This window comes from Apteryx mantelli, chromosome 3, assembly GCF_036417845.1.
Source record: "Apteryx mantelli isolate bAptMan1 chromosome 3, bAptMan1.hap1, whole genome shotgun sequence".
NCBI lineage: Eukaryota > Metazoa > Chordata > Aves > Apterygiformes > Apterygidae > Apteryx > Apteryx mantelli.
The window spans coordinates 95189211-95261299 of record NC_089980.1 but is presented as its reverse complement, the minus strand read 5'-3'; the positions used below and the strand labels follow the sequence as shown (position 1 = coordinate 95261299).

At 35.8% G+C, this 72089-nt stretch overlaps 1 protein-coding gene across 8 annotated transcripts; it reads left to right on the top strand.

Annotated features, from left to right (window-relative positions):
• The first annotated feature begins 49983 nt into the window (after nucleotides 1-49983).
• Nucleotides 49984-71263, top strand: MANEA (mannosidase endo-alpha). Of its 8 annotated transcripts, none has more exons than XM_067293974.1 (9): nucleotides 55885-55970; nucleotides 56735-56786; nucleotides 57526-57628; nucleotides 58023-58408; nucleotides 59563-59672; nucleotides 62695-62771; nucleotides 63499-64030; nucleotides 64779-65020; nucleotides 65510-71263. In XM_067293974.1, the coding sequence occupies exons 4-9, from the start codon at nucleotides 58372-58374 to the stop codon at nucleotides 65850-65852; spliced, it is 1341 nt and encodes a 446-aa protein (XP_067150075.1). In that variant the 5' UTR covers nucleotides 55885-55970; nucleotides 56735-56786; nucleotides 57526-57628; nucleotides 58023-58371; the 3' UTR covers nucleotides 65853-71263. The 8 variants fall into 8 exon arrangements, with proteins under 8 accessions (XP_067150071.1, XP_067150073.1, XP_067150072.1 ...); XM_067293975.1 differs by having other exon boundaries at nucleotides 55949-55970; nucleotides 56715-56786; XM_067293970.1 differs by lacking the exons at nucleotides 56735-56786; nucleotides 57526-57628; nucleotides 58023-58408 and adding exons at nucleotides 49984-50128; nucleotides 50504-50617 and having other exon boundaries at nucleotides 55378-55970.
• Nucleotides 71264-72089: the final 826 nt, after the last annotated feature.

Below are 72089 nucleotides of genomic sequence, written 5' to 3'. Positions count from 1 at the left end.
GTTTCTTTTCGAGCCAAAAATAAAACCTATTACTACATGTTGAACATATGAAAGTAGAAGCAATCAGTCATTTGCACAAAATATTGGAACACATCCAGATATACGTTTAAGATCTCATATTTTACAACAAATTTCATTAATATTCTGGGAAAAATTGGATATGAAATAAAATAATAAATGAATAAAGAAGCCTTTAGTAATGTTATTATATTAAGTCTTTCATAAGTTATTATATTAAGAGTAAGCATTAAGAGTAACTATTTCAACTTTGATATATTTGTTGATTGAAATTTGGAAAAAAGTGAAAAAAAATGAAAATTATATTTGCTAATATTTAATGCAAGCTTTAAAATCAAGTACACTGGGCTATATTCATCAAGCCAAGGACCTGATGAATGAACTTTGGTAATATGGACATATGACTTAGAAAGGAGACAGCTGTAGCACAAATTAACCAAAGATGTTCAGAGATCATTGTTCTCATATTTCAATGCCTTTGCAGCAAATGGATATGATCCTTTCAAACTTGATTTTTGCCTGTTGAATTTCATATACCCTACACTGTAAATAGGCAACCTCATTCATGATCCCAGCAGTTCCCTCTGCCAATATCATATTTTATATGACTGCAAAATTACTTATTTTATGTTAAATTCAGACTGTGAACTTTTCCAGTTGCTACTTTGTTGGTATCTTTTTATCAGCAGAAAATGGTAACCAGCAGCCAAGAGGCAAAAAGAAACAGAAGAGACATATAAAAAGTACTTTTCTTTAGACAGACATTTGTTTCCTTTTGAGCAGAGAAAAAATAAAAGTAGCTTCAAATGGTAAAACTAACTGGTAGTACAAGTCAACAGAAGTAGTGCTTAGTATGTATCGAGATATGTATGTGCCTCATGTCTCTACCTTGCTTTTATACCCCAAAGAACAATGACATTATGAAGTTGGATAATTCATTAGAAATGTTTAAATTACAAAACAATTAACATTACTGAAATAAGCACTGGGATTGTCTCCTAAAAGGCTACTTTTTCCCTCTGCTTCCAAAGAAGAGCTTTTGTAGACATGACAGAAATATTAGGTTATAACAAATTGAAAATGGGTAGTAAGTGATGGAGAAAACATGAATCTGTAGGTTGGACAGCACATTACAGAAAGGTTAATTTATAAGACCCTTCATCTCGAAAATATCTGTAGGGTATGTTGAGCAAATAACAGTTTATTCTGAAGATATAGTGCTTTCTGCTCTAAAAAGTGCTGTAGTAGAGATGAGGTGGTGAACTTTTTTTTTAAGCCATGTATAGACTTTTTTTTTTTAATAATAATTCAATTGAAACAGCACATTTGAAGACAGGATTTAGCAGGGGAGTTTTTTTCTCAAAACTGGTCAGATTCAGAAGCTTGCTTGTATAAATTTCAGTAGAAGAGTTAAATAAACATTTTTTGCTTTTTAATCCATCTTCTGTTTTCTTATATTTCTGTGTTATTAAACACACAGCATCTGGACAGCTCTCATTTTCCCCAGGTCTTAACTGGATCAGGAAGGCAGAGCTAAGTTCAAATGCACCTCTGTTCTTTCTATGTTCAGAGGCTGCTGGAGGTTGCTCTTCTTTCTCAGAAGCTTAGAGAATCCTTGGGGTTCTGTTTACCATTTTAATAGCAGAATTAAGATAAGACAGATGGTAAAAGAAAGAATTAGAGATGGCAGCAGCTGTTGTGAAATCTGCTTCAAGAATACAATTTTCTATATAGACTTTTCCAGAGAAAGCCAAAAAGGAAAACATATTTTTCACCCTAGCATACCAGCTGGTGTCGCTGCTATAGTCAGTGTAACTGCACTGTTTAGAAAAGCACATATTAGATATATCACCACTGACATCATGAATAAGAACAGAAATACAGATTAATACAAAAGTCTCAGTCATTCTCCAATAAACCTTGAAGCAACTGGATTTATGTACCTGAAACATAATGTAGCTATAGAAATAAATTTTAACTTTTAAAATGTTGAACACTTGAGTATTCTAATAGATAGGATGTTGCTATCCTACAGTGTTGTTGGGGTAGATGAGGACTGATGATTAAATCAATGTGAGGGTGGTAGTCAAGCAAACCACAAATCGAAATTGGCTATATGAGACAAAACTAGATTCCTATACCACTGACCTACAGAGTGATCCAACTTTTTCTCTGTTTTATATCACATAATAGTATGATCCATGGAGCTGTACCAACATGCAGTCATGTTGTTATTGGCATTTCATGCAGCTAAGTACTTCAGCATGCACAGATACAATAGAAATTGCATATACAGCCATGGAATCCTGGCAATAGGCCTGATCTGACTTGTGGACCACTGGTTGGACCACGTTGACTTACTTGTTCCATAAATGATTTGCCCATTCCCTTACCTAAACATCAGTGTAATCAGCAATGGAAAACTGAACACAATGAATTACATCCTAGGCACAACTGGGGACAGAGACAATAGGATGAGATTCAGTTGTCCAAACAGAATAACGCCATATGAAATGTCCCAGCATATCCTGCCTGGGTTCCCATCGCTGTTCCAGAAGAGTGCAGGTCTTCCATGTCATATCTGCCAGCACCATGTGTTTGTCTCAGATACCTGAGAGCAACTGAAATGACAACACATTGCTATTTTCAAGGAACTGAATGCTAAATGACTCTCCCTTTAATTAATCTTGAGTGTGTCAGGTACTACAAGAAAATCCCTAAGGCTAGATTTGTATTAGCAAATTAACAGGACCAGGAAAATTACTGGGTATAATGCTAAGTGTCATGGAATGATATGCTTCCATACTAGGATCTAATTCTCCTGGCATCCAAAATCGGAGTGGTCATAATTAAACTGCTTATTGGGAATGTCCCAGAATTCTTTGGGAAATTACTAGCTGAACCAGGCTAAAAGCATTCAAGGAGCATTCAGAGCATTTGTTAGCATAGATGGTCATATTCTGGTGCCCAGGAATGATATTTATTATGTAGTTGTTTGTGAGCTACTGACCCACTTTCTAAAGAAGGTGACCTGGGAAGAGCTAAGTATCTCTACTGGTGCTGTAGATACTACAGCTGCCTATGAAAAGGCTTTACTTTTCTTCTCTCTGCTGACTAGAATGAGACATCCAAAACCATTACTCATATAAAGAAGAGTAGCTTGACAATCAGAGGTTCTGAGCATCAAAATACCCAACTGAAATAAACCCAAGCACAGAATTCTGGAACCTTTTTTGTTATTTTAAAGAGCTTGAGGCACCTAACTTGAAAAGTTGGCTCCCATAAGATAACAACCTATACAGACTGTTACTGAGGTGCAAGACCCTTCGGAAACACAAACAATAAAAGAAGTGAGGTAGCTAATTCTGTAGATCACTTTCCCAATAAGACTCATCAGAAAATGAGAGTTCTAAGCAATTTAAAAATTTTAGTGTTTCTTTTTTTGTTTTGTTTTGTTTTTGCCCTTGGACCACATTAGTGAAATAGAGCTTGAAGACAGAGCTTGACAGTGCGTCAAAAAAAACAGCTCTTCCATAATCTGAGCAAGTGGCAAATGTCCTGCCCGCAAGGAACTGCAGATTCAAGCCTAATTCATATAAAGTTTGTACACATTTGTTTTCATGCAAACATTGCCCTTAATTCAACAAATTCTCCTTTGACCTTTGTCATATCTTTCCGAGGAATTTACAGACAAAACATATTTCCTACCTACCTCACCCTTCCTTGTGCTGAGCTAATCAAATGAGTTTGTATATGCCCCTCTTGCAGGTTGTCTAAACCAATGGGAGATGTGGCAGTCTTGCCTTGAACTTGATAGAGGTTCAATTTATCTTTCCTGAACAAAACTGACTAAACAAAGTCATACAAGTATAGAGCTTTTTCCATCTTTACTGTTAATATCTCTCTTGATATATTTTAGATGCTAATTGCATATTTTCATGGTTGAATTACGGCAGAGACTCTAAGTTAATAATCTAGGAGTTTGGTTCGGTCTTTATAATCTTCTTCTATTTCCCCTTGAGGGGTTTACTGTGCAAACGTTGTCATTAATGCTGAAGTGCATTAACTTGCACTCTGTAGCATGACATTTCATCTCAAATCTCTCAAACAAGTTTTAAAGATTATATTTTAAATGGTGTGCTGTGCAGGACCTGAATCCCTTGTGACTGAGAAGGGCACTGGACGGGATTCTCCACTCCCTGATTAAACCCTCTAATTACCCTCTAATTATTAATGAGGGGAACAACCCACAAGTTCCTGTTTCTCAGGTCCCTACCTTTGGGGCTGTGGGTCCTGCATAGAGATGGAGATACATGCCTACAACTTGGGTCAGGTACAGAAGTTCCAGAGAGGGAGAGGATTTCACATACACTCAGCCTGACATTTCCCTTCTTCACACACACTCCTCACTGCTTGGAGCTAGGATTCAGGTTCTCTCTAGAGGTCAGTTAATAAAAGCTAAGCATTACGGAGTATCATTTGCAGGTAATCTTTATTAAATCTAGTCTAAAGTCCCTGACTGATTAAAGCAAGAACTGTGGTGCCTTGATATCCTAAAAAAGCATTAAGCCTCAGAGAAGGGGGAAGATGATGGGTGAAGCAACACAGAAGTACGGAAGGACTGCACAGTCCTGACAAGGACTGAAGGCTTACAAACCAGGCAGACAAGTATTTTATTCAGCTGGTTTTATGAACCAACACTTCTGAAGACATTATTTCTGTAGTTGGCCTTAGGCTGAAGTTAGAAGGATGTCAGAACTGGAACTAGGGAGTACCATGTAATAGCTGCAAGTGAGATGAAGGGAAAAGGTTTTCTTCAGAAATAACTATGCTCTGGTTCTAAAAAGGTTTCGAATGGCTGAAATTCTTATCACCACCAGACCAAGAATGTCTCTAGGGCATCCCATTTTTCCTAAGATCAGACACTACACCAAAAATGCCAGCATAGCAGACTTGAAGAAAATTCTCCCTAAACATAATGTACTGTTGTTTTCAGGCTGTTTTATCAGAAACTGTTTATCCTCTATCTAGATACTCATACAACATAGATGTAAGTTTTAAATATAATTTTAGTCTTTATTAAAGACAGTAAATGTTTCCCAGCAGATAATTTAATGCTGTAGCATAATTTATTAGAGAAAGGGATACTAAAATAAAGTCAAGTTTAATCTCTTCTTATTCATTCACTAAAGTTGCTTTGGGTTGGCTAATTTAATTATTTTTAACTGCAGCTTAAATGACCATAACGATACAATTTTCAATATTCAATACAGGATTCAGACTATTTTGCAATAGAATTTTGAACACTAACACCGGCTGATTAATCTTTTTAACAATCACCAACTGCTGAGTATATTACAGCATATGATATCCATTCATAGTAGTTATTGCCAAAAAGTTTACAGATCTACTTGTTAAAAATGAACTGGACATACAGTTTTCATTTTTAATTTAATGTTTAATCCTTTACTGAACTTAAAGGAAAAAGTGATTTTATTTAATAAGAAAAGTGACAATTTCCAGCTGGAAGTCATCCATTTCCAGGCACACTTCTTTGTGCATTACATTTGACTTAAAAGAAACACTCACAGTATCTTTCCAGGTTTTCTGATCTCTGGGTCCTCAGAGTTTCTCCAGGTCAAACTTTTGAGACTTTAACTCATGATTCCAGGAAGTTCAAACAGGAGTGATACTGAAGTGATAAATGCCTGAAATGACCCCTGCTCCTGGGGAGCCATTTCAAAGCTATGAGAGTACTATTCATCTCACAGGCACCACAATGTAAATGCCTCACATATTAGCACATACTTAAATTGGTAATTCTTGAAAATTAATACCTAAGTCAGTGGCCTGAGGTACAGGGACACAGAACTGTTTCATTCATTTCTGCTACAGGGACAGAAGTCTTTGGTAGAAAGACAAAGTGGACAATTTGGGGTAATAACAGCTACTTTGGTGCAGCTAAATTAGATTGTGGCTCCAGGCAGAGCCCTTGGTCTTAGCACACAAAGTTTTAGAACAGCAGGGTCCCCCTGACTACCAGAAACCACTACCATGGACCTTCTGAAGCATCATCAGCAATGGTAGATAGGATTCTTAGAAAAAGAAATGGCCTTGAAGCCCTCCTCTCCCCCCGCAAAAAGGAATAATACATTATTACCTCTTTCTTTAATCCTGACACACACCCTTCCTACTCTTCCTTATTTTGTGATGTCTGCTAATTTTTAGGACACTTTGGTACTCGCTTGTTAAGCTATAGAGAGATATTCTCTGTGCCTAATACGCTTCTCTTTCCAAGCATACTCCCCTCTAGCCATAGACATTCTTCACACAGCTTTCTCCCAAGTCCTGTCAGTTCTGCTCATGCCACATGGCAGATCTACAGCCCTTACTCTGCAGGGCACAGAAACTAAAAGCCTCAAGAGCACTTTTTTTTTTTTTTTACATTTGATGACCATCTTGTCCTATCTTGGTAGGCCAGTGCTCAGAATTACACAATTTATGGAAAGACCTCTCTACTGCTCTAAGAGACTTTCACTACCTCTCAGATAATTTGGAATTCCCTAGGAAAATCCTAAATCCTGTTTCATAAAGTAGGAGGGTCTCAAGAAATATGGTTTTCTACATTTTGGACTGGAGGAAGAGGTCATAAAAATACAGATCTATCAACACAAACATGTTGGAAGTAAAAATAGAGTACTGTATGACATTTTTATTTATTGGAAAGTCTTAAGAGCTCAAACATAAAATGTAAAGTTTTCTCAGAACAAAATATTTTGGTAAATTTGCTTGGTTATGATGTATAGAAGAAAGTATGATTGTAGCTTAGTTACAGCTGTTGGTCTCAAACATCACCTAGGTCATGTTTATACTAATCCAGTCGTTACAGAACCATTGGGTATGATCAACGCATCTGGCTAGTCTACGGCTGTTTCTAGGGATTAGTTAAACTATGTATGCAGTTGGAGAACCACAGAGCAGAGAACTGGAAGAATATTAATCTATTAACCTCTCTCATCCCAGCCTAGGCAGTACTTAACCCACAGATGCAACGAAAATTAGCATTGAAGTTGATTTCTTGTAGTATCTCCTAAACATTTATCTTTAGTATTTTTATCTTTATTTGTATATTTATTAATATTTATTTTTAATATCTTATATTTTAACAAAACAATCCTGAGTAGCATATATGTTTAATCTCGCTTGATGCTGTACCAAGGATGTTAATTATGCCTCTTCCTTATCTTTCAGAAGAATATTACAAATTTTATGCAGTATTATTCCTTCTCTGCACAGCTCTAAATAAATCAAGGTTGTCAACATGCTGTTCATCACAGCAAAACTTTGAGTAATAAAGAATGCATAGAAATATTGCAACAGAAATCCAGTACGCTGGGACTCCCAAGAATTAAAATATAGATGTTACCACTTCATTCTTATATTCCCAGAGCACCAAAGCAGCGACTGTGGCTCATGGGATAATCTTAAAGCCACTCTCTCTATCCACAGCTGAAGCCCCAAATTAGCATTCATTATCAAATCAAAGAAACATTTTGCAGCAGGTATATTCTGCCCTATCAATAAAGTAAATTATAGCTCCAGTTATTTATATATGATGCTTACTACTTTGCTGTATTAAATAAAGCAACAAATGATAACATTATTTATACTGTCCATAAATCATCACTGTTTTCAAATAAAGATGATTTATAAGCAGGAAGTACATGTGCCACAAACAATACACTTAAAATTCAAAAGGAAAACTTTTGCCCACTAACTTCCCTGCTACTACTTTTAAATTAAAATGCAGTGACTTTAAGTTTTGTGTACACGTTTACACGAGTAAAATATATTCCAGATTTGAGGACACTGCAATTTTGAGTGGACTCTGCACTAGTGGATACAAGGACAAAACTAAAAAAATAATCTCATCATTTTCAGAATGATCTGAAAAGTGATTACTTTGCAGCTCCACACCAAAATCTAATTACAGTCTGACCAACTGGGGTGCACACTTTAAAAATTAAAACCCAAACCCCCAACACTCCTGGGTAAACCAGTTAAAGAAGGAAGTTTCCCCAGAGCCTTGTGTAACTGAGAGAAACCACTAGAGGGCAAAATTTCCATTGTAAAAAAGCATGAATGAACTAGGCATCTTTATATGAAGGAGAAAAGTAATGGGGGGGGGGGGAGCGGGGAATCCACAAAGTAGTCATTTTATTTTTTTAACTCCTAACCAGAATATAAATAAAACAATCATTTTCCCTTAAATCTGTCTCTGAAAGGAAGTCATCAGATGACATTTTCATGAAACCGAGTCTATGCTGTTGCTCGTTCTTTCTTGTTTTTACAAACAGTTACTTTCTACAGATATTCAGGTGTTCTCAGAAATGCTACTTTTGTTTTAGGATATGCAGAAATAAATAGTTTCTCTAGTTGTCAAATTTAGGTTGGAAGGTGTATTACTAATCCCCTGGTAATTATTACTCTAAAAGAGCAGTGGCTCTTAAAAAGAGCAGTTCACGAAAACAAACTGTGACAAACCTCTCACATACTCACAAACAACAAGACCAAAACAAAAAAGCAGAACTTGCTTAGGCCTGCAAATTCACCAAAGTGGGAAAAAAGATGACTAGAAAGACACAGGAGTGCCAGCTTTTATTTAGCACTAATTTTCATTTGGCCAGCCATAACAGTAGGCATGCACTGCAGCGTTCAAAGATTTAGCAGGATAGCTAAGTCGCATTTATGACCTTTACCGTGTTAGTAACAGAGCTCTTCACAGTCATTAGTATGTTTATGCACAAAATCCTTTAAGGTGCTATCATTTCCTATAATTTCCATGTCCCACATTAAAATCTGTGACTAAACAGGGACTTAGCCATTGCAAGCTATTCAACTTTTAGGCATCTTTCTCTCCAGTTGGATTACAGTCACGAGTTGGCAGCCCAGGCTTCACGTATGGTGGAAAGGCGAAAGGTAAGATAGCATTGATGGGTGCAGATACATACAGTGACAGTGTTCTCAGCTGGCCAAATATGAACCAACTTTGGTTCCTTACTTCAAATAAACCTAGAAGAAGGCACTATGAAATGAAAATGCTGGTGCGGTAAATAAGGAGGATGAATGCCTTCAGAGCCAAATGGCTAGTTTGTTTCAGTTTTCTTACTGAGCATGACTTTGACCTTGCATGACTTTGCCTTGCCTTGATGGTAAGGCAAATAAAAGCGTATATAAAGAAACTAAAAATACTGTAAGAGAGGGGGAAGCAGATTTCAAGGAGCTAAATATTCCTAAATTATGAGCACAAGGTAAACTTCACCTCAGAATCCTGGAAGAACTAATAAATGAAGTTGTAGGCCAAATAGTAGGTATTTTCATAAAGCTTCCATAAAGGAGAGAGAACGTATCTGAAGAATAGCAAAATATGTTACTTTATTTAATAGAAAAAGAATAGCCCAATAAATATAGGCTTTTCCATATGACCCAAATAATACTGAAGACTTTGGACACTTTGGGGGAAAAAAAAAGAAAAGAAAATAAAAAAAAGTCTTGTAGATAGGTTGAAAAAAAAGTAAAGATGTAACATGAGCTTTATAAAAAACAAAATAATTTCCTACATTAGAGAAATGCAGTAGTTTACTAGTAGTTTAGCTAAAGAAGATAAAGATTACTAGCATTCTAAACTGAGTAAGGAGTTTTCCTAATAGGAGAAAACAACAGAAAGAATTAAATGTGAAACTCCTGGACTGGAGAGATTACTTGGGGAAGCAAAGATTGGCTTTGGACCTGATGTCTAAAAATTTCCATTTACAAAAAAAGAAATGACATCAAAAAGATAGGAGACACTGCTAACAAACAAATGAAAAAAAAAAAAAGACCTTCAGGACTGTGTTAGTGGAAATTCAGCAATACTAAATACAAGACTATGCACTTCAGGACTAATAACTAAAAATAACTGCATGGGGACTTATAAGAATAATTTGGAAATAAAAAATAAGATGGAAATGAAAGGATCTGAGTGTACCTGAGTGTACCTGTAGCTTAATAACACAATGAACAGTTCACTTATTTTGATTATGCTGAGATTTTCCTTTTAGCCACATTTATTCAAAAGGTAAATATAACAACATTTTGGTTGTTGTACTTCACTGCTTTGAATTATTGAAGAAAGTGATTAGGATGGCAGACAGACTGGGTCTTTTTGTTCTTGTTATAAGTAACCAAGTATATTCTATTCCCCTTCCCTCTCATTTTTTTTTAAACTGATTTTAGTCTGATTTCAATATTTTATCTACATTATTTTTATAAAGTCCTTTAAATCAAGTAAGTAGAGAAAAAAAGAGTGACACAGGGGACAAAGAAATATTCCATGATACAAAGGGGTCACGGAATATCAGATATAGTTCAGGTTATATGCATTACCCAAAATGGAATTGGATCTTCATAGTGTAGCTTCTCACAGGAAGAAAGCTGCAGATTTGTAATATTGTTTCATAGGGCAAAATACATCAGAACACCACAGCTACTGCTAAAATGTCAGTAGTAAGAACTTCTTTCTCACTTATTTTTAGAAAGAAAATTTACAATAGTAGGAAATTCTAGATTTCATTTAGGATGCCTAGTTAGGCATAGTATAAATGTAGATGCTCATGTCTTCTACTGACTTATGCATTGAAAGAACCTTCCAAATTAATAGTACATCTACTTAAGTACCTGAATTATCCTTTTTAGGAGACTTTTTCTTTTTTTAATGCATATGCATTACAGCACCTACAAGTGGTAGCCAGTGCTCATTTATATCAGTCAAACAAAAAAATGTGGGCTTGCTCAAGTCTTTATTGACTCTGATAATGAAGTCAAAGGTCTATGTGCACCTTACAACAAAATTCCCAAGTTGAGCACAGCTTTTCACAGCACTGGGCTGAAAAGCTGCTGCAGAAATCAGAATTTTTACTTCCATGTTTTGACTACCCATTTGTTTGAATAAAGTTCATTGACATTTCACCTTATGAGATTACTGTCCACTCTTCTCTTCACCTTCCTCTGGGGTCCATGAAAAACTACTTGTTTTGCAGGCCCCAGGGGGAATGTTAAGGAACAAGAAGCCAGAATAAAAGGGAAAGTCTATGTTCTCCATTTCACCTCAGTCACTTAGTAGGCAGAGTATGCTGATTTTTTCCACCTGTCTTTGTGTTATGTTCATGAGTTGCACTTCCTTCTGTTTTGACAAGCTATTCAACAGAGTGACTGTGTTTTCTTATATACATACACACCAGCTACAGAGAGAAGTTCAGAATTCCAAAACTCCCTTATGCTATATTGAAGTGACAAAAAAGCTAAAAAATAAATAAAGTTTTTCAGTGTAGGCAGTCAAAATTATCAGCTAATGTAACATTCGTTAATTAAAATTTGTGATACAACTAAGTTAATTCTCTTCTGTAAATCTTTTTAGACACAGATTATTACCCTAATTACTAATGTCATTTCTAATAAGGGAATTTTCTCATCCTGAGTAATTCTCAGTTTCAAATGGCTTTTATATGTTAAATCTTGGAGGTTGGTATTTTGGGATCTACTACATATATCAAGACACATTAGCATAACTAGTCAATTGAGTATGGAGCTAGGAGTCTAGAAACTTGATTTCTAATCACTTCTTGCTAGAAAAGGCTGTACAGGGTAAGGGGTTTATGGGAGTTATTTTAAAACCTTATGGAACTGAATAGAAAGTCACATATTTGCAGTAGTCTTTGAATTAACAAAATTCTATAGAAAAAATAATCATGTTAAACTCAGTGTCGGGAATCCATAGGACTGAGCTACACATGTATGCCCAGATTCAGATGGCCTAAATTACACACAAGAAATTACTCTCACTGTTTCTTACAAGCTAGGTACCAGCCCACAAAAAACACTAGTCACCAGAAGCAGCTTGAACTTGGCCTGTCCAAATCTGGATTTAAGATTCTCTAAAGAATGCTTGAGAAAGATTAGAAACGTGATCAGCAGTAGAAGCCCACATGCTCAGGAGCATCCAGGTTAAGACAGTGAAAGCCCACTTCAGTTTACTGAGGAGAATTGAAAATACTTTCTCAGAACTCCCTTTCATTTGAGCACCCAAAATCTGTTACAGCTATCACAGCAAGGTCCTAATTCAAGAATGGAAACCATAACTTAGTATTTTTAATACTCCAAACTTCTGATATCTAAGGCAAAAAATGTCTGAAGTACCTGTATGATTTATTAATAGCATCACTAACATGGAGTTAACACTTGCTTATCCTTATGCAATGCACTGAGACGTAAGGAAAGATAGGGGCTATGCTACATCATCGCAGATACATTTTTCTATGAGAGTGCACAGTTTATAATTCTCAAACCTGAAGTAATGTTCAGCAACATTTAGTGTTGTTTATACTGAGACACACTCAAGCATTGCCTTCACCACTCAGATGAAAAAAATATATACAGAGCAAAACTGATACTACCTACTACTAAAGTTCTGATAGCTTTACAAGACTACTATTGGTTTTTGAGTTTAGTTAAAAAAAAAAAGTCAATAACTGCACAGTCTGCAGTAAAGACAGAAGAACTCCAAGTTGGGAAAATTCATAGCAAAACATCAAGACCAATTAACACTTTCCTACTGGAACAATGGGTGTCTTGCTGACAGACTTATTAAGTAAGTGGGAGACAAAAATCCTCCAGAAAAATTCCATGGTCGCATTTAGATTTTTTTTATATATATAAAGAGAAAGTGGCTATAAGACAGTGACATTTAAGAACTGTGCCTGTCTAGATAGAGGATTTAGATAGAAGGACAGATAGAAGAATATTTTGAAAAGGCACACTTCAAGCATTAAAAAAAAAACCTAAGATTTTAATTCATATATGCTTCTTAAATGAAAAAATATCTTGTCCTAGAGAATCCTATTATGGATTTGGCCCAGCATTTACAGTACTGCAAAGAATATTAGATCCTGCTAGTGCTGGGCAAAAACACCAACATGCTCAATCCTCTGAAAACGGGAGAATTTTAGGCATGTACAAAACATGTAAATTAAGCTAGAGCTGCAAGTCAAAACTGAGGCACCCATATTGTTCAAACAACTGTGCAGACACTGACCAAACTGTAGTTTTGGACATAACAAACTTTGGAAGTTAACTTGGAAATCTAAAATTTATTACAGGTACCAAAGTCATTCTAGAGCTGTCCATAAAACAGCTAGCCATCATGAGCTAGACAACATCTGAATTCTGTCACATTCAGAGCTGTTTTAATGGTCTTGGTTTGTTTAACAACAGCTGCATTTACCTTTGCAGGCAATCAATATCGCAGCTTTAGAATTAGCAACCTGTTAACCTCATATGTTTCTGGAAAAGGCTCTCCCCAGGCTTTCCTGAGGTCCTTCTTCAGTAGCTTCTGCTCTTGTATCACAGTTAAATTGCTTTTCCACTTTGCCTTAATAGAGAATTTAAGGTGATAAATTCACTATCCCTGTCTGTAACAGCTATAGGAGTCAGACACATTCATTTGCAGCCAGTGACATCATCCAACAAAATAAACAGAACATTTATATTCATTATATATTACTTCATAGTACAACTGAGATTTCTTAATATGAATTATTAAAATATTCCATTCCTATTTTTTTCTTCCAGAGAACAACTCAGAACATTAAATCAATTTTTGTTGACTACATCAGAAAACAGTTAGTGGCAATCCTCAGATATCAATACAATTAGATTAACTTCCCAAAAATATTTGAAGGAGTTCAAACAGAAAACTTAAGACTCATAAATAAAATGTGATACTTTGATGAGTAATAGAGGTATTACAGAAACTTCATCACAAGTTTCATAGATGGACAGGCATATTAACCCTTACATAATAAGACTGTTAATAACGTAGCATGATTATGACAGGAGATATTGATGAGTCTAGCAAATCTGGGGTCTAGGCTATCTAAGTTCTTTATTATATATAAAAAAACACTTGTTTAATAATAGTCTGCAAAAATAGTAGCATTTCCTATCTAACCAGCCATTTAGACTACATAATAATCCCAGGATGGCATAACTGTTTATTCTTATGCTTTTCTATAATTTGCTCACTAATCTTGATTATAAGAAAACATAGTTCCTCCTGTTGAATGTATTCATTTAAACCTATCCATATGCTTCCTTGTTGATGATGTCATCTTGGCAGTTATGCGGACTTTTATTATTTTTATTGCTTGAAAAGCAACGGCTTTAAAAGGTCCATTACCTCTAGCTTTAGACCTTAAAAAACATGCAAACAGATAGGAGAGAGTGTTTACAGAGGACAAGAAACATGGGTGGAAGAATGAAAAAGAGTAATTGACTGCAGTGTGAATGAGGTTAATAATTTAAGAAGGTGGGTTTTACTTCAGGAGTATTTGGACTGTGAAAGATAGCTTGGGAAAGTTAAATTGAGGAACTCCAGGCATCAGATATTCACAAAAGAACAGCTTCTTCAGTGGATTATCTAGATTGCCACCAATGAACAAAATTAAACTCCTCCAGATTTTGTTCATGCAAGTTAATATCGTCCAGAATGATCTCTCTCAATTTCTGAATAGGGAGGGATGTATGTGAGCTTGAACACTAAAATCCTTAGTCATGAAATGTGAACATAAGGAAACATGCATGGAGATAAAGGAGGAATAGGAAGCTTAACTTCATCACTTGGCAACAGCTACTAAAGATTGTTTACTTAAGGGGGAAAGCCAGTACCACAGTAAATAGACATCAAAAGAGGTTAAGAGGACTCTTTTAAAGCCATTACATGTGCTGTGAAGGTCATTATTCTATGTAGATGTTACAATTTCCATATACGGATGAAGCATTTCTTTGACAAATTAACAGAAGAATCTTGTCACTGACGCCCTTTTCCCATTTTTATACAAGGGACATTGTCTCTTGGCCTTTGCCCAAAAGAAAAAGTCTATAATGTAATCTTCTCGTTCAAACCAGGATAGCCAAAGGAAGCCATGGCACAGGCAGTCACTGCAAAATGGAATGAAAGTCAAGGGCTGTGCACTGAACAGCTCTCTCAGCTCTTGGTTCATTGCAGTCTACTCTCCCTCATCTGCACCCAGCATAGATCATCCAGCTTCTCCTTCCTCTGCTTTCAACCGTTTCCCTCCTTCCCTCCCCTTACCACATGTCAAACTCTTTGTCCTCCCATTTCCTTACAGAAAACACAGAGAAAGTGGATTTAGAGGATTCTAGTTCCTTTCTGCTTTTCTCATTTTTATTGTACTCAGCTGCTTGGTTACTTTATTCCTTGGACTTTATTTCTTGTAGCTGTACAAGAAACCTGGTTGTGCTCTAACAAGACCAGTTCCTAACACACTGACTAATACCATATCCTTGCATATCTGTATTCACTAATCATCTTTTGTCTTAACTGCAAATTGTAAGCTGTTTTCAAAATATGTTTGCCCAAGAGCAGAGCTCCTGGACACCATGGAAATTCACTTACATTCTCCTTGTTTTCACAATACTTTGAAATCCTCCAAATTATTTCTACATAAGAAACAAGAACAGCGTGGTTATACATACAGACAACTGGGAACAACAGAAAACATGCTACCAGTGACACATGGGAAACTTTAATTTCAGGCAGTAAGACAAACTACTCTGACAAGAGAAGGCCTGTCTGGATAATTTTGAAATTGCTATAGTAATATAAAATCTAATAGCATGAAGCATGTTGATAGCAATCATCAACAAATCTCGAAGATAAACAAAAAGAAACATTTTATGCTAACGATATCCTAAATTTATTTTATTCAGCAGAAGGACTGACACCTTACCTCATTCCTCCATGATTACATCCTTCATTCACACTGAGTTTTGCCAGCCATGACTAATTCATGCAGATAAAACTTTCACAACAGTTTCCCATGTATTATAAATATCATGTATTGTAACTATTAATGAATAGTTGGTGACCATATGAACATCGTATTAATGTTCTATTTAAAGGCAAAGGGATTTTAGAAACCATTTTAGCCAACAACTCTGTGGGAGTGAATAGCATTACATATTAAGAAATTAATTCAACAACCAAACAGCATCAACTTTAAAAAAAAGGGGGGTCGGGGTGGAAAGAGACTAGTAATACCTATGAGATACTTCTTATACATATACACATATAGTTTCACATGGATAACTTGATTACACCATGGCTTTGATCTACTCAGATCATACACAATGTGAAGTTTTACAAAATGACTCTCATTCGCACTCTCAAAACAGTCACTACTGAATCAGCACAGGTTTCAATGTCCTTTCTTCAAAAGCAAGGAACTATGAAAAGTAAATATATCCTTCATATCAAAAGTGAAATATACACTTGTCTCTATTTCTATGTGGAGTTAAAATAGCATTACTTTTCCTGTAGTTTCCAAAGAAAACCCTTTTATTAGTTTCATTGCTGCATCTACCTCAGTGACATTATTATTGTTCATTATAGCAAGCGCTTTTCAAAAACAGCATACCTCAGGGTCTGTACTTTGGTACAGATAAGATTGTTCTGCAAACTACAGTTGTATTCATATTTGTATGCTTAACTAGATTTCCAGTGTGTTTCTTCCAACTATTTTTCCACCTCCCAACAACTGAGTGTGCTTCAATCATAAAATTTTCCACAAAGAACATAAGTAATTCTTTTTCTTAAGGTTGCTACTCCAATACATTATAGGCAAAGCTTCACTCTTTCCAGTGGCTTCTAATTTGTCAGTGTTACCTGCTCAGACTGTATCCGGCTTTCAGTGAACATACAACTTGGTGGTGCTGTACAGAGCTGGGTCCACCTGCATGTCTGAGCAGCTGATCTGTCAGCCTGCACGGTACCGGGGCACCTGGGAGGCAGAACCCAACAGTTCCCATGCACGGTGAACAAAAGTCAGTCCAGGGAAGAAAGGCTTATCTTAAGAAATCTACGAAAGAAAATCACAAATCATAACTGAAAAGAATTAGGAAAGTGGAAAATTGGGTCCCCAGTGGCAACTGGCAACCAAGAAACCCCCGGGGTCGGGGGGGGGGGAGGGAGAGGGGCCTGAAAAGTTAGATTATGGGGCAAATGAAGATATATGTTTGGATAAAAAGCTAAAAGGAAATAGGGACAAAGAACTTGGGGAGACAGGAGAGAAAACAAGAATGACTAAGGAAGGAGACTGGGATAACAAATCTGGATTACAGATAAAGCATGGTGGCTAAACAGGTATCAGCTGGAAGTTTACGTGACAGAGTACATTGAAAGAAAAGCAGGAACTGAGCAAGGAAATATTTAAGGTTGCCTGTATATTTTTTCAACTCCAATGACTTACTGAACTGTGAGTGCACCTTGTTTACTGTTGCCCGAGTGTTGTCCCATTCATTCAATTGTAGACTCAAAGAAGAAACGTTTATTTTTCTGGCATTCAGAATCTCTATGCATCAGAGGTGTCTTAAATAGAAAGCCTACTGTCTGCCAGGGAAGGGAAGTCAAAAGGTTTAGAAATGAAATCCTGCCAACTGCTAAAATGTCCCGAAAGCTGCAGAGTTGTACCAGGATAGTCTTTTGGAAGAAGTAATGTTTGTATCAAAAAAGATAAATAAGCTACCATTACACTGACTTGCAGCATATTGTGGAATCCAAACACATGACCTTGGATAGGGTCCCTATATCCTCTCAGAGGTGGTCTCTTCAGTGTCAACTCTCCTATGATTTTATTTACACATTTAAAAACCACTCGGGTTGTTTAGAAAAAGCCAAGACTCCTTTTTTTTTTTTTTTAACATCTAGTTTATGCCTTCCAATTGTATCGCATGGTATCATCAGGAATAGTCTGAAACTGGAAAAACACAAGGTTGAAAAGTGAAGCAGCTTCCTTCTGCTCAGTGCTAAACTGCCAGGAATCACTTTTTTAGAGGTTGTTAGTTTTTCTGCATTCCAAACAGACTTAAGGAGACTGTTGTGGTTCAGTCTTAATCACAGTCCAGGACAAGGCCAGTCTGACACTCCTAGCTAGGAGGATATTACTGTGCAGCAAATAGTCAGAAAACCACAGAAAGTCAGAAACAGAACTTTGTCCAGGAATACCCTCTATATGCCCCATGAGAATATTAACGTAGACTCTTTACAAAGTGCTGCCATGAAAGGTATATTTAAAAGGGATTACGTAGCAAACATAGCAAGTTTCTTGCTAAGAGAGGGAAAATTTAGCTAGTGAGCTACTCAGTCCCTAGAGGAAGGCTGTCAGTTACAATATGAAACTTGGGGGCAAAAAAAGCCGTAAAGTTAATAGCAGTCCATAATACCTCAGCTGTCATGATGAGTACAGAAACTCACCTTATTTACATGCAGCAAGCATATAGACTTCAAATTCAAAGGCAATAAGAAATTAGAGGAACAAAAACACATTCACAGAATCTGAACTTAAGGATAAAATTCACGTTTTTCCTAGGCAGACAGAACAACAAACAGTTTTTTGTGGTGGTGGGTGGTTTTTTTTTGGGGGGGGGGGATGCTTGTTTTTCTCTGGTTCTTGTTGTCCCTTTCCAAAAAGATCTTTCATTTCCTGTCTGGTAGCATTAAAATTAAAATTCAGGGATAAAACTTTATTTGATATAGGAAACAATCTGAGATTTCTTAGCATAAGATTTTTAGCATTTCAAAGGCGAAATGAAAAGCACAAAGACACTGCACAATGATTTCATTTGTTTCATCTGGCAGAAGTTGCATCACTAAGTTGTTCTTAGTTTCTGTGATGTTGACTTTAATGGTTTCTAACATTAATGAAGCATATTCTTGAAAGAAAAGAAAATAGAAATGTAAGATATAATTTGGGGAGATGAAAAATAAAATCAATGCAACTAAACAGAGAAGATTAAGCCTATATTAGAACCTATTAAGAGTTCATTCTCTTAACAGTATCATATACATTTATTGTAACAGACAAGTTCTTTCAGCAAGGATACAAAAAAAAAAGAGTAGGCTGCTGAGCAGTTCATAGTTAAGTAGGAGTACACTGACAGACCTTTTCTTTAAAAAAAAAAAAAAACAGCATACAAGTTAATACACCACAACTATGGAAATCTTGAACTTACATTTTAACCCAAGATATTTAATAGCTTCCCTCTTTTACTACAGAGTTAAAATATAGGAAGAAGCTAACTTCAAGATTTCCAGCCTGTGTAACAAACAATCTTACTGTCACCCACTAAAATACTATCCAAGATTATCACCAGTCTTAAGTGCTACAACCTAAATCAGTCAATGTAATATTATCAGCAACTCTGAATATCCATCACTCACAAGTCTGTGATGCAGAAGTTCTATCTCATGTTTATAGTTGTCACATATGTACAGTGCTTTATAAAATGTTACTCTTTCCACTTCCAATTACTAATCCTCACACACTTAAAGACTGACAAAAGAGCCATACACATTGCAAATTTAATCCTGGGACAAAGCTTCTAATTTGAAATAAAGCATTTATATCCTGCACACTGTGATTTAAACAATAAAGGATATAAGCTGCTTACAAACATGAGGGAATTGCTATGAAAACATCAACCTGCTAATATATTACATATGGTTTTCAGGATGCAGAATGCAGAAAGGGAGTATAATATTCAAAGAGACAAGAAAAGATTTAGCAGCAACATTAACCGAATCATATCTGATGTATATTTAAAGAAAGAAGAATTCATCACCACAAAGCTATTCAAATTTGGAAGAATAATGTCCTATCCCTCTTCCTTTTATTCACCAAGCCCTTCAGGTTACTCCAGTGTTCAGAAATATAGTCTATATGCATACTGTGATAGAATAACATTTATGGAATATCAGGAAGAGCAGCTTCAAGGTTCCTCTGTCTTTAAATTGCTTTCTGAGAGCGTAAAATTGAACATACTATATCTGCAAGATATAACATCTCCTTTTTAAGAAGCATAGCTCCAGGCTAACGATGTTTACCACCATTAGGAACCAAAAAAGATAAATCAGGCTAATTGTATTTTGCGATAAGCTGGCCATTATCCAATAGCTTTAGGGACTCTAATGGAATTTGGGCACATCGGAAAACCTTAGGCTGATCAGTCAGGTTTGACTTCCCCTGCTGAAAAGGCACAAGCTGTACAATTTTGTTTTACAAACCTGACATTCATTTGTTTCACCGTTTACATCATCAGTTACATTCCTGCAAAAGGTATCTAAAATACTACTAATGAGGCCATATTTTTGCACCTATTCTGGACTCTTGCTGCTAACTGCAAAAATAAGACAACATTGTGAACTCAAGTTTCCTTTGCTGTAATTGAAGACCAAGCCAGGCCTGAGGCAAATCATACACCTGGCTGAGTAAGTTAGAGCTCAGCCCTCTGAGAAGCATTCTGTCCGAGGTGTTAGATTTGCCCTCTCTCATTTGCAAAGTGTCTCCAAAACACGTGGACTCCATGACGGCTCCCAGAGGTTGAAGACATCTCAGCTGAGGTATCCTGAGGAAACTGAAAGACCTTGTTTCTCCACACTGTCTCCAGATCCCCTATGGCTCTCCCCTCTCACAGGCTTGATTCTTCTAATGGTTAATGAGAGGAAGTGGACCACAGCACAGAAAAGCCCAAAGGCCTAAACAGGCCAAAACAGAGCCTAACTCTTCTATAAATATTTGAGTTAGTCAAGGTCAAATAGATAATATACCAAACACATGAAATCTGTCTATTCTTAAATTTTACAATGCCTTCTAATCTTTGGTGTATCACTGTACCTATGCAGTTTTAGGACTGGACAAGTTATAACTAAATTTCCTTTCCCTGTTTGAAAAAAAAAAAACAAAACAGATTTTTCTTTTAAAGTATAGAAATATTTAGTATTAGGTAGTTTTATTTAGAAAATCATCTAAATTAAAATTATCCTGAAAAAATGTGGTTAAATTAGAAGAATTAGAAATAAGATTTTAAGTGTAGCATTTTAAACTTTGTTATATTGAAAACCATTTCAATAGACAATATAATAATCAATAATAATTTATGAATAAATCACTTTTCATAGTTTAGGAGATTAAATTATAGGTATATGATGGCAGTGCGATTTTCAGTTTCCCTTTTGGAATCTCTGTATTCAGTTATTGGTAATCAAAATAGTGATTAAACCACTTTCAAAACTAATTATTCTTAAATTATCAGTTGGCTGTTCCAGCTGTGTTAATTAAAATAAGCAGTAAGCAGCTGTTTTTCCACTGTCACTACCTGCTTCTTGTAACTGAAACCTTTTTATTTTTTATCTCGATGGAAATTAAAGTGTACTTTTGCTAATTCTGTCCAATTATTTATTGTCCTGTACAATTAAGTTTCAGATAGCTTCAAAGGCAAATGAGGGTGTATACAAGATGCAGAAAAATAATATCACTGAAAAACAAAAACAATTATTTGCTACAGTGGATCAACTCAGTATATTAGATGTTAAAGTAGTGATCTGGAGGACGTACGTTTACTTAAAAAACATCCCCAGATATTGATGGTAATTTTTTACTTTGGTGACGCATTAAAAAAATCAATTACAAAAAATCCAGCTAAGCCAAGAAATAATATGGACAGAATCTGACTATTTATTAAGGGGAAATCACAAAGGACATTTAACATTTCACTGTCTCCATTACAGTTAGGCTAAAGAAAAAAAGATAACCCTCTAAAATAAAACTTATCTGTTGCCTAGCTTTATAAAGCAAGTTTTCATTCTTATTTCCTCAGGGAATTCACTGTGGTAATAGAATGAGGAGAAGGAAATAAAATTCTTATGATCCTTACAGGCTTTTAAAAGCTCCCTTAGGGAAAGGTATGATGTATCTTGAATAAACTTTGTGAATTTTAATGAGAGGGGTTAGAGCATTTAAGTAATATTTCATTGGGGGGTGGGGGGAAGTGGTACTAAATTCCACCCTACTCTAAACAGTAGCTGAGAGTTGTTTTTCCAGTTTTAAAACAGTCTCCTGAGATGTAAGTTATTGTATAGCTATACTGTTCAAAGAACTTCAAATGCCTATGACATTTCTCTTCTATTTGAGAAATTGCCCTTGTTCTTTAAGACTGTTTTGCTTTCTAGAATTGTAAATACTATGCAGTCCAGAGGTTTGGTTTTTTTTTGGGGGGGGGGTGGGAGGGTTTTTTTGGGGGGAGGGAGGGGAAGGGGCTGTTAATGCAGGAGAAATACTTTCACAGACAGAATAAGGAGGGAGGGAGATAGAGTCCAAAAGAACTCATCTGGTATTTTAGATGTGTCTATCACATCCTGGGTTCTCACGAAAATATATGCTGTCAGATGTCATGCTGTGAGAGTTCATTTAAAATATTGTAGATAAGATTTCTATTATAGTGACACTTTTTTCTTGAAGACTCGGACAATGTGGCGGGGGTAGGGCGGTGGGGAGCCCTGTCCCCTGAAAGTAATTTTTGCTGGTGACATTCAAATGAACCTTTATGTGTGCAGAACATACTATTCAGGAAGAAAATCTTCATATCAGAAATTACTTAAGGAAAAAAAATACATTATACACCTAGTGCATACACAGCATTGAACTTCATTTTCCCTCTATGCTACGACCAAGGGCTCCCATGGTACACTTCACTCCCAGCATACGTATAATGGAAAAAAAAAAAAAAAAAAAAAAACACTGAATGTTATCATTATTATTTGTTGCTACCAAGGACAGTTTTGGAGCAAGGTGGCATTCATCCTCTCTAAATTGGGAACGCAGGGCAATTTTATACATCTAAGCAAATCTAAATCATTTATTTCCTTTCCCACCAAGTATCACTCCCCAGGCTCCCTTTGGCTGCATCTCTGCTGTCCTGGAAAGTGCAGTAGAAAGCGCCTTTGGTCAAGAGATATAGACAGTTTTTGAAGCCTCAGTGGTCTTATTTTGACAATCAATCCTACATATCTAAATGATAAACAAATGGCTAGCATATTAGGTGACATCTATATGACATATTTAAACTGGATTTGACCCTAGGTTGTACCTAATTTGCTCAGCCTCCACATTAAATAGCCTAGGTCTCAAAACTTTACACAACCTCACATCCTAAGCACTTCAGCCCGCTGTGCCAAACTCTGATCCATGAACTGGATAGCATTTAAAAGCAAGTTTAGAAAGCCACCTTGCAGCCCTTAACTACTATTTCCTAAAACCAGTAGAATGGAGACTCATTTGTGCCAGGTGGGATCAGACTGAGGTAGGAAGAAGTAGTATTACGTCCCAGCTGAGATCGAACCCCAGCTGCAAAATCAGTTCTCATTTCTTCTCCTCCCCAAAGGGAGGCAAGCGCAAGGTCTGGTTGAAGTGTGCTGTTCATTCCCACCTCTCCACTGAGGTCGAAGTCCAGGCATACTGGTACCAGTTCCCGGGAGAAGCGGCAGGTTCCAGTGACAGCAAAAGGGAACGGACCTCCCCGCCTGCCTCCTAGATGAGGCTAAATCCCTGTGGTCCAGCCTCTTTATTATTCTTTCAGATTTATGATTTAAGCACTTTTCACACTGGGAAGTACGAGTCAGTAGAAAGAAGCATATCTGCCTGCTATCTCCCAGCTCAGACCTCTGCTTAGTGTAGGTCAGTACGCATACTCCCAGCGCTCAAACACAGGTAAAATATATAGTCCAGGTATAATTTAATTTCTGATTGGACTTTGTAGGCTAAACTGAAAGCAGGAAAAAGTGAAGGAAAGAAGAAATGAACTGTTATAGTAAATCCTAAGAAAAAAGATCCTGCCTACCATGACTAATTTGTAATTTGGACCCTTGATTAGTTTTTCTACTGTTCTCTAATACTTGAAGTATATATGCGTTTGCAGATGTACACACACATACAAGTACACACACAGGTATCTGGCTATTCCAAGAAGTAAAAGTGTACTGGTGCTCTTAGTAATACTGAGAAACCTCGCCACTATTTATGCTTTTGCTCATACACTCATGTAGAAATTAACGTTCAGATTTGGAGACAGCTCAGAATTTGAGCTCAGCAACCTGGATGTAGTCTGTTTCCTTAGCCACATTAGGGAATTTTAAACAAACAGGCTTCCAACTATTACAGGAACCACTGATTTCACCCATTCTTTTGGCACAGGATAGCTTTCAGATTTTAATATCTTGCATCATATAGGGAAGTATTTTGGTTGGGGGCAGATAAAGAATATGATATTTGTGGATCAGCCTCAGCTACATATCCCAAATGTCTTTCTGTTCTCCTTTTCCTCAAAAGATTGATAGACAGCCTGCAGTGTGGTAAAACAATACTCAGTCACGACAATGGAATGTTGCAGCAAGAAAACTTGTATGATTACAGAGCTTTCCTTTTTTTTTTTTTTAATTTCAGGATTGTTAGGCATTCTCTGAAGAATTGACATTGTCTGTACTTAGAGATTTCTGGAAAAGTTAAGCATTACAATAAGCATAAATTTTACAATGAACAAAGGTCTAGGCTTTCTAGTATTATGAACATCCTTACCCTACCCTCCCTCTTCAACTTTTTCAGTTTTTTTATTTTTCTTCTCCCTTTTCCCTGTGTAAATGAATATGACAGGGCTTTATTTTTTGTACATAATATTTGCGTCATAAGCCAGAGAGGCAAGTCACAACTTATAATCTTTCACCCTTCTAGGCCAATGCCTCTGGAAGGTCTGAACATTCATCAGTTGCCAAGGTTAACAGTTACAGTTTAAGCATTCACCTCCATTAATGCAAGTGAGGTCTCCTAAATTACAGCTTTGCTTTAAATCCTGGCAAGTAAAAAGGTATTTGGGGGGGGGGGGGGAAACATTGTGAAATTTGCCATGACTCCTGACACAGTCCCACTGAAAGTAGATAGCATACTTTGGGGGGGGAGGGAAGGATGACAATTAAAAAAAAAAAATCAATTCCTCTAGTATTATCATACCAGACAACATATATGGACATTGGAAAAGTGCCTCTGAATCCCACCATCATAGAGGTTCTGGCAGTAACATGAGGCATACAGTACAATAAACTCCTAATGCACCTAAATAATTTCCAGCGGGTAAAGAAAAAGGGTCTGTGGCCCAATGAATACTTCACTGACCACAAAATAGGAGACTTTTGATTCTATTTCTAGCTTCACTGCAAATCTACTCTATAGTCAAAGGCAAGTCACTTTAATGCATTATGACTCAGCTTTCCCATATGGGCAATAAACACAACACTTTACAAACAGCTTTCATAGTTGTGGTTGAAAACTGCTGCACTAGACTTGTAATCCAAAATTTTCAAAGCTGCTTTTTTAAAGCTAGGATTTCTCTTTAGGTTAAAAGTGATCATAATTAGTAAGAAGCAAATCATTTTCAACTTTTCTTGGTTTCTGCAGGAACAGAATGTTGATCTTCACTAAGAATCAGGGGTCATTTAACTATCTAAATACAAGCCTAGGAAGCAAGCATTATTTACGCAGATATGCAGATTTGATTTCAACCATATTATGAGAGTGATTTCTTTTTACCTTAAAATAATAAACTTAAACTAGTAAACTAATAAAACTTTTTGTTTTCACATTTTTGGGAAATCATACTTGTTTCATGATAGTATTATGGCTTTGGAACAAGTGAAACAAGTTAATCCTCTGTTTTTAACTTGTATCAAATGATGTTAAACAGGGCTTTGGCAGTTACTCGCTACACTTAACATCACTACTAAATTTACAATAATCCTAGTGAAATACATATATGATTTAGCAGGGTTTCTCTGTATTGGAACCAATTAAACACAAAAATACATGTACAGCAGAGTTTAACTGCCCAATGTTTGTATGTTAATTGTTTGTATTTTTTTCAAAAATCAAATCCCTTGGAATGCATTTATGATCACTTCGTTGCTCTCATTTGCAATGGTAATTTGTATGTAGAAAGCTTTTTTCATCTTCTCTAAACACTTAGAAAAACTATAGCAAATGCATTAGCAACTGACATGTTACCCTTTAAAAGCTTTAAAGAATGCCATTGCTTTTAATATGTACTTTTCCACATTTATTAATGAAGCGTAATTTGCAGTAAGTGCATGTCTACTGCAAAGCATGACAGCAATCATTTTCCAAGGATTTGTGGATCAATTCATTTATATTTTGTACTAAAACACATGCACTGACATATTTTTAATGCTTGAAAACACTTAAGGAATTCAAGGCACTTTCTTTTATTTTGCTATAAAAAGAAGTATCACGGAGGCCATCTGATGATGTCTGCCATCTTGCAGGCAGCAATTTCCTGATGATAATCACAGCAAGAATGAAATATTCCATACATATCCAGAATAATATTCACACACTCCAGCAAAGAAGACAGTCTCTTTGATGGAAGGTTTCAAATTGATTCTACATACAGATTTCAAAACAACATTTCAAAATTCTATAGTATTTATATACAACTACAGAAGCAAGCATATGATAAAAATGTATTTGCTGATGCCTTTACCTGGTCTGATAACTTAAGCCTGGACATGTAATAGGTGAATGAACATAACATACGCAAAATCTATAACAGAGTGTAAGGTAGGAATAGATTAACGGCCTAGCACTTGAAAGCTTTGACTTAATGGACAAGAAACAAAATGTATCCATCTTACTGATTTCTCAGCCAGTCTGTTTTCTCACAGTGAACGCATCATTATTAAAATAACTTCATGTGGATGAAACTGCTGATTTTTTTTCCCATCTAATTTACTTCACAGCATTCTCTCCTTACTGGCAACGCACTGCACCTCGGAGCATTAAGGCAATCACGAAACTCCATTACCTGAGCCAGGGAAAGAGATGATGTCTCTCTCGCACAGTGAAATGTCTAATGTTTCCATTTGCTGTTACTGGTAGAGAAGATTAATAAACATCATCACACAGAGAAGCTGTAACTTCCACCCTAAAGAATCTTGTTATATGCACAGATCATATGGATAGGCTGAAATGCCTGCAACTTTTTCAGAAAGCAAGCACGGCAAAAGCAATAGGATACTCTAATGCCCAGCTTTCATTAGAATACAAGTTAGAATATATTATCTTTTAAACGGAGAAAGCATGACTCTCCTGGTTAAAACAGGCCAAGAAGAGATTTGAAAACAAAGCTATCCAGACCTACCTGAGCTTTTGCAGAGGCAGTCTAACCCAAGGAACTGCCAGGGCCTTTGCAGGTGTTAAACTCTCTCCAGTCACCTTCCACACCCTCAGAAAACTTCCTTCCCAAACCTCGGAGACCTAGTTGTGTCCTCTCCCTGTTCAATTCAATATTCTCCACCTCTGCTGCAAAGTCCTCACTTCTGTCATTTCTACCCAGGCAACCTGTCTTTTTCAGCAGATTCTGCCAGGTAAGCAGGGTCAGCCATGCTCAGAGAACGTCCTTGAATTTGCATGCAACCTTTGAATGGCTACCGTGCTAATCTTCTCCGTACCATTCCTTTTACTTTTTCTTTTTTTTCCTTTTTTTTTATGTACTACTCTACTTATCTGAGTGGTAATATGAGCTGCTTGGCTTATCTCTCAGTCTGAAGGAGAGCTGCAGTTTTTCAAGAAAGGGACTTGGCCATCACAAGACTTGGCCCTCACTTCAATAACCAGGTGTGTGTGGGTGGAGAAAGCAGTGACTGCTGATTACTCTTGGTATGCCCACCTTGGTGAATCCATACACATACACAAAGATTTTACAAACTGTGATAGATATTATTTGACTGACCAAACACAGCTTACATTTTCAGTATTTTTTTCACTACAGTGATGTTTCAACATACATTTTGAAAACCTTCAAAGCTAGTCCTTATAACTCCAGAGGGCAAAAATCTCTTTACATAAGTGCCTGTGCAGTCATCTAGACCAGCTTACAAACACAGTTAGAAACTTAGGAAAAATGCTGCAAGAAGCTCCTTTCCTTCAAAGGGATTGCAAGATATGGAGGAGCTTATCTCCCTGATCAACATTTAGCTCCTTATTCCCGACTTCAAATTTGCAAATCAAGCATGGTACAAAAAGCTTTACGGACGGGTAATTGCTGAATTTCTGGCAGGAACTGGTTATTGTCAGTGGGGAAAAAGTGAGGTAAAGGGAAATGATTAATATTTTAAAACTGTTTTCTACTTCTAATTATTTAAAATATTATCCTGTAATTACTCAGCTCTTAGTTACCTCTACTGCTCATAGTTGTGCTTTTATAAACACAGTTCTGGATACTAGCAAAAAATACTAATGATAGCTGAGATTTCAGTGAACATTTATGATAGCAGAGATTTCAGTGAATATTTCAGAAACATATATAAATATATATATATGTTTGTATATATAGACATGCACACACATATACACACAAATACATACATATATACAAGTGTGTGTGTGTGTGTATCAAAATATATATAAAAGAATGTTTCTTTCCATCTGACTTGATGAGATGGCTTTTTCCCTGGATAGATTAGTAAAAACAATTCATTCTTGATGAAATGTTTTCCCAGTTTTTTGGAGAAGCATGTTGAATATTTCTCCTTTGGTTTTGAAAGAAACAAAGATATCATTTTGTCATCCAATAGTTAAAAATGTCAAACAAAATCTGAAATAACATCCAAGTGCACAAGAAATGAGCACATGCAATTGCCAGATACTATACTGCATTATTAGAATATCTTGTAATCCTGTAATTAAAAACTTCTTAATAACGCATATAGTTACCTCAAAGGAATTACTGAAGATTAGTACTGTTTGTGTAACATTTTGAAGATATGTGGAACTATATAAATGCTAAATATTATTGTTGTATATGACAGCTATAGTAGAAAGCCTTGTAAGACACAGGAGAAAAGTACTGCTTAACATATGGCCCTCTGAAGAATTATTTTAGTACAGGTGTCAGTTCCTACAGTTTTCTCAGTGATTTTCTGTTTGGGAGACTAATTTGAGTTTTACATAATAATGTCACTAGATGTGTTAAACTGGGCCAATTTAACCAGCTATAGAAATTATTTTTATTACGTCTGACAGATTTACTTTGTCTAAACTATTCTTCAATTAAAACTTAATAGATGAAAGAGAGTCTGGCTGCAAAGATCAAATCCAGTTTCAAAGGTTTAAAAAATCAGTGTATTCACACCAAAGTCTGCATATGTTATGAATTTATTTATCATTTAAAGATTTTAAGATTTTATACATCAGTGGTTTTAACTAATATTTATAAGGCATCTCACAAATTTGCCAAAGGGTGATAATCAGCCGTATAGCACAGTAAAAATTATAGAGAGACAACAAACAGGTTAGACCACCAGAATGAAGGAGCTATATATTAAATCAGGTTAACTGTAAGTTAACTCTATCAACAAGGAACAAAATCTAAATGCACTGAAACCCATAACTGTATAGATAAAGGAAAATACTTAGGGTTATAGTGTTGCCTCCACGTCCAAGATGGTGGCATATGCTATGAGGTAAGAGCCAATATTAATGTCAGATTTAGTTGACTGGCTGTAGGCTGGATAAATGTTGCATCTATTCATGACGTGACATTTATGTCTACTATAAATGACTCCTCCTTGGAGTGATCAGTGAGGAAACCCACAAGAAGAAAGGCTACTCTTGAGTGTTGCATAACATCTGGTATGGAATGCTAACCCTGAAGACCACAGTACACTCAAATTCAGTATCATTTGAGAAATGAAAAGTAAAAAATATGCACTATATTAATATTTCATTTAGAAAGAAGGAACTATAAAAATTTGGATTTTAAAAAGATTTTAAAGAATTAGCTAAGAGGGTAAAAATGTAGGTGGTTTAGAGATTGCTCAAATACAGTCATCTAGAAGCTGAGAGTAAATGAATATTAAAATATCAATAAGATCTTTTAAAGATAACTGTATCAGCCTTTTTTTACTAGTTTGGTTAAACAAAAGAGATACCAAAGACATCCTTCAAAAATAGAAATTATGATCAATCCATGAGATATAAAACAGCATAAGCTCTGACAAGTTAAATAAAAGCTACAATGAGAGAGGTCAAAAACATTTTTGAGCAACAATTTGCTAAGGTGATAAAACTTTTCAAATACATCAGAAGCTGCATATCAAGGGAGTATCTAGGACCAAAAAAAGTAAGGTATCAGCTTAGGAAAGAAAAGTACAGTGAACGTAAATTTCCAAAAGGTTTTGCTCAAGTACTGCACCAGTGGCTCTTAAAGAAATTAGGTTGCTGTGGATAAGCATTGATTACTAAGTAGTTAAAAGATTGGAAGCAAAACATAAGAACAACTGGTCATGTTCCACAACAGAAGGGGACAACCAGAATCTGTACTACTGCCCCTGCCATTTGTTCATCAATGGTTTGAAAAGGGTCATAGCTTACGAGGTGACAAAGTTAACTCATAGGGCATACAGATCACAGAGATTGTAAAAAGGAAAGCTGACCACAAAGAATTACCTATGATCTCATAATAATGGCTGAGTAGGAGATAAAATAACAGATGAAATTCTGCGTCAATAAATGCATAGTGAAACAAACGGAATGAAACATAAACTCAAAAAGGAAATAAAACTCCAACTATACATACCCAGTGCTCAGCTCCAAAGAAGTTATTTAACACTAAGGAAAGAGGCAGTAGACATAGTTGTAAGAAAAAAATTAACTTAATTCATGATGAGTGCCAATGACAAACACTGTATGTGGCAAACACTGATCTCCTCATCTTGAATAAGTTATAATAGAACTAGAAAAAGTACAAAGGTGACAAGGATGTTTTAAGAAAAGCAGTAGGTTTTTTTACAAGGAGGATTGCATAGATAATGACCCTTGAAAAGAGGTACCTGGTGGGTGATATGATAAATTATAAAATCATGAATGGCATGGTAAAGTACTAAAGCAATAGCTACTTTCCATTTCTCACAGTGCAAGCATGAAAAAAGATCCATGAGTTATTAGGCAATAGTTTCAAAAAAACAGAATGTAATTTTCATACAATATGTAGTTAAATTGTAGAGCTGCATTACCACTTAAACTTGTAGCAGACACAGGTATAAACAAGTTCAAAAGGTAAACACGCAAATTAATGGAGGAAAAGCTGTGACTACAGTCTCTCATTCACAAAGTCCTCTGGACAGCTGATTGCTGGAGACAACAAGGACATTCTAGGGGACTCACCATAGGTTCACACATTTATTCCTTGGGATACTAGTCACTGGCAAAAACAGGATATGGGCTGTCTGTCACAATACAAGTGTTCTTACATTTTTACGTTACCCACACTGATTTGGCAGTGCACAAGTGGAGAAGTATATTTCACCCTTAACATGAACCTCCTCTGGAGTAAAACAATTACGATAGACTCAGTGAGGAGAGATTTCAAGAGCAATTAGAAATACTAGAATAAGCAGTTTAAAAAATAGTCATTTTCTTTTGGTGATCTTGGCTATATTATTTTGATTTAATTCCTTCTGTTCTCAAGTTAAACCATCAAAAGCACTCCAAAGCCTAAATTAACACAAGCGAAAGTACAACGTGTAATCAGATGACATACAACTCTATTGATAATTTACTATACATAGTCAGACAACTACCTCTTACATGGCAACAAGTCAAGTTCATGGCTGAAGAATGGCTGGCCACAGCTCAATGCTGAAAAATTCTGGATTTCTTTCAGATTCAAATTCTGGAAGGCATAGGAAAGTAATTGAAACAATTTATAATACGTCTTTCTTAGACTGAGGAAAATATGCATCTACAACTGGTCAGTTCAATTCTTAGTTATTCAGTCAGTTAGTTAGGCTGTTAAGTTTCCTAGATTTCTAATAACTTTTGTGAATAGTGCTTTCTAACACTTGTGAATGTATAGGTGATTATCATCCTGCCCTTCAGGCAAGACTGCCACAGCAAACCTCGGCATGAAACCTGCGGCACCTAGAAGGTGTCTATAAAGTACAGAATATCAAATTATTTCACAGTCTGATCTTATGTTCAGGATTTTCTAGGGCTTCGTTCTAGGATGCCTCCTAAAACTCTTCTGAAGTTCTGGAAGGAAGATTGGTGTCAACAGTTTGCTGTCTTTGGCCCAATAAAACTTTCTACATGAAAGTAAAGCTCCTATGTGTGGTTTACAAAGCTCACAATTCAGACCTTTGAAAAATAACTCTCCCCAGGAACTAAAACCATTGCAAAATTTGGCAGCAATACAAGCACTTTCTTTTGACCTCATTTTCTCTCAAATTAGTACACAGCCACACGTGCATTAAACAGTAGTACAGCTGCAATACCAACAACAGTGCAAAATGTGCCACTTGCCACACACTTTTCCTTGTGAAAAAAAAAGGGGAGGAATCAAGCAGTACATGACAAATGGTGTCCACAATGCTTAATGAACTACTGAAGGATAGTCAGATTGCTTTTTTCATACCATAATCACTGTGTGATTCAAAGAGTGAAAAAAGTAATCAGGTTACAGAATATTTTATTTGCTTCCATTTTATATTGAAATCTATTATGTTAGACAAAAGGAAAATGTAAGGCCTTTCTTACTCAAGTCAATGGCCTAGAAAATCATTATCAAACTCTGTTATAAAATAGATTTTCTGCTGTTGGATATTGAAGCTTCTCAGGGCACAATGACTTCATTAAACTACTTGACTTTACTTATGTTTTATGAAATACCTTACGAAATAACAGTAATAGTAGATTTTAATGATGCTTTTCTTAGCAAATTATAGTTTCAATTTCAACAAAAATGTTCGGATTTCTCTTGTAGGAAATTATAGACCATGCAATACTGTATTTTTCACCTTTCAAGCTGTCAGAATAAATACCATGTTAGAGAAATCTAAGTACTGCACAAAGCAAACATGCAAATTCCTTGCTTAGATGATCCATTTATTATTCCCTTTACTATCCACATAGTTGTATGCCACATCATGGGTATACATATTTGGAGAAGTTCATAATGGGTTAGGTTGCTGTTCATTAAGGGTGCCAGTAGTAGCAAAGGTAATACAGAGAAAGTTTGAAGACTGTTATTAATAAAGGATATGCTTCTTTGAAGATAATGAATACAGAAAAGTTCAGTTCCTATCTTCCTCTTTCCTGATATAATATTCTTATTCCTTTTTTATAATACTTAGAATCAGAAATCTTAACTGGAAGGCTATCATGCCTGAATGCATTTGTTTTGTTTCTCATCCATATTAGTTTCAGTTCATATTCATTATTCTTATGTTGCTTTTGAACCACTGATCCTTCTAAAATAAATCTTCCCCTGTCTTCTCACATTTTTTAGTTGGCCTTATGTGTCACATATTTTCAAGAAGCTCATTTGCCTGATGACATCCTAGTCGTGCTATCAGCGACAGTCTTTCCCAGACATGGAGCTCCAATAACCAGGACCACCCATCTTTCTGCCGCAGAATGTCAGGATCCCAGCTCAGAATTATTATAACCCAGGTCCTTATCCCCCTCTAAGTCCTCTGCTCTAGCCTGCTTCAACCATACATTGCAAATAGCAACTGGTTTCCACCAGTCCTTGCAGCTCTGCAAGCCTGCCTTGCACCAGGAGAACCAAACCTCATCCCTCGTTCTGAGGATTGAAGAAATCTAGCCATGAGTACTTTCCAGATGGGAATAAGGAAAAGAAGTCAGAGCTTCCCAAAGAAAAGATTAAGCCTAATTTATTTGTTTGTTTATACAATAAACATATCTGTTGACCATCACCAGACAGGAAGAGACACATGAAAGAAAGACAGAAAATACAGCCTAGTCCTCTTTCTTTGTCATTTGTGCAGAAGAGGTGCTGACACTACAGTGCTAAGCATATTGTATGAAACTACCCGTACTAGACCTTGGCATACTATTTCAAATAAAAGAAAAACAAAACATATTTATTTATTGTGTTTCTATTTATTATCATGACAGAAAAGGACAACATGATACATTTCCTGTTTCCTAGAAATGATTTAAAGCAGATTTAGTATACAGTAAAAATGATTTAAGGTTCTGCTGGATAAAGCTAACCATGATAAACAAGACACCTAAAAAGACCAGAAAAGTAAAATTTCCCTGTTTTGAGAAAAGGTATTCATCAGTATGGAGAACAGCCTATTTGAACTGTCTAATTTGATATATTTTCTACTTACTTTTTAGGCATTGTCACTAATTTTATCAGTTTTATTTATTTCATGGTCATTCCTGTTCTTGATGGATCATTCTGGATATTCCTCCATGTGATTGTACACACTATACACTAGCCCTCCATGTGACAACAGTCCACTATGGGACTATCTGCTGAATGAGTATTACCAAATTTGGAGCAATAGGCTGTGGCGGGGGAGGGAGGGAGGAGGCTGCTTATGGCAAGTGAGGGAAAGAAATTGCTTCCTGATCCCTTATTAAGGTAGAAAATAAATTTCTAAGCACATGATAGTCCTCAGCACTACAAATAGAAATGATGCGGAGTGTAGTCCTGATGTAGAGTGTAAAACAGAGCAAGAGTTGCATATGCTTGATTTGTCTTTCACGTGAAAAGATGAAAATCAAGTGCTCTGACCTAACATGTGAAAAAGGCTGCAACGTCCTGACACAGCAGCTTGCTGGGCAGCAGCTTTTCCAGCAGCACTAACCCAAGGAGAGACGACTCAAACCAAATGGAAATGGATTGCCTTAGACTAGACCAATACATTACAATTCTTTCACAAAGTCTTGCCAGTGTGTGTGATTAGCATCACGGCCCGACTGACTCCTCTGTTAAAAGAGGGTCTACTCCTAAGCATGCCATGGCAATTTGTTTCTATTTATTATGATTTCTTTTTGTCCACGGCTTACTGGGGAAGTTACAGACTCCATCAGATGCAGGGCTGGGTCTTCTACAGTTATCTTGTATTAGAAGCTGCTTAGATGTCACAGGTCAGAAAGAGGACCTGGAAGAGGAATACGTTCCCTTTTCTCCTGGCATGCAAGCAAAGGGGAAAAAATACTGCATTGAACATACTGGAGAAGCACTTTGTAGGAACAAAAATTCCTTGTATTTCCTATTCATATTAGGTTAGCAAGTGAAGTTGCATATTTAAGTAATTGTAGTGCTTTCCACTGTAAAGAAAGCAGTAAGTGTCCCATCTCGCTCTGATCCTTCATATTTAATACCTTCAGTAGATTTTCAAGACTGGGAAAGAAGTTTTTAAACTCCATATTAGCAAAGTCTGTTCTGCCTTCAGCCATCATTTACACAGAGTGGTAGCCTGTTTTTGTTTGAAAGCAAAATGAAATGGGATGTACCAGCTGTTCTAGAAGAATTCTTGGCGGAGTAGAAACAAGTGGAATATAAGGATAATACCTAGAAAATAAGAGCTTTCAAAAAGCACCTGAAGTGGCTCGGGCATTTTTTAGAAAACAGCTCCAAAGGAAGAAGCCTTAAGGTGAAATCTTAGCCCGAAGTCAAGTTAGAAAAAATTATTATCCTTAACTTCAGCAGAATCAGGGTTTCAGTCCATATGAAGAGAGGAGATCAAACAACTATGTTCTATCCAGTTTAGACAACACAGCATCTGCAAACTTCTATGGAAATAAATGTGCTTTTAAAAATTAATTAGGTTATAGTTGCAGTAAAAATTATTAGGAAGGCCACTTTAGACACTCTTCCTTGAAGGAAATAGAGGGTGGGATTCATCTCACAAAAAAAGGAACTTCCAGTATATTTCAATTTTAAGAAGCAAAAATTTCACATTACTTAACATTTTTAAATAGCTCTGATGATAACTGAATGTAAACATATCTGGCATAGGAAAAAAACCCTGTTTCTTATTAATAATTTTGTTATTTTGTGAAAATCTATTAGAAATACTAAAATAAGCATTTGCCATTGCTTAAATTCTTTATTATAGAAGATAAAAGCTTAAACTTTTGAGAAGAAAGCATGGAATTGTGTTTATTTTCTAGGTTTCCATGCATAGGCACTATAGCTTATTTTAATACAAAGCACTGTAATGCTTGCAATGAGAAAGAAGAGTCAAAACTAGAATCCATGATTAAAATAGTAAGGTCATAAAAAAGCCATTTTGATCCTTTCATGACATAAACCAGATATGGAAATTATGAGAATTATGAAAAAGATTCTCTTAGACATTTGTTTGGACAACTGGGAATTTGATTTCTTCCTAAGGAATTTCTGATACTGACTTTTAGTACATTTGGAATACTAGACTAGACAGACAGACATGTAATCACATGATTGCTCCTTGTACTATTAAAACCTTCTCATACACTGCTGATAGAATTCCCCTCCTAGCTACCAATGTCTGATAAAACTTTACTATAAAGATATTATAAAGTACTTGCTTGTGCAACACAAAAGCAGAGATGATTAGAGACCATGACTCATGCAATGTCCTCCAGTTGTATTTTCCAAAACTCTTTGTCAGGTTAACCTTTGACAGAGCACAGGATGGGAAATAGTCTACATTGGAGGAGAAATGGTAAGTGCCTTTATCCACAGGTATCATCCTACAGGACTAGCCATGGAAAAACTATTGTGCTCCTTATGCCCCCCCCCTTTTTTTTCCTTTTTTTGTACCTGAAGGATTATCTATACAGACAAGATAGCAGCTGTGTTGCAAAAACACATTTGTATTTTGGAAAGACAAATAGGCAGAATTCAATTCCAGATTCAGAGATTTCAATGAAAGTTACGTTTTTAAGCTCCCGATATCTTCAGTGGAAACCTAGCCAGTACTGTTAGTGGACCATACACAGTGACTCAGATCATTCTAGAATAGACACCAATATTTGGTCACCTGACACCTAGTTTACATGTAAGCCTACACTTTGACATCTAGATTTAGGTGTCTGGATCTGGTGGTGAAGCCCAAACCTCTGATACCTGTGGAACTTCAGGGAGACTAGACAGTAGCTGGAAACCCATATTTCAGAAAACAACTGATGATCAAGGAACCAAAGAAAGCAGAAGCAAAACAGTAGGATTGGAAGTTTGCAAATGACCAGGTATTTCTTTATCAGAGGGTATTCTAACCATCTCAAAACAGAGGAAAATTGTGAAGACACTCAGTACCAGCAAGGAAAAAATGAAAAAGAATTCTTCAAAGCAAATGGCGAACAGTCCATATTGGATTTTAGTCCTGACATGGAAAAAAAAAATCATTGATGATCTAGGTATTTAAAAAGAATGGAGTTTTGTCTGAAGAACTTGGGGCCATAATCCCAGTGTGAGGTTCCTGACAATACAGATGGTTTCAATTTGGGGAAAAAGGTTTCAAAGCACATAAAAAGCTATTAAAGTAAGAGCGAACTGGAAGAATTAAAAAGGATAATGAAAGGTGAGCACGCATTAAGCACAAAATGAAGATGTTAAGTACAAAAATAATGAAGCCACCAGTTAGCACCGAGAGAAAATATTTTCTAACTATATACCAATTCTACAAATTCAGGTAATAAATGGAACTGAGAGACCATTTTCCAATGAATGTCTTTTTTAGTGGAAAATGCCATTTTGTTTAAATAGAGACTTTTTTTATTTAAGTTTCTTTTGACAGTTTATTTTTAGAAGAAACAAAATACAGGAAGCATTTACTAGAATATCAGAACATTTTGGCCTTTCCAAAAAAAGACATTTTAACTTTTTACTTTTAAGTTTCTATATAAAACGTAGATTTTTAAAATGCAGCTTGAAACAAAGCATTTTGATTTTTAAGTTTTCATTGATATGAAAGGGCAAAATGATTTGAAAATACTGATTAAGAATTAAAGAATATATAATTAAGATCAATTTTATTTTTTGCAAAAAAACCCTTGTCATACTAGTTTTGCAAGTTTCTAATGATATTACTTGTTTTGATGCTAAGTCACAAAGGTTTTATTAACATGACACTTGACTTGTAATCTTAATATTTTGATTCTGCAAAAAAAGAACTGTACAAAACTACTGCTAAGTATTACATTACAAATGTAATTGTATCAAATAATTTTGCATTAGATACAATCCAAAAAGGTTTCAGAGGGCTCTAAAAATGATTTTTTTTTTGAACCTATAGCTTTCAGCATTAAAACAAATAAATAAGGATCTAAAAGAAACTGTCACTGCTGTTAGTCTGTTGGTGGCCAAAAAATCTCCAGTCTGATCACCAGCAGACTAGCCGTAATGATGGCTTCTTGTTAGATAACAAAAAGAAAAGCAACCTTAATAGTTTGGTAAGCAAGAATGTAGAATCAGACTGGACAGCGATCAGTACTACAGAAGAGGATTTAATGTTACTGGATCACAATCTCTGAAGAAAGGTTAACAATATCATTCAGTTGTGATAAAAAGCAAATGCCATCCTGGCTTTTACAAGCAAGAGCACTGACTTTAGAACATTCCAAATATATTTTCTATTCCACTCGGTACTCTTTAAGCCTTTGCTGACCTCTTTGCAGTCTGGAGGACTACAATTTAGGAAGGATAAGGAGCAAGTAGGGAGAGTCCAAAGGGGAGCAATGAAAATGATCAGGGCTCTACAAAGCTTGATCTAGAAAGAAGGATTGAAAGAATTGGAGTCATTTAGCAGAGATTTAATAAATTTTCAAGAATGCAAAAGGAAGTGATAAAGAGGAAGAATATTCATCCTTCTTTCTGTTCTCTGAAGACAAAATAAAAAGCAGTGAGCTTAAATCAAAGAAAAGGGGATTTAGGTTAGAAATCATGACAATTTCTTTAACAGCGCGGATAGTGAAGCATTAGAATATATTGCTTAGGAAGGCTGTGCAATCTTTTAAAGAAAAATTTTGACAACCATCTCTTAAGAATGACATGATTAGAGTTGATATTCCCTTCATGCAAGGAATGGACTAGATAACCTCTTGCAGTCCTATTTGCTATAATGACTCCGAAGATCACGGAACAAAGGATATAGTTCACACTTACAGGATGTGAGCCTTTTTCCTGGAAAGAAATGCCACTGGAAAAAAAATGTTTAAGCTGCCATACTTTGTCTAATTCTGATGTCTAGAGTTCACACTAGATACAAGAAAAGAAGATTCAAGGAAGATTCAGGAGAATAATCAAAGCTTTGCAGAGCACACACCATCTACAGATATAAAGAATACAATCTATTTAACCTATCAGAGGGAAGACTGAAGAGTGAACCTGATCTCTCTACCTCCATGAGGATAGAAATTTCAAAAATAGAAAAATAGGTTCTACAAATCAGCAGACTAAGACATAACAAAATGTAACTGCTAATTAACCTGGAGCACACACTTTTGATGATTAAGCATGAAAGTAATTTACCAAAGATTGTAATAGGATATATACACTTATAAAGATATATCTGAAAAGGATGTTGTAGTTTAACTATAAATTTGGATTCAGAGCAAGAATTTTGCTTTGACCCACTGAATTTTGAATTTTCATTCAATGAGACAGTTGCAATGGCAGTAGGCACAAGCTGAAAGGCTGAAGTGTTCAAAGCACCTGGTGAATTTTGCGTTCAGAAAAAAACATGCCACAATGTATAGGTATCTTTGGGTTATGCAGAAACTGCACATATATTTTCTGAATTGCATAAATATCTAGGCCACACTTGAAAGTGGGACTGAAGCTCTGGAGTTCCATGTAGAAGATGGAAAGCACTAGGGAGACAAGTTGTGTGGGATTCGGCTGCCTCAGCCTACACAACCAGTCATGTTTTATATTCCTCAGGGCATCTCCCCAGAAGGCAAAAGTGTCCTGTAGGTGATGTGGCACATCAGTATGGACAATTCAGATAATCTAGTACATCTCAGATGGCACTGGATATCTTTACTGGATATTCAATCCTTGAGCCTTATGCAACCTCATAAGGCAGTGATGCCATCATTACTTCTTTTTTATGCTCTTGAAGAGGGATTGATAACATAGTGCATCACTTTGGACTCCTACTGCTTCCTTCCAGTAAGACAGCAATGCCTCATGATCAAAAGTACTGAACAGAAAGAGGTCATGAGAATGAGAAGTCTTTCAGTGGCATAAGCATTTCATTCATCATTGTCAGTGTACCTGTCTTAGTTCAACATTACGGTTTAAATCTCTTTTGTCCCTTGTCTAAAACACCAGTTTTAACTAAATGAGCTTGTCATTGACCTTGAGTTGAGCATTTGTATGACCTTGCTCAGTAACTAGTGGTTTGATACTTCACAGAAGTCAGTAGAATTAATGTATAAGGTAAGTTCTTTCACTTGTGATCAGACTATTGAAGGAAGAGGAGATTCCTTATCCGAGTTAAGAGTTGCACTAATTTCTCATGACTCTTTTGCCTGAAAACACACAGGTGAAATCAGGTCAGGATTAATTCAGATTGTACAGAAATTCTTAATGAATGTATGCACTATGCCTGAGAAAACAATTGGACATTTGATCAATGAGTATAGTTGGAACAGGTATATAATGTTTTAAGAAAGTTTCACAAAGGTGTATGCTATGAAATAATATAACATAGTTGTTCAATTAAGTTTCATTCTAATTTAAAGAAACAGAAGGGTTCTTTATACTTTTAAATTATTCATAAAATTCAATTGCCTTTAGATTTCAACAGAAAAAAACAAAGAGAAAATTCTCCAGAAGACTCCTCAGTTACTTCTCTCTATATTTCAAAAACACACTGAGTTGTTAAATCAGCATTCCAACTATTTATCCATGAAAATAAGAGTTCCCAAAAGATCAGCAAGTCCTAAAATACAAGTATGTAAATACTTTACAGTGGAAGTCTTTCTGTGTGTTAATAACTTATTTCAAAAATCTTTTAAGTGACACTTTTGTCAAAATCCATACCCATGATAGAGGAAAATACAGCTAGTACAGATGCCATCTAAAACACTTTCTAGAAACAAAAAGAAGAGGGATTTGAAAGTAATATTTCATGTTCCAAGTTAAAAACAGAAGTAATAAAGGGAAATACTGAGGAAAAAAGATGTTTGTACAACATTCTGGTTTTATTTCAGTAGCTACCACAGGCTGTAATCAAGGATGAAACCCTACTAAATCTTAGTAGGTTGTACAAAACAAAAAGATAATTTCTACCCCCCTAAAATTTTAACTCCTACTGTCCATCCATCTTCTCTGATAAATAATGCACTTTATGTTAAGGAAAAAGGAAGGGCTTGCCCTGGGAAAGGGTTAAGGAAAGGAAGGGCTTTGGGTTATTTTCTAAAGCAGTGTTACATCACTTATTTCCAAGTATACTATTATCTACTCATAAAAAAGAAAGTCAGAATGTGTATTTGACCTCCTGTTCCAACAGGTACACAAAAACCCTACCTATAAAATAGATAACATTTCATATATGAACTCTTTACATACTTTTCTTCTTTCAGAATCAACTGGAGAATAGGAGTCACTTCAGGCCCCACTAAGAAAAGCAAAGATGACAAATTATTATTTGCCTTTTCATCCCCCATCTGTCCCATGATGCTGTTTTTACTAGCATGTTAACACCACAGAAGTCTACAAGGATATCAAAATATCAAGGTTTATTTTTAGAAGGTAACAACTGAAATGTATCAGTGCTAATATTGTGTGCTTCCTTTCATCTTCCCTTTTTTGTCCCATTGTTTCTATTTTGCATGATACCCTTTTGCAAGATAGATTTGATAAATTTCTGCTAGTTAAATGAGTCCTTTTTTTAAGCACATACTAAACATCCCTGGAGAAAAAGAACTACTCTATATACATAGTATGATGCCCATCCATGACTCTGTTTAACAAGTGTTCTACTCAATGGTATACCTCCAAAATATTCGAATTAATCACCTGTTCAGGTCTCATACTACAAGAGCATGTAAAGCAATGCCCTTGACCCAAGGCTGAATGTGCCTACAGACAAACAAATTATTTGAATGCTTTTATAGTTGCATTTGTTTTTCATAGCACGCCTGTCCATCTGCTGGTTCCTGTGGATAAAATGCTTTTTAAAAATGGTTTCTGTCTTAGGAAAATGAAGAGAGTAATTTATCATAATTTTCTGTTTCTTTGTCTGAAGATTGCAAAAATTATGAAACACACTGAATTGTTTTTAATTAAAGGATATGTTTTATCCCTAAACTATGCTTGTATTATCCCCCATGATTATCTGGAAGGAATTTAGCCCTACATCAGGGCTGTCAATCAACTTCTGCATTGTCTGCAGCATAATACCATATCATTAGGCAGGACTAACCATCTATAAAAGAGAAAAATCAGCAAGTAACTATAAAATTATTTTCAAATCATCTTCTGTACTATGAACTATACTTTAACCTCTTGGCTCACATAAGCTGATTTTTAAGAAGTGGGTGGAAAGCAAGTCATATAATAACTCTTAAGATTGGGCTCAAGACTGACCAGTATTTCTGGATGTTTCATTGCAGACACTACAGAAAAGTATTCTTCCCAGAAAGAGGACACTCCCTGTTTCTAGCAAAACCAAGGGTCAGGGAGCAGCAAGGGCCAGCTGATCCCTAAGGAACAGAGGGCCATGAACTGGCAGGGACCTCATCAGCCAGGGCTCAGTCCTACAGGACCCAAGCAAGGTAAGCAGGGTAGACCCAGAGAACACAGAGATCAGGTCCAGCCAAGAGCCGAGCTTGCCAGGCAAGTTCGTGGTGATAAGATAGGTCCAAGGTCAAGCTAGATCAATCCACAGGTCAGCATCAGAAGCAGATGCAGTGATTGCCAGGCAGGTCCATGGCGATGGGGCTGGGCCAAGGTCAGGCTGGGAAGTCAGCCTGCAGGTCAGAGCCTGCATCAGCAGGGCCAGGCAGGGCTGTGGCAGAGCTGGAGCCCAGCACTGCTGCGGCATCACTGGGCAGGGACTGACAGCCTCAGGCTGGGCTGAAATGGGGTCCTGGGCCATGGGCAGGGTGGGGTGGAGGCCCCTGATGAGGCTGGTCAGAGCCAATAAGGCTTGGTGCTGCCTGCAGGGCCCTGATATTAAGTCATCTATATATTTCCAACTAAGTACCAACTGGCATGTCACCTCTTGACAATACTGCTCTAAGAGAATAAACTAGAAATAACCACACACCTGACTTCTGCATTTGTTTTAGCATAATGTAAAAGTGGACAAAAATCCGTGCTCTAAATTGGTGTTTTGCTACCAGCTTCAATATTCATCTACCTTCTCTGCAATCATCTATACTTTCTAATATCACACCCTCTACAAATGTTTTCTCCTAAACGGATCTGCAAAGCCACTAATGCCTACCTTCAGACCAATTTATTTTGCAGCTCTTCCAAGAAGCTAGCCAATTAAAACCTACCTTTCATTCCATTCTTTGGTAATACCAATACTATAATTGATGGTAAGACAGCATAGTCATTAATGTCTTATAACTAATTCCCTCGCTTCTATGTTATAACTCTATATCAAATCATGCTTGAGGAGTTTGTCAGCCCCTCAGGATAGGCAATATTTCTTTTTATCTATTTTGAGAAGCACTTTCATGCATAAGAAATAAATTATTGTTGCTATTATTATGGAAGCACTGGTCAATAGAGAATCATGCTCCTTCAATAACCTAATGCCAAAAAATTGTTAGTGATTGTAATAATGAAAGCTGCAGTGCTTGATGATTTTCCAACTCAGTGAGGCTTTCTTTTTTGTTGGTGATAAATCAGCTGCCAAGTTTATCTACAGTCTCAAGTGCAACAATACTGCATGAAGTTCATCCCCCTCTCATCACGTAAAACAATAAGATCTTCAAATTAATTAGACTTGCCTCCATGATGCAGACAGCTTTAACTGCATAATTAAGGAAATTACTGTACTCACTGGCAACCATCCAGGCACTAATGCTGAACTATACAGTGCATACAGATATTTTTGTGAACTGATATTCCCTCTTACTGTATCCCTGACTCCATGTTCTTGCTTTGCTACTCCAGATTCTAAAAACATTCCAAAATGAGACACCCCCCCCAACATAGAAAAAACATTTTTTAGGTAGGCTAGGTCTTCAGCTGCAGTTTGTGTAAAGAATGGCTAAAAGAACAACAAGGATTTTATTTGGGTAACATAAAACAAACATTTTATACATCTCATTTACATCCACGGTTATATGCAGATGTAATCAGTGTTGTTTTATAGAAGAACAATGCAATAAAAATGATAACAGACATCTTATTCAACATTTGTGAGCTCAAACTAACTGGGATGGAAGGCAGTATACAATGGAATCAGGAATATTTTTAACACAAATACATCTTTCCGTATGAGTAAAATCTATGCTTCACAGTTATCCCACTATTGGAAGTACTTGTGTCATCTTTTAATTCAACTTATTTCCTCCTGTCCCTCTGTGACTCCTTAAATGCTAGCACCTTTGAAAGCGCAGACTGATTTGGCAGGATATATGCTTCTCTGAGACCTTCTGTCATTATAGCTACACTACTATTATTAGGCTGTGCAATGCTCTTCAGAAATTTAAGATACTGCAGACCTTGGATTTACTTTGAGCCAATATCTACGCTTAATGTCTACAAATTTAAACTTTGTTATAAATGCTTACTGGGTAATGAGACAAATAATTACCTCAACCAGAAAACTTTTTTTTTCCAATAATTTCATTGCTGTTTATTCAATTGTAATTAATCATGTACCCAGTGGTCAAAATGAAAACGTAATAGCCTTTGTACAACAGTTTTATGCCTCTAGATGAAACTTATTAGTCCTTCATTTATTCCTAAAAAAATGCTAGTAAAAAGCTGGAGTTGCAAACATAGCATATTGTTTTATACCGTATATTTTCACCACTGATGTACCATAATAGTAAGTCATGCTAATTATACTATTCACGAGTATAACTATAAAAATATATTTGCTCAGAAATAGCCTCAGAAATTAACACTTGGTCCCTTTGAACCTCACACTTTTGAACACTGGCAGTAGTCTAACTCTGAAGTAGGTTATGTGATCTCCATCTTCTTTGGTTTCCTTACAAGACTAGAAAAAATTATTTTATCCTATGTAGCTATCCTGACCACAAATCAAAATCACTAACCTTAGGCTGCTTTATCTTGAGAAACTTAATGGGGAGTCTGAAGTGAAGCCTCTTAAAACGGTAAGAACACAGACTGTTCTGACATACAGTAAGGGAAATCTATGCATGCATGTTTGCATTTTATCTGTATCTTACCTAACATGTCAATAAGAATAGTACTTAATTCTTGTGAAAGTTTGTATGCATTAATGCATGACTGATAACTGAAAATGCTTGATTACTCTTAGAAGTGGGATGACATACTATTAAGACAATTTATTTTCTCCATTAAAACTAAATCAATTAAGAATGGTTAAATGGTATTGGAACACTTTGAATCAAAATCGATATGTTTTTAAAGAGTACCTATAGACTAAGTTTGTTTAGGCAAGTTCATATATTTCTTAAATGCTCCCTTATTTTGGCTCCTTTTCTTGCCAACACCATCTCTCTCAGATATTTTTAAACCATGTATCACCCTTGCACCTAAATATTTCAATCCTTACGTCATGTTCCTTTGAAGAACTATTTCTTCTGCTGAAACTGATTTAAAAAATCAGTGCATAAGACTACCTGTTCTGAATTACATTTTCTGCCAGTAGAAGAAAACATCATTGTCTCATCACAGTTCATTTAATCTGAGAGGCAGCACAAATGAGACTTCTAATTTCTGAAGAAGATGAGACTCCAAATCAAATACATCCACAGATTGATAACTACTCTAAGGAAAATCTTGAAAACAATATGTAAATGCTCTCCTTACCCTTCTCTGTATCAGCAGAGGGAAAAAACAGTTGTTTTTTTTTCCTCAGAATTTTATAAAACTTTGCTTCTAATAGGAAAGTATTAGAAAGAGTTAAGTTTGCTAACTGGCTACACCTCTCCAGAAAAGGTCTTAACACTTCATAACGAAGGAAAGAAAGAAAAAGCAGAGCTAAATATATGCTAGCATAACCTACATGCAACATATTTTTTGCATTCATTGCCCATCAATGGGGCAACCTTCTTTCAAATCCAATATATAAAACAACACACAGTGTAATATGCTTGTTAGGCATTCCTGTATTAACAAGGTATACAATGTTTCGACATGGTAAAATTATTAGCTATATTCCCTTCTGTAAGTAAAAGGAATTTCTACTCACATCAATATATATATTGCTTAGACATAAAAAAAGTAAATGGAACATTTTGAGGTGAGTACAGTACATCTCCAATGGCTATAATTCTTACCTTTTTCTAGTTCATCCTGTTTTTTTGATTTTTACAACACAATGGAAAAAAATATGCAAACTCACTGTTTCTACAGAGAAACATTGATTTTCCAGATTTGAAGTTTAATTTAAAATTTGACATAATTTGTATATGCATACAATGGTTTCATTGCTGAAAGGCTGGAACAAATCTCTAATATATACAATAGATTACTGAACCATTCAGTACATTCAGGGATTAGTTTCACAACAGAAAAAGAATATGACCTTTAATAAGACTTGCTTATATTCACAGCTCAAAGATTTACAGTCATCCATGTTATGCAGTCAGATAATGTAGCTGGGTACTGTTGAAGTCTCCATAATCAAAGCTTTCATTGTTCTAAACAATCCATGCATCCAGTCTCCACTATAGCAAAATTAATTTTCCAAACTTGTAACAAGCAAGAAACAGAGCAGAGCCATCCAAATCCAAAAACCAACCAAAATGTTACAGTATTTCTGCTGCTGTTGAAAATTTTAGTAGAGTGAAAAATAGATCACTATTATGCAACTTTTTGTAGAACAAAAGCAAGTTAATCTTTAGCTTTTGCAAAGGAAAATGTGGGAAACAGGCCCTGGAGAGAAAGATTCAAAGGAGGTGGCTACAAATCAGATAAAATAGTAGAGACCCATGAAACTTGGCAAATAGGAACTCTGGGGTAAGAATGAGATGCAGGATGAAGATATTTTTCTCTCTCTCATGTCCAGAGGGATTCTATTTTGTTAAATGCTTACTACAGAAAGACGTGTGTTAAAAATGAAGCATCAGGATCTGAGCATTGATTCTACATTTTTAGTATTAAGAGGAAAAAGAACGAAAAGGGGTAAGAAAAAGAGAGATGTACATACCATGTTCAAGGCAGGATTCTCTCTAGGAGTAGTTTCCAATCTGGGAATATAATTCAGAATTAAATTCCAGTATTAGATTCATTTTCATAATCTTCAGAAATTCGAAACCTCATTTGTGCTGTCATTAAATGAACTATGATGGAACAACAAGGTTTCCAGCTACCGGCTTCTCACCTGATTGTTGCCCTGAAGGGCAAGTATTTTTCATAATTATTTCTGACTATTAAATATCTGCTAAGTATTCTAGGACAAAAAGTGTATATAGTAAGGAAATGTACAAATAAGGAAGCGTAAGCAGGAGACTCATAATTTTGACACAGATAAGACTACTGAAAGGAAAGAAATGACAATAAAAAAAGTGTTCTTTATTATTTTCAAGCACAGGCTATTTATTCTTTTGTGCTTATTCTGAAGCCAGAACATTCTATTACATTCTATTACAGCTATTCTATCCATAAATAAAGAATAAGTAAGATAGAGAATATAATGGAGAAAAAATCATGGAAGCTGCAGGAGAGATAAGAATATATACTGAAGGCAGGCCAGGGAAAGGTACACCTTAGTTTAACATAGAAAAATGGTAAGTGTAAGACCAAGAAAATAAAAAAGACGTAACATAAGAAATTAAAACAGAAAGTTACCTGGCAATATTACACTACAATCACATTCACCTCCCGTGTCCCACCTAACCTTAAACTGAATGTAACCATTTAATTCCTTTATGGTGCAGAAAGAATGGCTTGGAGAAAATTGTGCGATATAAGGGTTCTGATGAGATGCATATGCTGTCTCCTTCATGCCTATTTCCTAACACTAGTAATTTTTCATCCTATAAAAATGTACACTCAATGGAACATGCACAAACGAAGCTTCAGATTTACTTCTTCCACTCTGAAGTTTTCTGACTATTTTATTTTCAAACAAATTTTGTTAGTTTTAATAACAGTTCTTCTCCACCATAAGGAGAGAGTGAAAATTGAAGTTATGCCCTCTATAAAATACAAGAAAAGAGGAAGAAAGAAAAAAGGGAAGAGAGCAAGGAAGCAAGAAATAGATACAAAAAGCACTAAAAGAAAAAAATTTATGAGACAGTGGGACAAAGATAAAGATATCAAATGTTCAAGTTTGGACTGCAGTCTATTCAGATGCAAACTCATTTATTATTAAAGCATGATATTTCTGAATCACTTACAATGTATTTCCTGCTAATCAAATTATTCAGATATTCACAAAAATATTAAAAATAAACATTACTGCAAATGTATTTCCCATCAGAGCATTCAGATGGCATAAAAAAAAACATGCAACAATTTTGCCTATCGATTTTCTCAGAATTCAAAGAGAACCACAAGAGCTGTTGAATTTATTTATTTAGCTTGTTTATGCCTATACTGTGAGATACTCATTCTAAGTCTTAAGCATACTAGGTGATATGCTGCCTCTGCTGAAATCAATGAGAGCTTTGCTATTGATTTCAACGAAACTGCAATTCCAGTTACTCTGTGGAACACTCTCTATTCTGTTTCTCTCGGGGCTCAGAGGGGTTCTTACAAAATCATGCAAACTGCACCACAGGGATCCAACTCGTTACAGTCATTTTTTTATAACACAAATGGGAAGAAATGTTTTCATTCTATAGGAAAACCACGCTGTTTATCTAGTGGAACAATTTGTATCAAGCCAGTTTGAAGTATTCCTCAACAAGTGTTCTTCTTGACACACTTCTATTGTTAGCATGGGAAACGGTTTTACATTTTTTCATTGATTTGGTTACTAATCTCATTATGTCAACTACTCACAGCCCATTTTCACTGTTTTGGAAAAAAAGAAAGACTAAAGCACAACTGAAACAGCAGTATATGAAACATATGCAAAACCAATTTTATATTGCTGCAATTATATGTAATTACAAAATGAATGTATAATAGGGTAAGTATTCAGCATACTCCTATCCATAGATTTTTTTTTTTCCAATTTATTTCCATAGAGGTGACATCTAAAGGCAAGTGAGTACAAACGCAGGGAGTTCCTCAATGCAATACACATACCTTACTCCACGGTAAAATGTAATTTACACTGCTAGAGGTGATGCCCTTTTACATAGTATAGTCCCTTGTTCAGAGATTTAAGCCACAGGCTTTATCCAGCCATCACCATGGAAAAAGTTCTTCCCTAAATGAAAAAAAAACAAGCAACGATCCAGGAAAGAATTTTAACATACATGTTCAGTTTGGGGGGTAAAAAAGGCAATTTCAAAACTCAAAAATGTCTAATATATTCACTCCCTTTCCTCACAAAAAATGTCACGGACACTCAGTGGGCATCTAGCTGTTCACTGAAAAGTAACAGTTTTATAAAAAGATAAGATTCTGGCCTAAACTACCAACTCTTATTTTTGAGAACTACTGCTTTTGATAGGCCCAAAAGCTTGGCTTCCTCTATGTAAACGTTAAATAACCTACACCGAAGACTCACCACTGTGCACTTGGCTGACCATCAAAACCTCCAAAAACGTGTGTATAAATAATGCAGTGCTAATGCTGGATTAATTGGGCATCAGCTGGTACTTCAACACACTGATTAATTATTTCCCTGCTCCCCCCACACCGTTAGGTCGGCATACGCGGCCCTCGGCTGGCATGTCCACACCGCAATGCGGCAGCACGCCCATTGAGGCCTGGGCAGGGGGGAGCGGGCAGGACAGGCTCAGTCCCCGGCGCCATTTTGCACCGCCGCCGGGCGGCGCTGAGGGGAAGCACCTCCGTCCCCCCCGGCCCCCGCAGCCCGGGCACGGCGCGGGCCCGCGCGGAGCCGCGGGTTGCCGCTGCGCATGCGCGCCCGCCCGGGCATGCGCATGGGGACCGCCTCGCCCCAGCGGAGCGGAGCTCACCGCGGAGGTCTCGGCCTCCTCCCGCCTTCTCTCCCTGCTGGGGACAGCCGGGGCGCTGCCGCTCTGCCCAGCTCTTCCCCGCCGAATGCGCTGCAGCCGGCAGGCAGCGCCGCTGCTTCGGACCGGTGAGTAGCGGGAGGCGGCCCCCAGAGCGCCGGCCTTCCCCGGGGCCTCCCCCTTCCCCCAGTTGCGGCCGTTGGTGGGGGCGTCCCGCGCGCCACAGGCGGGCGCGATGGCGCAGTCTGCGGCCGGGCGGCTGCTGTAGGTCGGAGGGGCCGGGGGGGTTCCCGGGCGCGGCCCTGCCCAGCTCCGGCTGAGGCCGGCCACCGCGCCCCGCACCCGCAGCAGGTGCTCTGCCCCTGGCGGGGGGCTGGTGCTTCGCTAAAGACTCAGGTGCTTGAAAAAGTGTGAGCGCTGGTGGTTTGGGTGGCTTCCTTGGGGAAGCTGCCTGTGCCCCCTCTTCGTTGCTTTGAACTCTCTCTGAACGGTTTTTTCCGCAGCCACCTCCTCGGGAGGCTGTGAGCTCCCCCGTGAAGCTGGTCCGTACCTAGCGCCAGATGAAGAAGCGGTGGGCAGTTTGCTTTTTTTCATGGTCCAGAAGTGTTCAGAGTTAGGTGTGTATTCAAAGGTCTCTTCCAGCAAGAGAACTCTAGCAGGTTGAAATCAAGTGCGCTTACATATTAATAGCTTACCACAGTTGTTTTTGAATTTGCTTGATACTGGTTACACAGACATATTTTGCTGGTTTAAAAGAAAAGTTTTAGATTTGCTAGCTATGTGAAGAACCTGTGCAAATAAGTGAAAAAACTCACTGACTAAACTGGAAATTCTTATAATCAAAATTTTACTTGAAAGATTTTAGTTATGTCTTTTAAAACACTGATTGAAGTTAGAAGATTATGGCTCTCTTAATGTACAAGCAAAGCATTAACTCTGATCTTGTTATTACATACGTTCAACTTATTTCACTTAGAACTTAGTGAGAATAGTCATGTTGTTAAAATTAATGCTGAAGACTACCTTATCACATTTAAAAGAAAATGCAGCAAGATAGGTCTTTTTCCTTCTTGCTAATATCTTTCTTGAATTCAAATCAGGTTAACAAAAAACAATGTTCTGTGCTTTGTGTATAATATAAAACTATCCATGTTAGAATTGTCACATGTCAAATACCTTTTTCTAAATTGGGTGGATCAAAAAGAAACCTTATATTACTGGAAATGCTTGAAAATGTAGGTTTTTTTCATATGTAGACATAGTTATAAAATGTTTGCTTGCCTCATATAATGTCTTCTTTTATATTTAATGACTTAAGGACTTCTTTTAAAGTCTGTAGAAAAGACTTTTTCTATACTGACATAAGTTTTTGAGAAGTTTCCTAGTTGCTGTAGTACTAGAAACGCTCCCAAGATTGTCCCAAGGAAGAGGCACTCTGGCTCTGTTGCTTTTTATTATTTGTGTTTTCCAGACCAGAACATATTACATAAATCTGGTGGTCTGGAGAGACTGATCAGCCCCCAAAGAAGTTTACTAAATCTCACCTACTCAATCACTTCGAAACATAAATAGTGTTTTCAGTACTGTTGCTGCGTTGTAGCTCCAGAGTACAGCCCAGGATCAAGGGTAGCAGATTTTCCAAACACTAAGGACTTTGAAGGCCTAGAAGCTTCAGCTCTGTCCAGATCTAATCTGTCATTTCAGAGTTTGCTAAGCTTAGCTTCTAAGATTTTCCAACTGGTAGAACTTGAAATCTAAGCTGAGAAGCTTTGATACCTGCCATGGGCTACCAGCCCTACTGACTTTTGGATGACCCTATCCCTACCTCACAGTACATCAAGAAAGTGGGATTTTCAGAGCTTGCTTTTGTATTGTGCTTTCATTTGGCCCATTTGAGTAGCATTATAACAAATAAACCTATAGTATTTGCTGGTTCTTACAAAAACAAATGCACTCGTTTTATCTGGAAATACTTCCTTTTCATTCCATGTTTTCCTTGTGGGATCAATAATAGTAAAAAAAACACGGAGGAATGAGTTGAAACTTGACTTAGTATATGACCAAAATGATCTAGAGTAGTTAAACTGCTTTTCTCTGATCAAAGAAATATCCTTATTTGGGGAAAAGTGATAGGGATGTTCTCTTATGTTGGTGATTTAAACTAAATGGTTCTTTATTCTTGACCTGTTACAGATTTTTTTTCTGTTGTTGTTCTTTTAAAATGAGTTCCCAAGCCAAGAGAAAGAGCTTGAACTATTTACACACACAATTTTTGGCTTAATTGCTGGTACACCGATAGGGGCTGACAAACTTGGGTTAGGATCCAAAAGCTACTACTAGTTATCAAGTCATGGTATGAGTTAGAGTAACTGTGTGTGAGCTCCTAACCTGCATAAAGCTGAAGAAATTCAAGCCAACTCATTCCTAATGAAGATGGGAACTGCTTTTAGATCCAGCTGCACAGTGATTTATGCCCAAGGACAGGCATACTTCAGTTAGTTGTTTCACATGGCAGGTTTGCTCAGTCTCTTTCCCTGATATTATGATTCTGCTACGGCACTAGTGTCGATGAGCATAATTTGCCTGTTCCTGTCTCTAAAGACAGGCTCTGAACAAGATCGAATGACATAATGCAAGCATGGCCAACCTGTAGCTCTTGATTGCAGCTTTTCAGTCTAAGAATCCATGCCAGGGCTGAATTATATAGTCAGTGAGACTGACGGTACAGAAAACCGTACAAGCTTTCAGCATAGATATCACTTCTTTGTTTTAGAAATTTTACAATTTGGTGTTGAGCTTCGATATGAGGATTCTAGAGGTTCCTAATATGGCATGGTAGACCAGGCTCTGTCCTTATGCTAGTCAAATTTTTATCTTTGAAACTGAAGACCACCAGTAGAATTAGTATATATGCTGCTTGCTTTTTAATATATTTTAATGTTAAATATGCCATTGGAAAAATGTTTATTGAAATAAGAACATGGAATACTGTGATCAATTTCTCAGTGTTCGAAAAAGCATCTCATGATAGTGAAATCTTGATGCAATAGAAGAGGAATCTGATCATTGATATGTAAAGCAAAGAATAAGAAGGAGCAGTTTTTCCAGTATAGGATAGGAGAGCACAGATGAAAGACTTCCTGAACATTCTGATTATAGACCATAATCACTAAGGTCATGAAATCTTTACAGAGGAGATAAAAATAAAAATTGCAGAAGTAATTTCTCACTGGCAAACCTGTATAATGTTTACTGAAGACCAATAACATTGGTTAAATTTGAAGAAAACTGAAAAATGAATTCTACAAATGTGGTTTCTTCAAAATGAAATTCTTCATTCTTCAAATGAAGTTGAATTGAAGAAATCTGAAATACACTTATACATTTAACTAGGTGAATAACATTGCTTCGTTAAAAACAAAAACAAAACAAAAAAAACAAAACAAAAACTAATCCTTTAGAAAAGTAAAAATTTCTCTAATCCCAAACTGAGTTAAATGCCTAGAAAAAAAAAAGCATGATAAACTAGAAAGAAGGCTGAAGATGCCAGGAAAAAATAGTAGAAGTAGATTGAATGTTTTAAAGTTAATTATTAGAAGAATGGTTTGGAGGAGATCTGGACTCCAAATACTTTCTTGGACAAAATTCTAAGAGCGTGTGAGCTATATAAAAAGAACTCTGCTGTAATCTGAGATGATTCGAAAGTGCTGTGAAATTTGCTAATAAAAACATCTTAAATAATGTGAAGTCCTGTAAGCATAAATGTTGTAAAATCATTTGCCCTGGCAGTAGCTAAGGGTGCATAAGTTTCACAATGCAGTTGGGCAAAATGAGCAGCTTCATTTTCCTTCTCCTTCAGCACCAATTGTGTCGCTAACTCACTTGTTTGCATTAGTGCTGTGATACTCATATAGCTGAGTCAGCTCTCTAACAAAGTAAAAGCAGGTAGGTGGTTGGGTTTTTTTTTTTTTTGATTCTGAGTTTAACTGAATTTTGCTGTTTTAGTGTGTGAGTGAAGATTAAAAAAAAATGAAAGTTGGATGAATATCAGGGCTGACTAAAGATAGGCAGCAGAAATGAATGGGTTAAGATTGGAAGTGGAAGCAGTATCATAATCCAACTCAGGCTGTAGTGTTAAAAAGCTTATTCTAAAATTCCTCATCTAAAATTATCATTTTCACAGACAACAATGACAAGTATGGTGTTGTGACAATTGAGCAATAAGATAATATACTTTAACAGCAGGAATGAACATCAGTAGGACACTAAAGCAAGATATGTTCTAAGTATATAAAAATGACCTGTGTATACTAAAGTCAGTGATTAAAATCAGATTTTAAAATTTGGATGTCAGTGACAGAGCTACAGGATCATAGCTATGCTATCTGTAATGGCTGTTGAATCAGAAATTTATTCCAAGATTTCTCAGTTCTAAGGTTGTCAGTTTTACACATAGCCTTGTTCCGCGTAGTTCAATGGTGACCTAAAATTCTTTTTTTTTTTTCCTCTTGCTTTCTTGCCTTTAATGTTGAGCAGGAAATAGTTATAACTGGAGTAATCTAGAATTATTTTTTTATACTGATTTTCTAACCCCCCACTCCTTCAGTGTTCACATCTTGCTGTGCACTGTTGTTCTTGCTTTGAACTTAGTCCTGGAATTCTATATGAAATATCGTGCAGCTGTGACATTGTAGCAAAACACTGCCAGCAGCTAACTTCTAGGCTTTCTGGTTGAGGTGCATCTTCAATGCTATGTTGATCTTTACCTAATTCAGAAAACGAATTTGAATTTTAGATCTGAAAAGTTGGAAGGCATTACCTGACTATTTAGTCAATGAATTACTTAACTGAACAAGAAATGGTTTGTCCAAAGCCAATAAATAGGTTAGTAAATGAACCTGTGCTCTGAACATAAACTGCGCTTCTGTTACATCTCATTTTATCCTTTACTCTTCCTTTTCTGCATTATGCTTCTTTCATGGTCACTACATTTTTGTTCTAATTATTTTCTGTGCTGTTTCTATCAAATTTGTCAAAGTACAGTAGTTTTAAAATAATGTAACCAGAATTTCTATTTCATGGGATTTAATAGTGTCAGGAAAACAACAAAGTTTAAAAGTGAGATGTCATATAAAATATGTGATCCATCAATAGTAGAACTTCAGTCCCTAACACATATTCTCAAATGCAGAAGTTTTTGTTCCCTTTTCCTCACCTTAGTCCTTAGAAAAGGGGCATTAGTTATGCAATCAGTGTGTAAATGTCATGTAACTGTCGTCATATTATTTCTATTATGTAAAGACTTTATTAAGCATTTCATACTATTGAATTAGGTAATAAGAAATGACTGACTTTAAAATATTTATCTTTTGATCAGCTGTGGCGAAAATCCTTCCATTTGGATTCTGAACTATGACATCATGGCAAGATTTCGCAGAAGAACGTGCATCATTTTATTGCTTTTTATTTTATTTATTTGCTCCATAATGATGGCTTTGAAGACTCTCAGACCTGACAGAGCTGGCTTTGGGGATCCGTTTGGACTTGGTCTGTTGCCTGAACTTCAACAACAGACAGTGCTCTTAGAAAATAAACAGAATTCCCTAAATAGGGTTCAAGGAGATACTGTAACGCACATCAATAATTTTCATAGTAGTGCAATCAATACTATGAAAGCATCTATGCCTCCTGTAAACAAGATGGAAGAAGACCTGTCTTCTCCTAATTATAACTTTCATGTATTCTATTACAGTTGGTTTGGGAATCCACAGTTTGACGGTAAATATATTCACTGGAACCATCCATTGTTACCACATTGGGATCCCAAAATTGCAAACAATTATCCAAAAGGAAGGCATAATCCTCCTGAGGACATTGGGGCCAACTTTTATCCTGAACTTGGATCTTACAGTTCCAAAGACCCTTCTGTCATAGAAGCCCACATGAAGCAAATGCGTTCAGCCTCAATTGGTAATAAATGTTAATGTTTTAGCATGTTGTTCACTTACCTAGTCTTAAATATTTAAATGAACAGAACTGACTAAATCTTGCACTTTTCTATGTAATTCTGGCAATATCTGAAACAAATGTTTTTGTGTTTCTGAGGTTTAACCCCTAACTGAAGCCTAGGCCTTCAAAGCTGCTTCTGATGAGTGTTACAGCACAGAAACTGCAGACTTTCTAATCCTTTAGATGCATGTGTTTCATAACTTGCTGTTTAGCATTGATAACATACATAGAAAATACAGATGCCATTACTAGAATATATTTTCTGTCTGTGTATTTTGTCTTTGAAGATGAACACTTAAGTTTTAAGAACAGGTTTCAATAAACCATGTTAGCATGGTTATAGAACAGTCTGTTCAAACAGGAATGCTTTTTTTCAAATACCTGTTGTATAACAATTATGTAGTGATTCTTACCTCAAAGAACATTTAGGATTATAGCTTTTATACAATTTATATTTTATCCAATGTATTCGTGGGTGTTCTCTTTAGCTATTTAAATGTCTAATTCTGACCTTCTTGAACTCAGGTAGAATAGTTTGTGTGGCTAATTTGTCCACAAGCAACATCTTTATTTAAATATAAGTTGAGGTTCCCTTACTTAGATTAGATGGAATATATAAATAAGAGTATTTAATATATGTTTGCTGTCATTCGTTATTGTTGTTGGCTTTTGTGGCCTGTTCTCTGTCCATCATCTTTAAAATAGGTAATCATATATTCTAATAGTTTAACTTTGAACTGCTTCTATGCATGACCAGAGCTTACGGCATCGTTCAAGGTGAGAACTAAGAATTGATGTACTTGTTATATTTCTGTTAGTAGTCTTTACTTGTGTTTACTTCCTGGTTCCCCCCCCCCTTTTTTTTAACCTAACCCCAATTTTGAACATGGGTTAATACAAAAGTAGAAAACTTCCTAGTCTTGTCAGTAATAGGATAAATCCATTATTGACAATAGGAACACCAGCAACGGTCAGAAAACTGGCAGAGAACTCCCAGGAATTAGTTGCCATTAGGCACTTTTCTAGTGCTGTCTAAATCACAAAATAATATATGACAGTGTGATGAAAGCAGAGATGGCATTTGCAACTTCTGAATAATCTGTGACAGTTCTGGTACAGTTAATATAATTGTTTAATAAGGCAGAGATGGTGGTAGACAGGTGCCAAATACTAGGAAAAATGTTTTGCAGATAAAGTTTTTAATACCTGAAGTTGTTACTTTTCCCTTAAAACTCAGCAATATGAGTGAGTTCATACTTCCTGTAGCATACTTTTGTAATGTATTTACGGATACTTGTCAAAAGTGGATTTTTTTCTGCTGTCATTTTAACTTTGGGCTTTCAGTGCATTTAAATTTGTTCTCTTCAGTATAGATTTGACCAACATTAGTAATTTCTTTTTTCAGATCATTAATTCTTAAAGAAAATTGGCACAATATTTGAAATATACTTTGTTCATTTTTGGTGTATTGTGAAGTTGACAATGTACAATCCTGTTCTTTCTTTTTGTCTCTTAGCCAGTTTCTAAGCCATGACTGTATTTTACATTCTATCAAAAATAATTTTCCTTCTAGCCTTTTTTGAAAGGCTTTATCAAGGACGTTCCAAAAGGAGAAAAATGTAAGTGATTCTTTCAGTAAATATTGTGTAATGATCAAAGGCATATGAGAAATTGGAGAAGCAGGAGCCTTTCATCCAGTGCTTCCTTGTATTATTCTTGTATTATTTTGTAACGCTTTCCTTATTTAATTTTCTTAATTTTAAAATACATTGTATTCATCTGTTATTCCTCAAATTGCTTAGTTGCTGGTGAGACTTACTTTATCTTCACCACCCTATTTTGGTGGTACTCCAGTTTGAAGTTACTCATTTGTCTTGAATGACGTATTACACTACTGGGTGTTGTGGGTGGTTTGCTTGTTTGTATGTTTGTTTCCCCTAGTCCATTCTTTAATTCTTTAGTCTCCTGAAGTAGTCCATTACATTTTACCACAGAGAAGAACATATGTGACAGTTTTGTCTTCTCAGGAAAGGACCAGTGAAAAAATGTGAATTAGCTTCCCTGAACAAGTGTCTCTTCCCTTGCCCCGTTTCCTAATAGTGTAGAACTTGTGAAGAGTCTTGGCAGGTGCTATGTTCCAGGTACCTGGAAGAGGGTAATCTGACTGTTGTTGTTGTAGTTCTACTTGTCCTTTATATCTTACTTATTTGAATGTAGTCCTTCCCTCTTGTGTTAAGCACAAAAATAGCATGGTTAATGCAGTAAATTATTGTATTTTTCTTGTCTACCAGCAGATTGTCTCTTGTGATAATTTATCTACTGCTTATCTATGATTCTTTCTGTGATAAGATGATCAGAGAATATGCTGCAGGTGATTGAACTAACCTCCCCTCAGTATAGTGAGTTCAAATCTCTCTGGACATTGGAAGCTGATTGTGTATTCTAATTTATGCTGTGTCATAATTTGGGCTTGTTTTTATAGAGATTATTAGTCAGAAATGTGATATTAGAGTGTGTAGAATTTTTAGAGTATATACTGCCCTATCTCTGTGACCTACTTATGTCTTTGTTTTTACCTGGGTAAAAACTTAAGTATACAATCATACTGACTTCTCTGTTTCTGAAATAGCAGTGTTAGAAAAATAGTTCTACATCAGTATTTCATGTATTTCTTTCTGTTTTATCTTCTTCCTGACATTTACATCATTTTAATTACAGACCTAAAAGGTCTTACGTATTTATCTGACAGCTTTATTTTAGAAGGAAAACTTGTAGCCCTTCTGAAGAGGTATGTGTTCTTTTCTTTCATGGAGAAGATCAGGAAAGCTTACAACACATGAGCATCGTATTTTTTGTCATCTTATTTGACAGGAACTTACTTAGATTCTTAGATTCTAACCTCCTTAGCTTATTGAGGGTTACTCAAGTGCACTTTTTTGGGGAGGGGGATAATAAATCCAAACTGGAAGTATGGACTGCAGTATAGTGGCTGCTTTTAGCTAGAAGGAAAAGTGTGGGATTAGTCACTGCTTCTAGTACTAAATAGTTGTTTTGAAATAGAGCCGTGAGATATAATGCAGAAATATAGTGGGGAATAAAGTTTCAGAAAATAATAGTCTCTTTCATCACGTGTATAGTCCTCATTGCTTGAGTATTGTCTTGACCCTGTGTAATCTGGGTGTTTTCTGCCCATACTGCAGCATTGCTATGATGCCTTGCTTAGGAGCATTCTCCTCTTGTTACAACCCAGAGATTAGGATGCTTTACTGAAAAGTGGGAGGGAGCGGCTATAAGTTTTAGTCTTGGGACAGTGAGCGCAGATCTGTTTCCTTGACAGATGATCCTACCACCAGTTTATTTTATTAAGGAAAAAAAAGTAGAGATGTTGAAAATCTACTCTGAGAATATTGGGATTTCATAATTAAAGTAATTTGAAGTTCTCATTTATGTTAGGTATATCTTTATGTCAAATTTAGTTATAACTCATGATAAATGAGCTACATATTTTATGTTTACATAAAATAATATTTTGAAACTTGTTTTGTATTTTCAGGTGTAATATCGCTTTCATGGTACCCACCGGGTATGGCTGATGAAAATGGAGAACCGACTGATGATTTGGTGCCTGTAATTTTGGATTTTGCACACAAATACAATCTAAAGGTAAAGCATTTTTAAGATGCATGGAATTTCAGTCTTTATTCTTTCTTGTCTAGTGCTGTTAGGTTTTTTTCTTTGGAAGTCTACTTTTTTGAATTTTTGAGATCTTTTGTTTTGAGGTGTTTGTTTATGAATTTATATTTTAAGAGAAGGGATTGAGGGAAGCTTTTTTTCCAAATAACGATGCAATGTTTGCATGTTACAATATGTTGTATTAAAATACACTCTTAAAAATGGTTTGAGATCAGCAGAGAGATGCTAATGTGTATGTTAAACCCCAAAATAACAGTTCAGTTCAGTAGAAAAATTATCAAACTTTCCAATTTGAGCTAATATACTTGAAAAATATGAAGCCAACTTCTGTGAATACATTCTCTAAAAATTTTTTAATCTACTTCATGTGGCAAGTGAAGTGGCTCCAAAATCTTTGGTTAAGAAAACATGAGCATCTTCAAGCACAGTTTGTGAAGGATTAATTACAACTTTCAGATTGAGGAAAAAAATTTTAGAAGTTAAAGTTTAAATGTTGTCTAGATATGTTTTATTTATGATTTTCAGTCTTGAAATCTAGTTCTGCAGTCAAGGTGAACATGTTTTCTCTCTCCTAAAAGTTTCCAGGCCTTTAAAATTAGTGGTATTATATGTATGCTATGAATCTTAAGATGGTAATAAGCGTGTCTGGGATAATTCTGATACCTAAATTACATCTTAGAGAAATAATATTTCTGATTTTCTCTTATCTTGTGTTCAGTAATATTTTTAATTGTGGCGGAATTCTAAGAGCTACTAGGCTGGAAACTATATTTTGGTCCTAATTGTAAATATACAGAATTGCTTCTATTGAACTTCTGATAAAATAAACTCAGCCCCTTTCAATGTGTAATTTCAAATCTTTTTTTTCCTATTCGTTTAACTAAAGTTACCTTATTTCTTAAAATAGTCAGTTTTCTTGAGTAACTTGTCTTTAATTTTGTCAACTGATGGCGAGGCAGCAGCTCTCTTTTTAGAAGTGCTATTAATATAAAATAATTCTTATCAGTTAGAAGCACTGATTCTGATTTTTTTGATTGATTCTGATTATTTTTTGACAATATGGCCTAAGTAAATATCATGCTAAGTTTCTTTAATAATACAAATATATTCACAAATAACTGCAGCTAGAATTATAGATACGATACCCAACTTTTCAAGTGAAAATGCTGTCTCAAGTTATTGATAACTTCACTAGCATTGTATTTTTTTTTTTTTTTTAATTCTAACTTATGTGATTTCCTGCTCTCTAATTTTTTTTAAACTTTTGGTTTTTGGCTTTCTTAGTACTATTTAGGTTTTCTTTTATAAATTCTGTGTTCAACTACTTTTACTGCTTGTCTCAGAAATGTATACTACCTTGTCGCATCAGCATCATTGTTGATTTTCAGGGAAAATGGAAGAATCACAAATTCTGAAGTTCTTCTAATTCATGCCAAAAGTATGTTGTTCACCAATTGTTCATTGTTTGGTGTTTATTCCTCTCCCTGAGCAAGCAGCAGGAAAGTAGGAAGACTAAATGAGATACAGAAGTAATTTGGAAACACTATGTATGTGTGAAATGTTGCATATCTTTAAATATTGAAGAAAAAAAAGTATTCTCCTTCATCCAAATTTTCAGTCCATATGATGGTGCTTGCTCTTGCCTAAAAAGAGTTCTTAACTTTCAAGGGGTTTTTTTGTTTGTTTTTATGATACTGGATCACCACTTTTTCTTAATGCTTTCCAGTACAGGCTGTAGCAATTGCAATATATTTCTCCTGTAAACGTTAAAAGAGCCGATGCAAAATTGAAATAAGCTACCAAGCAAAATACTTGTCATGTTCCTGGATTACAGATAAAACTGCTGTTATTGCTTGGAATAATGACTGGAATACAGATATTAAGTATAGATACTACCAGGGATTGTTACCTTCCTTATAATGTTTTTGTAAGCATTCTTACACTATTAAGCACATGGTTACAGTTAAATGGTAGGAATATCAACAGCTTAAAATCAACATACAAAATGCATTTCTATTTTATCAAAATAAGACATGTCTGCTAAATAAAAGTCTGATAAAAAGAAATGCCCTGTGATTTGCCTGTTTTTGTTAGGTTGAAATGAAATACAAAATTATAGTACTCCTCATCTGTCACATCAGTTCTAGTTAATCTAACACTGTGTTTTGCTATAGTTTGTACCTAATAGAGATACTGGATCTAAAGCAAAATTTGATACTATTGCAGAGTGGTTGAACACTTTTTTTATTAAATGCATTCTAGCTCTAAAATTGCTTGTGGAAAAACTAGCTCCTTTGATTAATGTAACTTATTCTTCCCTTTAATTGAATAGTTGAAATCAACAGGATTTTTACTTTGAAAATGAATTCAGGTGTATAGGATAAATAACTTCCTGAGCCCCAAGCTTGAAATTCAGAGCAGCAGCAATACAATATATTAGATGTAGTCCCAAGTGTTTATTACTGTTGATGATTCTATAAAATTCTAAATTAAAATTTTCATATCCCATATCTCAAAATCTGTATTTCCCATTTAAAAACTTTCCTTGAAGAATTATTATCTATAACAACTGTAATATGTTGTTTAGAAGTTAAATATTAAAACATTTCTTTGGTTAATTAGTCTTTTTGACATGAAAATAGATAATCTTTGTTTATTTCAGTTTTTGGTATCTGCTGTAGTTCCTAAGTTTTGTTGAAGCATGCTTATTATTCTAACCTAAGGAGAAGGAAAACAGTATTTTGCATTACTGTAAAAAATTAAATACATACTCTGTTACTAACTTTCATAGAGCTGAAGCTACCAATCTTAGCAGTCTAGAGGTTGAATCAGTCTTGGATTATTCTTGAGCTAGGTGAAAGAAAACATTTAATAGTTCTCCCTTATATAACATTAACAGTGTGACTGGTACATGATTCATATAATAACCAGTGCCTGTGTGTTCCATGATATTTAAGGTTCATGTTGCTCTTACTACATTTTTGTTTTTCAGGTTACTTTTCATATTGAACCCTACAAAGATAGAGATGATCGCAGTATGTACAACAATGTCAAATACATCATTGACAAGTGAGTGCTTTCAAAATGTTTCCTTTGGGTATAGTTACATGCTGGTTTAGATAACTTTTGTATATCATCTAAAGCCTTGAAGAATATATAAAAAATGTTAACTGAGACTGAGGGAAAACTTGAAGAAACTTTGTGCATATTGGAATGGTACAAAACTCCAAAACAAAGTCTGTGTTTTTAAATATTGAAGCATGAACTTTATGTAGATATTCAAATGTAAACTGCTCTCAACATTTATTAATATCATGTAAGCCATGATATCTCAAAGTAAACAGCGAAAGTGCTAAGCTCTAAGATATATAAATTAAGAATGAGTTTTTATAGTAACAAACTAGCAGCTATAGCTGTAATGTGTTGACTTCTAATGATTTTAATTCAGCTTAACAAATCTTGTACAGCTGCTAGTTGTTTTGTTCATCAGTGCTACTTAGACCTCTTTTTTTATTCTGAATTAGAAAATTGCCTTTGAGAGAAAAGAATAATACCTGTAACACAATCTATCACTAAATTACTAATCTGTATTAGTTTAAAGACTCTTTGCTGATTTATTTTTTAATCCAACATAGGGTAAAGTATTAAATAATGGATATGAATTGCTATGTATTGAAGCATATGCACTGTCTTTTTAAATTAATTTTTAGGAAAGTTCTTGATCCACACTGTGAAACAGTATTTTACAACTGGTAAATTTTGTCTTAATACTTAACAGTACTTGTTTGCTTTATAGATATGGAGGCCATCCAGCCTTTTACAGGCGTAAGACCAGCACAGGCAGATTTCTTCCCATGTTTTATGTTTATGACTCTTACGTAACAATTCCTGAAATATGGGCAAATCTGCTAACTGTTTCTGGATCCCAGACTATTCGAAATACTCCATATGATGGATTATTCATTGCACTTCTAGTGGAAGAAAGACATAAGCGTGATATTCACAGAAGTGGCTTTGATGGAATGTACACATACTTTGCCACTAATGGCTTCTCTTATGGCTCATCTCATCATAATTGGGCAAGTTTAAAAGCCTTCTGTGATAGTAACAACTTAATGTTTATTCCAAGTGTGGGGCCAGGATATATTGATACCAGTATCCGACCATGGAACAACCACAATACTCGTAATCGTGTCAATGGAAAGTACTATGAAACTGCCTTTAGTGCAGCCCTTTTGGTGCGACCAGAAATTATTTCTATCACATCTTTTAATGAGTGGCATGAAGGAACGCAGATTGAAAAAGCTGTCCCAAAACAGACTGGACAGGTAGTTTACCTTGATTATAAGCCTCATAAACCAAATGTTTACTTAGAGCTCACTCAAAAGTGGTCTGAGAAGTATAGAAAAGAGAAAGAACAGTGGCTTATGTGAGCTATTGCTACTGCAGTTCTTTCTTAACACATCAAATACATTGAGACAGAAATTGAGCTGAAAAATCTGTTATTAAATGTCTTCTATTATAGATATGTTCAAATTGTTTTATTCTTTGAATGTATATGCATTACTACTGAATTTGAGTATTGAGGAGTAAAAAATTAATGAGCAATATTGACATTTCCAGCTTATTGGATGTTTGAGGATATTCAGGGAAATGCTTGCTTGCTTTTTTTTAATCCATTACTTGCATGCTGAGCTTACAGTTCATCTGCATTGAATAACTCATACATGACTGAAGTCGAAGAAAAATTTGGCATATTTACTTCCTTTATTCATATAGATGCCTTTCTATTCAAGGTAACGCTATAAGCTAGATTTTGTCTTGATAGCTTCTTGCAGGATACATGCCTGTAGCGCATGGAATGATCAATGTCTACTGTTTGTATGCTTTGCACTTAGAGATATTGATACATGGCAAGTTTGTAGTAAAAACACCAAAGTGGTATATGTGGTGTGACTTCAATAGATTTTATTTAAATGAAGAAAAGTATATTTAAAAGATTCACAGAATCACAAAATAGTTGAGGTTGGAAGGGACCTCAGGAGATCATCTGGTCCATCCCCATTGCTCTCGCAGGGTCAGCTAGAACGGGCTGCCCAGGACCATGTCCAGTTGGGTTTCAAATATCTCCAAGGGTGCGGACTCCACAGCCTCTCCAGGAAACCTGTTTCAATGTTCAGCTACCCTCGCAGTAAAGAAGTTTTTCTTATGTTCAAGTGGAATTTCCTGTGTTTCAGTCTATGCCCGTTGCCTCTCATCCTGTCACTGGGCACCACTGAGAAGAGTTTGGCCCCATCATCTTTAGACCCTCCCATCAGGTATTTATACCTATTGATAAGAATTTCCCTGAGCCTTCTCTTCTCCAGGCTAAACAGGCCCAGCTCTCTCAGCTTCTTCTCGTACAAGCAATGCTCCAGTCCTTTAATCGTCTTTGTGGCCCTTTGCTGGACTTGCTCCAGCAGATCTGTGTCTGTCTTGTATTGGGGAGCCCAGAACTGGACACAGTACTCCAGATGTGGCCTGACCAGTACTGAGTAGAGGGGAAGGATCACCTCCCTCGACCTGCTGGCAACGATCTACCTAATGCAGCGCAAGATGCCATTAGCCTTCTCTGCCCGCAGGGGCACATTGCTGGTCCGTATTCAACTTGTCCATCAGGGACCCCAGGTCCTTCTCGGCAGAGCTGCTCTCCAGCTGTTTGGCCCCCCCAGCATGTACTGGTACCTGGGATTATTTCTCCCCAGGTGCAGAACTCTGCACTTGCCTTTACTGAACTTCATGAGGTTCCCCTCTGCCCATTTCTCCAGCTTGTCCAGGTCACTCTGCATAGCAGCACAACCATCTGGTGTATCAGCCACTCCTCCCAGGTTTGTATCATCTGCAAACTTGCTGAGGGTGCATTTGATCCCATCATCCAGATCATTAATGAAGACATCAAACAGTTTTGGCCCCAGTATCGACCCATGGCGGACACTGCTAGTGACTGGCCTTCAGCTGGACTTTGTGCCTCTGATCACAGCCTCTGAGCCTGGCAGTTCAGTCAGTTTTCAGTCTGCCTCACTGACTACTTATCTAGCCTGCACTTTTATCAGCTTGTCTATGAGGATGTTATGGGAGACAGTGTCAAAAGTCTTATTAAAGTCAAGGTGAACAATATCCACTCCTCTCCCCTCGTTCACCAAACCAGTCATCTCATCATAGAAGGCTATCAGGTTGGTTAAGCATGGTTCCCCTTCATAAATACCACCTTGTCCAGTTCCAAATCCTTCCTGGTTCAGTTCCGAAGAGCTGCTGAAAGCTTTTTGGTTTAATTTCATTTATTTTGTTCAGTACATAATGCAGCCTTCTGCAGATTACTGTATACTGAGCAATTGCACAGAGATTTTTCTATTTTACTTTGAATTAAAAAAATTTTGGCTAAAACTGAGAACGGAAAAGATTGGGGGGCAGGGGGTTGGGGGGGTAGGGCAATGCTGAAAATGGGAAAATATGCTAACAGTTCCAGTGTTAGAAGATGTCTGTTAACTGATCACAGGCATGGATCTAGTGCGTTTGAAAAAAATTTTAAAAAATTCTGAAATTAGTAAATATTTTACTAGTTTACGGTTAATTTTAGGATATGCTTTTTCTTTTGTGATTTAGGAGAAATGTAGTTCAGTAATAACAGAAGCATTTACCCATAACTAATTTGAAATCTGAGATTTTTATTTTTCATATAGTTGTTCCAATATCCAAGGACAGTAGAAACCAAAATGGGGTACCATTCAGATAAACTCCCCACCAATACTACCTATGGCATGGCTGGAAATTAGTACTTTCCAGCCTGAAATTACTTTTTTCACTTTTTTCCACTACTGCTTTTCATTAGAGTACTTTCCAGTACTCTTTCAGACCTAAGAGTCTCAGTTTTCAAATGTTTTAAGTGGCTGTTTGCTGTTTTTCTTAGTGGACCTTCAAGGTATCAAGTCACATGGATACATCTCTTCAGGGACGCATTTTTTGGCATTTTCTGTAGGACTTCGTAGAACAAGTCCCAAACTTTGGACTAGGAGGAATTGCAATATTTTGTCCATTTGCAACAAGTGTTTAATCTGTAGCAAAATGATTTTCTTTGATTTTTGTGCGCATCCGTGTGCGTGTATGTTTTTCTACTAGTACTGTTTCTGTGGTGTAGCTGGAAATGTTGTGGCAACTAGAATCTTATTGATTTCAGCAGAACTCTTTACTCATTACCCACAGTAATTACTCAGAGTAATTGCTCTCACTGTTTACTCAATTACTCACATTAATCTGTCCATGAAGTTGTAACATGAATATAGGGACTTGTGGGTTAAAAAAAAAAGTTTGTTTCTTTCCTGAACCTGTGTTATTCTAAATAAATTTAAACAAGTTACTACAAATATTTTTAGTCCTTCTAATATGAAAAAGATTTGTTTATGTATCTTTAATCTCAGTTTGATTTCTCTGCAGTTACTAAAGAGATGAGGTGTCATGTAAGCTGCATCAGAAGTACATAAATTGGCTGACATATATAACCTGGCATGTTGAAGTGCACCTCTGGAGTTATTGTGGTCTTATTAATATCTCTTCATAATTTTTTGCTTTTTCATATTGTGTTTCTGAATACTTCAAAGTGCTTTTTTGAAATGTCTACTATTACTTACTTTGTTTTACTTAGGTGGGTAAATTGAAGTAGATATTGGTATGACTTACAACAGTGTCACAATTATGGCTGAAACATATGAAGCACTTGTTAGGCTTTTACCCCTTCCAGGTTAACCACTCTGTCCTTCAGTTAAGGAAACTGATTTATTCGTTTTTAATATAAATCTCTTAAATAGCTATACATAATTTGTTTTTATAGTTTGTTATATTTGTATTCATTTACAGTCCAGAGAGCTCACTTATTTTAAATGTAAGGGGATGATCTAGCTTTTTGGAGTGTCTAGGAAAGCATATGTTATAAATGATTATTCTGAATTCAAACCTTTTGAAAGGACAAGTCTTTTTATTTTCCCTGCTCAAACTTTTGTCCTCTGCCAGGCTTTTCTCAGTGTACTTGCCTGAACTGTTTACTAGTCTTGACAACTTTGCACTCAGCTTTCAGCTTCTTACTTTGCCCAGTGACAGTTTTTCTCTGTTCATGAAGGTTACAGTTGCTTCTTGTGTTGCTGATCACAATAAATTTCAAATGTTTCTGCAGAGTTTTGTAGAACTGAGATGATTTTTCTTTATTTAAAATATGATTTATGTTAACTGTGTAATAGCTCTTCATTACTTGCAAAGACTTGTATAATTGTGATAAAGGTATATTTTAACCCTTGCCATAAAGTGGTATGGGCTATGACATATAGGTGTCTGATAGGATCTTTAGAATAATTTACTGAATTTCTGCTGAAAAGAATGAAAATTAAGTGCCTAGAAACTGATTGCTGCTGAGCACTTTACTGTATTCTAATGTGCTTAGTATGTTTTACAATCTAAATATGCAACTTGAGAAATGTATTTCAGAGTTTAGAATTTAATTTGAGGATCCTCTAGAGAGATGGTGGAATAGCAGCCGCCAGAGCTACCCGACCTCCTTACCCAATACTTTTTTTGTACTTAAATATTAGTGCTATTTCATGTTTTAGGGGATAGAAGAGTTTCGCTTACGGACTACTGGCTACAGTCATAATAGTTTGTTGGAAATGTAATTAAAAATATAAATGGGAGAAGATTTGCAAAAATGCAAAGAAATAAGATTCTCTGTTACGAGTGGACAGATGGGGTAATGATGAATGATGATGAATGGATTTAGAAGGTGATTGCGCCAAGCTTTGTAGTTCCTTTCTAAAAAAAAACAAAAAAAAAATAAAAAAAACAATATGCAACCAAAATCAGGAGAGAGGGAAGAATGTTTGTATGAGTTGAGTTCTTAAATGGAATCTAAGGGAATACCTAGATTCTATCTCACTTTGCTGTTGTCTTAACATCCCTGTTTTTTCCTGACTAATTTTTTTAAAAAATGTAATGGTTACTATTAATGTCGTTGCACTGATTAATTGCAGTTGACTCATATTGTCATAACTTTACTGTAAGTGATATTCTACATTTATGTGGATTAGGCAAGAAACACTGTGGGAAATTTAAATAGAGATCATGCTATGCTATATCTTTGCCCATATAGAAATACCTGAAACTATTCATTTCATACTGCTGCCTGATTAGGCCCAGGGTAAATAAGCGGGGGAAATGATCTCTTGAGACAGGTAGCAAGTCTGTGTGGTGATAGATAACTTGCTTTTAAATGAAGCTTTATAGGTTCACTTCTGGTTCTGTTAATTGTTCGCAAGTAAACTGTTTTAGTTCTGTGAACTGTCTCAGAACTGAAGCTTAATAAATCTTATCTGAAATCAAAATTTATATTAAATCTTATATGGTAGTGCATGTTTCTCAGAGCTATAAACTTGTACTGAATTTTATTTCAAGGGAAAGAGCATGTGCATATGCTGTTACTTCTGTGGCAAGCAGTAGATTATTGTGAATGTAGTTTCTGTACTGGTGTTAATCACGTTTGTCTAATGCCTTTCTTTTGAGATGCCAGTGATGTGTCTCTTAACATGTTGTTTAAGCAGAAAGATCCTTGGTGAACCTATGTTTATTATGAGACTGAACACTGTACATAACTTGAATTCACATATTTTGCATAGGGCTCTTGGGTTCTCTTGAAAATGTTTTACAGGAGTTAGTGTTTGCAGGACTGTGTTCCTGGTAGGAGAATATATCTCTGTGCACGTGGACAAAGACATGCTGTGTTAGGGCTTTTTTTGTGAATCTTGTGTACCTAAATACTAAAGGGGAAATAAACTATTTACAGACAAATTATATACCACTGAATGTAATCTAAAAATCTCTCTGCCAGTCTTTGAGGTATATTATAGTATTGGTCCTGGTCCTTCTACTTGAAAAAATGACGTCAATATTTCATTCCTTTCCTTGTCATCTGTTACTTTTGACCGACATGCTAAGTGTTGCATAAACTTTTAAAGTGACTCTAATTATAAGACTTCATAATTGTATTCTTTGGTAAAGATAATCTACAAAATTACTGGTACTGCAGAAGTGCCTGATACAAATTCAATATTGTATAGATATGATTTTATTGTAAATGGATGACATATCTTTATGTATTGAACATGGATAAATAAAATACATTTGAGTTGCTTTAATAACTGGCTGTGACAGAGATGCATTTACTTGCACGCACATATAAAAATAATTGTGTGTGTGTATATGCGTATAAAGTCATTCTTTTAAAGTACTATATCCTTGTATTAAATGTAGGAGAATCTAGTCTACAGTTCTTTTTCCCATAAGCAGTGTTTCTAACTTCCAGTGATGTTTATGAAAAAGACCCTAGTTGCTCATGTATTCAACACTTTCCTGAAAAATAAATGAATGCCAAAAAAGTGTGATTTAAATGGAGTGTATGATAACACTTTTTGAATAGTATGAGTTTAGAAAGTGAATTTCTACTTCTCTATCACAATATGGGTTTAGATTTGCATAAGACTGGAAACAGACCTATCACAACATTTATTTTTTATTTTTTAGACAGGCAAGACTGCTGAAATTTTAGGCCTATTTGTATTATATCTAGATAAGCTACTAAGTTCACTAGTGCATAATGCACAGATGTCTTTGTGTCTTTAGGTACTAATGTTTTTTGACAAAGTGAAACTGAAGTTTACAGTTTCAACAGGAGTTTAAGATGGATGGGCACACATAAAATTAGTCTTACGATAGAAGGGTTTACAAGTAAATACTAGGATGGTGTCCAAGAAGTAGTTGTTGCCTTCTGATTGTATATGATGCTCTTCAGGTAGAAAAACTATCAAGAATGTAAGGGTTGCCAGTTTACATAAGTTAGCAAAAGATTTGTGTGAAATTATCCTCTTACTGTTTGAAAGGTATGTTTTGTTATTCCCAGTAAACTTGGTAAGAAATAGGGTAAAATTAATCGAAACATATATTACTATATATTTCTATATATGAATCATGGTATTTTAAAATGTTTAATAATTTCACCCCCTTCAAGTTTTGTCTGTCACATAAGTGACTTACCACTGTAGTTAAGGTAGAATATTTTGCTATACAATACAAATGATTTTGTATAGTTAAAAAAAAAAATGCATGTTTGTCAGGAAATGCAAAAAGTAATCAACACAAAGTGTACTTGAAATTTGAATTTATATAAATACCTTGCTATATAATTGATGCTTTAGTAGGGGATTGTGAAGTACTTTTCTGTTCTAGTCGATAAAATATCTCTTAAGGGGTTTCATGTCATGTCACTTCATCTAAACTTAGTACTGAGAAGTATTAGAGATAACAATGAAACAAGAGTTAATGTCTTTTCTGTTTAGCTCCTCTGGTCTTTTTATTCAACATGTAAATGTATGTAGAGATAACAATGAAACAAGAGTTAATGTCTTTTTTGTTTAGCTCCTCTGGTCTTTTTATTCAACATGTAAATGTATGTAGAGATAACAATGAAACAAGAGTTAATGTCTTTTTTGTTTAGCTCCTCTGGTCTTTTTATTCAACATGTAAATGTATGTTCAGTAAGTCCTGTGTGTGAAACATAAGGAAGGAGGACTGTCTTCACATATTTTTTTCCTCAGCTGGAAAGGGTAGCTATAGGAGTGTAGCTATAGGAGACAATACAGTAAAAACACCTGCCTATAGTCTTCGTTTCTTAAGGTTCTATTTAGTGGCATAAAAAAAAAATACCATGAGAATACTGATAAATGAAGAGCTTGTGGTGAGGAGATAAATGTCAGATAATCAGAACTTGGTAGGTTTGTGTCGTTGAAGGCCAAGTTGGATACTTAGACTTGGTGACAGTGAAGAAGAGGTAAAAATAGAAGTTTGCATGCAGTTATTGAATAAAACAAGAAAGATTATTTACTAAAATAAAATTGAAAATAAGTGAAAATAAATACAAAAAGTAGTTCTAGGTTGATTAGCAGAGTATGCATCTTCACAGTAAGCTGAGAAATTGAGAAATGTTGGAAGCTTGCTACTTAAAATCATTTTAAAAAAAGGTAAACGCTAGTAAATACTCAATAGGGAGTAGATTTTGCTGGCAGATACAATTGTTGTCTTGTGACATGTAGTGATAGTTCCTCCTGTTTATTATTCCAGGGTAACAAAAATAAGGTTGTTTCACTTTTTAAATTGGGAAGTGATCAAGTATGTTATGCTGACTCTCAGAAAATGAAGATAGCAATGTCAATGAAAGGGGTGTTGTTTCAATTCAATACAGCTATGTTTTCTTTTTGAACACTGCAGTGATGGAACTTCGTCTTGAGTAAAGTATGCTGCTGTAATATAAAATGTTTT

Bases quoted from the DNA above. Each gene is read 5' to 3' on its own strand.
- MANEA (XM_067293970.1), top strand. From the start codon at position 55,421: ATGGCAAGATTTCGCAGAAGAACGTGCATCATTTTATTGCTTTTTATT. The intron at 55,971-59,562 runs GTAATAAATGTT...TTGTATTTTCAG, and splicing joins AATGCGTTCAGCCTCAATTG to GTGTAATATCGCTTTCATGG. The intron at 64,031-64,778 runs GTAGTTTACCTT...TTGCTCTCGCAG, and splicing joins TCCCAAAACAGACTGGACAG to GGTCAGCTAGAACGGGCTGC.